The 72,089-nt window shown below is 36.6% G+C and overlaps 1 non-coding gene across 1 annotated transcript; it reads right to left on the minus strand.

Moving 5' to 3' along the window:
• Positions 1-29,070: 29,070 nt before the first annotated feature.
• On the minus strand, positions 29,071-29,177 carry LOC141687662 (small nucleolar RNA R71). Its single transcript, XR_012561151.1, has one exon. It is a non-coding gene; the product is annotated as a small nucleolar RNA R71 (small nucleolar RNA).
• Positions 29,178-72,089: the final 42,912 nt, after the last annotated feature.

The raw sequence follows: 72,089 nt of genomic DNA on the forward strand, positions 1-72,089 counted from the left end.
GTCCCTTTTTTCCGCATTTATAACAAGTTATATCTTTATTGGTTGGTTTAGTAAATCTATTTTTGTTGAAAGGTTTTTTGTTGTAGGAAGGTTTATTGTTATTATTAAAGGAAGGTTTATTATAGAATGGTTCTGTTGATTTTTTGTAGAAATGTTTAGATTTTGTGAAAGACCTTTTCTGATAAGGTCTTTGATATGGCTTGCATTCGCCATCACATTTTGTTTTGGAATAGCTTTTGTTGGGATTATAGTCAAACTGTTGAAAGAAAGTACCTAATTCCTGCTTTGTTCTCTTCATCTCCCATTTGAGATGTCTTTGAAGTTTTAAATCTTGACAAATCTTTAGGCCTTCTCGTTGTGTTTGGCTTATGAGTTGGCCATATGTCAGGTTTTTGGATGTTGAGGCCATGGGCTTTGATGGTTTGAAGGGCTAGAAATAATTTATTGTCTTCTTCATCTGCAATTACCTTATCGATCCAGGATGTGATCGGTTTTCCTGAAGAAGTACTCGCTTTGCTTTGTTGAGTGACCGGGAGTTGTCCGGGAAAGGCTGGGGTTTTTCCCCCTCTGCTTTTTCGAGGCATGAGACTATCTGTTTTGTAGAAACTCACGGTTCAGGAAATCAGGGACACAGTTCATATCTCCCTTAATGTGTTCAATATCAAAATCAAAAATGCTTAATAATGCTTGCCATCTGGCGAAAATTTGTTTTGATGCAATATTTTGGACATCTTTTTGTAAAACCTCTTTTGCAGATTTAAGAGCTTTCAAACTAGCAGATTCAAAACAGATAGTTATATAACCTTTTAGTGGTCCTATAGCAGATTTAGGACCACTACACACTAGATAGGTTATATAATACCCTTACTATAACCTTCTAGTCAGATTTAGGTTATATAACTCTTAGTTTGAAAGAGATAGTTATATAATATTTTGCTTTGTGTTCATCTTGGTATTCTGACTTAGTTATATTAATTTTTGGCTAATAACTCAAACCTCAATGTAGTTAGTAAGGTTGATGCCTCTATCAATAATAAAACCTTCCAAATTAAGATATCTTTTCTCCTAGTTAAAGGCATACACCATCTTGTCATATTAGGTACACCTTTCTTCAATTTAATAACCCCCTATACTGTCACCTACGAAGGTATTACTTTCAAAACCCATGACACCAAACTTACCTTCCCATTTCTTGAAAAACCCAAAACAAGGAACCTCAATACAATAAAGGCTTATTCTATATATAATAACGAGATATATGCCTTAATACAAGGCAAACAGATACAATTATCCCATTTAAAACAAGACCTTTCCTCTCACAAGATTGAGAAGCAGTTACAAGACCGCTTTATCAAAGAAAAAATCTTAAAATTACTAAAACAAATAGAAGTGGAACTCTGTTCTGACCTACCAAATGCATTTTGGCATAGAAAACAACATATGATTGATTTACCTTATGAAAAAGATTTTGATGAAAAAGAAATACCAACAAAAGCGAGACCTATCCAAATGAACTCCGACCTAGAACAACATTGCAGAAAAGAAATCACTGATCTAGAATCCAAAGGAATCATATCAAAATCCAGATCCCCGTGGTCCTGTGCAGCTTTCTATGTAAACAAAAATGCTGAAATTGAGAGAGGGACACCAAGGCTAGTTATAAATTATAAGCCTCTAAATAAAGCCTTAAGATGGGTACGATACCCTATACCTAATAAAAAAGACCTTTTACAAAAATTAAGATCTTTGGTAATATTCTCCAAATTTGATTTAAAATCAGGATTTTGGCAGATTCAAATCCACCCAAAAGATAGATATAAAACCGCTTTTACGGTCCCATTTGGACAGTATGAATGGAATATCCTTCCATTTGGAATCAAAACTGCCCCTAGCGAATTCCAAAGAATTATGAATGACATATTCAATGACTATTCTACATTATGTATAGTATATATTGATGATGTTCTAGTTTTTTTTCAGAATCTATTGAACAACATTTCAAACACCTTAAAACTTTCTGCCATGTATCTAGGAAAAATGGTTTAGTCATATCAAAATCCAAGATTTCCCTATTTCAAACTCGTATAAGATTTCTTGGCCACTACATATCAAAAGGGACAGTTACACCAATTGAAAGAGCCCTAACATTTGCAACAAAATTTCCCGATAAAATCACAGATAAAACCCAACTCCAAAGGTTTTTAGGAAGTCTCAACTATGTCCTAGACTTCTATCCAAACATCAATAGGATAGCCAAACCCTTACATGACCGCCTTAAAACTAACCCCGTCCCTTGGTCATCTGAACATACCGAAATTGTTCGACAAATCAAAGCTCAGGTTCTAGAAATCCCTTGTCTACACCTTGCTGATCCAAATGCTTCTAAAGTAGTTGAAACAGATGCTTCTGAGTTAGGATACGGCGGTATACTAAAACAAGTAGTCAATGGTAAAGAACAAATAGTCCAGTTTACATCTGCACATTGGAATGATTATCAAAGAAATTATTCTACTATAAAAAAGGAAATACTTTCAATTGTTTTATGTATTACGAAATTTTAGAGTGATTTATTAAATCAAAAAATTCTCCTTAGAGTCGATTGTAAATCTACAAAAGAGGTTTTACAAAAAATGTCCAAAATATTGCATCAAAACAAATTTTCGCCAGATGGCAGGCATTATTAAGCATTTTTGATTTTGATATTGAACACATTAAGGGAGATATGAACTGTGTCCCTGATTTCCTGACCCGTGAGTTTCTACAAAACAGATAGTCTCATGCCTAGAAAAAGCAGAGGGGGAAAAACCCCAGCCTTTCCCGGACAACTCCCGGTCACTCAACAAAGCAAAGCGAGTACTTCTTCAGGAAAACCGATCACATCCTGGATCGATAAGGTAATTGCAGATGAAGAAGACAATAAATTATTTCTATCCCTTCAAACCATCAAAGCCCATGGCCTCAACATCCAAAATCCCTCAACAGCATCCCAAAGCTCTTCAGAAAAATCAACTAAAGTTACCCAACAAAACACTTCTTCCAGCCAACCTACAAATACTCCCATTCAAACTGCACAAACAATCAGTTTTCAAAACCCAACACTATTAGTTACTCAGAGACCTATGTCAAGATTAGAAATTGATACCCCAAAAATGCAAAACCAGGAGATAGTAGTCAGCCAGTCAAATTTTTCAAAATCCAATTCTGATTACTATACCAAAAGAAACCATCAAAAAATAGTATCCGTCGAAAGGGGATTTAACAATGACGATCCTCCCTAGCAATTTCAAATGTTTTCCCTAAAGGATGGATATTCAAACCCTGGGATCTATAAAAAAATAATGACTACTATCAAGCCATTCTCTTGTCTACTGAATCGGTCACGTTCAAACATTTTTACAACGCCCAGGATAGAGAACACTCGACGCCTTCATACACATGTCAAATACAAAAGGTCATCCACCCAAGTCAATGGGGCCAAGAACTCCACCGGCCAAATTTTTTTCCTTCAAACTTCAAAAGATAATTAAACCACTGCTCCTCATATTCCTACTGGGATTACCAGCAAGCATGGCATAATTCATTCTTTATTCAAAATCAGAAGAATAGTCATTCCTGGTTTTTTTATTTCAACACCAAAATCCAAGTTCAGGAACTCCCTGTTTGGTTCCTTCAATGGTGCGATTTCTTCGGAGCAATTGAAGAAATTCTTACTCCAAATGCATCTGAATGTCTAAAACTGTTCAAAACACACTTCAAACCCACAGAATATGAAAGACGTTTTCCTCCTCTTTTAATGTTATGTTCAAATTTCTTTCTCCCATGGGTCTATTCTTGGGAGTTTAAAATTCATTTCAACCAAATACAGTCCTATATTGTTCGGTCCTTTAAAGTCAAATGGTGGAGCAATTTCAAAGAAGACCAGAAGATTTCCAAAGAGATCATTCAAAAATGGTTATCAAGTCAAAATTTTATTACCAACAAAGAAGTTACCACTTTCTTTGCCCAAAAATCAAATGCCCAGGCATTATTAGCCCAAGCAAAAACCAGAAGCCAATACAAAGAATCCTTACTTCAACTCGCAAATTCAATTTATGATTCCGACGACGACAGCAGTCCAGTTCATTTAGGAGATGACAACGAAGATGACTGCCACGGGATTTTTTCCCCTGTAGTTTCCACTGATTAAAAAAAAGTCCAAAATACCCCCAAAAAATTCATGCAATTTTACATCATTTCATATTGTTTAGTTTTCCTTTATTTCAATATTATAATCAGTTTGTAAAGACACTTCTTTACTCCAAATTATTAGGGGTAAAATGGTAAAAAGTACTTAAAAAAAAGATATTGTACAGCATTTAAATTTTGTATCTAGTTTTTATTATATCAGCATTTCTCCCGAGACCACAAAAGAAGACAAAGAAGACACTTCCCACTGAGACTAACTCAGCATTATTCAAAAGAAGACAAAGAAGACACAAAAGAAGATTCCCACTGAGACCAACTCAGCAATATTCTCCAAACAAAGCAACTTTCGATGGAAGAGGAATCATACTCAAAATCATGTGAAGAAAGCAGCCTCCCACTCAGGAAAGCAGCCCCTCCACTAAGAAAAAGAGGACCTCCCACTCAAGTCAAGCTGTCCACTCAGGAAAGCAGAACTCCACTACAAGAAAAAGAATGATGCTGTTTCAAGAAATTAGACTCCTCATCCTTCTATAAATAGGAAGAAGAAGAGAGTAATAAACACACTTGAAATTAGAGAGCAGATAATATACACATCTTGTACCAGTGATAGCAGTTCATATTTCTGAAGTGTATTCTCAAGTTTTCTCAAATTGTAACACAAAGACTAGCAGATTGCTTTCAGTTATATAATCAAAAGCGTTTCCAAGTAATTTCAAATCCTATTCTTGTTCATATCATGTTTTAATATTTTGTGTTAATTCTTATGTTTTGCCATGACTTAGTTATATATAGTTATATATAATATGCATACCATGTCTTAGTCTTACTATATTACTCTCCCTACTGTTTCTATTAATATGTGTTGGTCCTATAACGTCCTTTTGATATATATATATATAAGTTTTTGGGTCTTATAATGGATTTGGGCCTTGACTATTGTTCGGGCTGGATTTAAAAAGAATAATATTTAATCCAAAAATTATTCATTTGTATATATATTTCGAAAATAGATTTTTGATAAACCCAAATAATCATATATATAATTAATATAATATTTTCTCAGAATAAAAAATATACATATATATATATGTTTTGAAAATATTTTTGATAGCCCAAATAATTTTATATATATATATATGTATTTAGCCTTTATAAATCTCAATTATAATTTATATAATTATTTGAACAGTTTATTTTCTCGATTAATTAAAGCTATATAAGATCTCACTAAATCCGATCAATAAATTTCTTTATTGACAAATCTGAATTTACGAGACTTAATCACTCGATCGAGAAAATATCCTTTTCATGAGATAGGTTTAAATATCCCAAAAGATAGATAAAAATATGTTATCTATCTATTTTATTGATTCCAACATTCCTAAATCCAAGCAGAGTTTAGTGAATCTTTCGGAATTCAATGGTTTTGTGAATATGTCAGCGAGATTGAACTCAGTATCTATATGAGTCATTTTTATGTCGCCTTTATTGACATGATCACGTAAGAAGTGATGTCTCACATCTATATGTTTAGATCTTGAGTGTAATATGGGATTTTTGCTAAGATCAATAGCACTCGTATTATCACATAATATTGAGATCACTTCAAATTTTATATTATAGTCAGCAAGTGTTTGCTTCATCCATAATATTTGAGCACAACACTTTGCAACTGCTATATATTCAGCTTCTGTAGTCGAGATGGATACGGATTTTTATTTTTTTGAAAACCAAGAAACTAGGCATCCACCGAGAAACTGACACGTACCACTAGTACTTTTTCTATCAACTAAATGCCCGGCATAGTCTGAATCAGAAAAACATACTAAGTCAAATGGTATACCCTTAAGATACCAAAGACCAACATCAGTGGTTCCTTTAAGATATCTCAATATCCTTTTTACTGCTGATAAGTGAGATTCTTTTGGTGTGACTTGAAATCTGGCACACTTACAAACACTATATTGAATATCGAGACGACTTGCAGTCATATAGAGCAAGCTACCTATCATTCCTCGATATTTCTTTATGTCTACAGGAATTCCTTTTGGATCTTCCGTTAATTTATCGGATGTAGACATAGGAGTAGAGATGGGTTTGGCATTTTCCATTTCGAACTTTTTTAACATCTCTTTACAGTATTTTGATTGAGAGATATGGATGCTTTCATCTAATTTATTTATTTGCAATCCTAAAAAGAAGTTTAATTCTCCCATCATACTCATCTCGAATTCTTTACTCATATTTTCCGAGAATTCTTTGCATAGTGCATCATTTGTTGAATCAAAGATGATGTCATCTACGTATATTTGTACGAGCAATATATCATCATTTTCTTGCCTCGTAAATAAGGTTCCATCGGCCGTTCCCATTCTAAATTTATTTTTTAAGAGGAACTTGCTCAACCTTTCATACCAAGCTCTTGGAACTTGTTTTAACCTATATAGGGCCTTATATAATTTATAGATGTAATCTGGATTGTTTGCATCTTCAAAACCTGGAGGTTGTTTGACATATACTTCTTCTTCTAATATCCCGTATAAGAATGCAGATTTCACATCCATTTGGTATACTTTGATATTTTTATGACATGCATAGGCTAGTAGCATTCTTATTGCTTCTATTCTTGCTACCAGCGCAAATGTTTCATCAAAGTCTATGCCTTCCATTTGGGTATATCCTTGTGCGACTAATCTCGCTTTATTTCGAACTACCGTTCCATTTTCATCTAATTTATTTCGAAATACCCATTTGGTGCCAATTATAGAGGTATCACGAGGCTTTGGGACAAGTTCCCAAACTTTACTTCGATTAAATTGGAGTAGTTCCTCTTGCATTGCAGAGATCCAATCCTCGACTAATAAAGCCTCTTTAGCGGTCTTAGGTTCTATTTGAGCTAAAAAGCTAAGATAATTATTTACAATGTTTTGAACTTGTGACCGCGTTTGAACTCCCTTCCTTAAGTCTCCAAGAATATTTTCAAGTGGATGACTTCTATAATAGGAATGGCTTTGGGTAGTTCATCCTCTTTTTTGTCTATTTCTAATAGATTCTTATTGACGGGACTCCCGAGATCCATATTTTCAAATTGTCGAATGATAATTTCAATATCATCTTTCTCGACATTTTCTTGATAAACAAGATCTTTATATTTCGCAAGTGGTTTACTTTCATCAAATGCTACATTCATTGATTCTTCCACCACAAGCGACTTTAGATTAAACACTCGGTAAGCTTTACTATTATTCGAGTATCCTAGAAATATACCTTCGTCTGACTTAGGATCAAATTTTGTAAGGTATTCTTTTGAATTTAATATGAAGCATTTACTTCCGAATACTCGAAAGTAGCTTAACTTTGGAGTTTTGCCAAAATAGAGCTCGTAAGGAGTCTTTTGTTTTATAGGTCGTAGCAAAACCCGATTAAGAATATGGAAAGCCGTCGACATGGCCTCGGCCCAAAAATATTTTGGTCGACGATATTCATTTAGCATTGTGCTAGCCATTTCTTGGAGTGTTCTATTTTTCCTTTCAACAACTCCATTTGATTGTGGGGTATATGGAGTGGAAAAATTATGTGTGATGCCATGTTCATCACAAAAGTTGGTAAAACTGGAATTCTCAAATTTTTTACCATGATCGGTTCTTATATAGACTATGGTCGTATTTTGTTGATTTTGAATCCTTTTGCATATAGAGGAAAAGGATTCAAAAGCATCGCTTTTGGCTTTGAGAAATTCCGTCCACGTAAATCGTGAATAATCATCTACGATTACTAACGTATATGAACAACCTCCGAGACTTTGTATAGGAACCGGACCAATAAGATCCATATGTAATAACTCGAGAGGTCTTGAGGTAGATACCATAATTTTTGCTTTGTGAGAGGCTCGAATTTGTTTCCCTATTTCGCAAGCTTCACAAGTATGATCTTTTTGATAGTTTAACTTTGGTATACCTCGTACATGGTCTTTCGTTGATAAATTTTTTATCAACTTCATGTTGGCATGTCCTAATTTTCGATGCCATAGCCATGGATCATCATTTATAGTGATTAGGCATATGCTCACTTGCTTGCTCATATGGCATATATAAATATTTTTATTTCTGGGGCAAGTGAGGACCAACTTTCCGGATTTATCTAAAATTGAACAATGAGTAGTGTAGAAGATTACCTTATATTCATTGTCGCATAGTTGACTAATGGAGAGAAGATTATACTTTAATCCGGTGACTAGTTGTACGTCGGAAATTCTAACCTTTCCATTTCCGATATCCCCGATGCCGACAATGTTTCCTTTGCTATTATCTCCAAATGTTACGCTCCCCGCGATAACCTTTTTAATGTTGCTCAAGAGTGACTTGTTGCCGGTCATATGTCTTGAACATCTATCAAGGCACCATATGTCTTGTTTCATGGCAAGACAAACCTACAAAACAAATTAATTAAATTTATAGGTACCCCTTTGTCTTGAGGGTCCTAGGGTTAGTACATCATAAAGAGCATTTGAATGTTTATAAGCATAACTAGGCATGTTATTATCTTCCTTAGGAACATGAACCTTTCTAAGTACATTTTTTCTAGTTGGGTAATTTATAGATGTACCATAGAATCTAGATTGAGCATGATAAGCATTATGTCTATTATTATCATGATGATATGCATATATAAGAAATTGTTATCTTTTAAGTGCAAAATCATTATGGTTGACATGATGTTGGTTGCTTCTATTTGGAATCGTAGTAGGTTGATGAGACCTTTGTTTCCTTTGATATTTATATTCCATATTTTTGTAAGGCACACCCTTATCATCTTTCTTATATGATTCCTTGTGAAGCCATACATGCTTCCCCTTAATTTCACCATTCTTAAATTTACAATATTGAACAGTGTGTCCAATCTTGTTACAATAAGAACATTTATACGATGGTGATTCGGGTGAAGTCTTAGTTGGTGATACAAATCTCTGAATATTACTTTTAGGAGGAGAATTCTTATTATATCCTAAACCTTCATGATTGTATGAGGTTTTTGTATGCACCATTTGATCCAACATCTTATTGCCTTTTGTAAATCTTTGAAGAACATTTTAAAGACTTTTATTATCTTTTTGTAAAGCATCAATCTTGTTGTTAAGGATTATTTCTTGATCCTTAACTTGGGCTATGAGCTTATGATGTTCTTCTTTCAACTTTTGAGCTTCAATTGTAAGCTCGTTGATCTTAATTAGCTCATTTTCTTTATCAAGATTTTCTTTAGAAGATGTTTCTTTATTTTGAACACTTGATTCCATTTGAATCTTTAGGTTCAATAGATCAACGTGAAGTTCACATATATTTTCATTCAATTGAACCTTTTCACATACCATATCTTCCTCTTTGAGAATTAGTGATATATTCTCTGTTTCATGGTTGATTGTAATTTCTTGAAGTTTATTTACTTCAACTTTGATGAGATGGTTTTGATCTTTTAGAGATGTAATCTCTTTTTCATCTTGGACTCTTGAGTCCATCATCCGAGTATACTCTTTATTTTGAGTATGATGTATTTCTTCTATTTTCATTTTCTCGGAACATACTAAGTGAAGCCTTTGATCAACATCTTTGTATTTATTTTTATATTCTACCATATGTCCAATTAAATCATGCTTATTTATGTCCATAAGTGATAAATTAGATTCATCTAATAATGACTTAATTGAGACGTAGTTAGATGTTACCTCTTCATTTGTAGAGGAGACTTCCCTAGATGTAGTTTCTTCTCCGAGAGCCATCAAGCATAGATTCACCACTTCTTCACTAGCTTCCGGAGCTTCTTCATCTTCACTCAAATCCCAACCATTTTCAGCCACGAGACTTCGTCCCTTTGAAAGTTTAGGACATTCTCTTTTATAGTGACCGGGTTGTTTACACTCAAAACACACATCTTGTGTTTCCTCCGGAGATGCATCTTTTGTTTTTGGAGGAGTGTAGACGGGATGAGTAGTAGAGACATTGGTATTACTATAGGTATTCATATTTTGATTGCCTTTGCCTTTGTTGTAGCTTGTTGACAAAAAATTATTCTTATAGTTGGAAGAATAATTTTGGGAGTAATTAGGCCTTCCGTTAGAGTTAAAAACTCTTTGTTGATTATTTGATTTTAAGAAACCTTTTTCGTATCTTTGAGCTTTACTTTGAAGCATACGACGAAGTTGTTTCGTGAGAAGAGCAATTTTACTCTCATGGAGATTTTGAAGTTCCTCGTTTAACTCCTCATCGTTTTCATCTTCATCTATTAATATGGCCTTTACTGCCATATTATTCTTTTTTTCCTCCACTTTTGGAGCAACCTTTTCCGGAATATTATCTTCTTCATAAGCACGAAGATTTTCAAAGAGGTTATCAATCTTATACTCATTTAGATTGTGCATCTCTTTTATAGTAGTAACTTTGACTTTCCAACTTGGAGGTAGAGATTTAAGCACTCTTCTATTCTTTTCATTTTGAGTATAATTTTCTCCAAGTTGAGATAATTCATCGATTATACGAGTAAATCTTGTTTCCAAATCGATGATATTTTCTCCTTCTTGGAGTTTAAAGTTCTCATAATCTTGGATCAATGTTTCCATCCGAGAATCTTTTATATCAGTGGTTCCTTCATAGGTTACCAATAATTTGTTCCACATCTCTTGTGCCGACTTGCAATTATTTAATCTTTTGTATTCTTTTTCCGCAAGTGCACTTGTGAGAACCATTTCCGCCTTGGCGGCTATATTCATTGTGGCTTCTTCCTCAAGATTGTATTCACTAACCTTCTTTTCGATGAGGATGTCATCGACAATTTTGGTAGGTATGCGAACACCGTCTTCGATAGCCATCCAAACTTTGACTCCTTGAGATCTTGCATAAATGCGAAATCTAGTTTTCCATATTGCAAAGTGTGTGCCATCGAACAGAGGAAGTCGTGAGCTTGACAATCCTTCACCACAACCAACGGGATTAATATTCGCCATTTGGACCACTTTTTGTTATGCTTGTAAATCTGAAAATCACTTAACAAACACGTTAAAAAGCACCACTCTGATACTAATTGTTAGGTCCCGTATGAGGGCTATATTAAGCTAGAAGGGGGGGTTGAATAGCTTAATTACCAATTTAAAATTTATTATGGCAATTTAAAATAATTTTATCCATTTTTAAAACTTTACCGAGTGGTTATGCAGTTTATATGTGCGGAAAATAAAGTGCAAGGAAAGAAAATACCACACGACGATTTTATCCTGGTTCGCGATGGCGCAACCTCTAATAGATCCGCTCACCCCTACTCTAGTCCCCGAGCTCCTCTCCCGGACTCGGGATTTTTCCTTAATATAAACTCGCTCCTTTAGTAGGCGGAGAAGCCTTTACACCCTTACAAATATTTATCTTGGTGCGTAACACAAGGGTCACCACCTCAAAATAAATGTAATTCCTACACAACTTATCTTAGACAATAACTCCCTGCTATCTCTTCAAAGTTAAGGTAGATCCCTTGTGTGGACTTGGCTTCATTAGCTTTCACCGGTCTCGAATCTTAGTATCCAGTCTTGGGTCTTTCCTCTTCTTCATGGTGCAAATACGACTAACTCCACGCTAGTGCGTATGAGACTTGGGTCTTAGAACGAAGATCACCTCACGTCACCTCACCTCACTGCGAAACTAATAAGACAATCCGTAAAACACAAAGTATAGAGAAAATAAGTGTTGAACTAGTATGTTACGGTACTAGCCCAAGAGATAGTATAATATTCAAATAAGAATATTAATGTTGTATATGTAAACTTGACTTGAGATATAAAATATTATATCAAGTATACTCTTGATTACTTCCGTCTCTATGGATTATATGTTAATAGGAGTAATATAAGAAGTCCTTTATATGTATAATCAATATGGATTATGACTTCTTTGATCTTCAAGCTCAATATGTATACTTAACTCGGAATATATATTTATATGTCAAGTATACTCATTATTACTCCGTCTTTGTAAAATATATGTTTATCGGAGTAATAAGAAGTCTTATATATATGTATAAGCAATATGGATTATGACTTCTTTGATCTTCAAGCTCAATACGTACACTTAACTGGGAATATATATTTATATGTCAAGTATACTCATGATTACTCCGTCTTTGTAAAATATATGTTTATCAGAGTAATAAGAAGTCTTGTATATATGTATAAGAACTATGGCTTATGACTTCTTTTGTATTCTTCTTCTTTCGATTATATATTTATGGATCGAAGAATACTTTGAATACAATCTCGGAATTGTACATATCCTTTTAAGCTCTTAGGCTTATGGATTTAGTATACTTATGATTTGATGATTATGTGGTCAAAGTATACTTTTAACTTCGAGCAACTTTATAGGTTCTATGATTCTTAGCCAAGGTCCAAATAATAGAAGTGCAAGTAATTGGCTTTGAATTTGTGCTTTTGAAGTTTAGGTGGATGATTACGAAGTTTACTATTGATCGACTTATAATCCCCCGGAACACTGAAGATGCTAGAAGGGGTTATAAGTGATACCTTTCGTAATGATACTATATACACGAACTATGCGTTGACCAAGATCGAGATAAATGAGATGCAAAGTAATTGGTCAACTCTTGTGATTAAATTCACCTTTGAAGCTTAGACGGATGATTACGAAGTTTATATATATCGAATAAAAACCTCACAGAACACTAAGGTGTTAGAAGGGGATTATACGATATCTTTCGTAATTGGACTATATACACGAATTATGCGTTGGCCAAGATCCAAATAATAGAAGTGCGAGTAATTAGCCAACTCGTGTGATTTAATCTGTCTCTTATATTTGAAAAAATTATGAAGATCACTTTTGATAGATTTATAAACTCTCGGAACACTAGAGATGTTAGAGAGATTATAAAATGATACATTTCGTAATTATACTATATTCACGAAACATGTTGGTCAAGGTCGAGATAAATAAAGTGCAAGTAATTGACCAACTCGCGATGTCAAATATGAAATCTCACTCGTGAGGAGTTATTTAGAGATTTATGAAATCTCACTCATGAGGAGTTATTTAGAGATTTAAGTACTTATATATTATAGATCTTTTTCGTTTAGAGCTTCGGTTTGAAATCAAGTACTTATTCGAATACCGAGTTCGAATCTTCGTTCTCTTTTCTTAGAGAACCTTCTTTATAGGAGATCTTGTATTAGAGCTTGAGATGAAGTAGAGAAATTAAGTACAAAGATCAAAATAAAGAAAACCAAAGAAGAAGCTAAAAACTCACCATTTTTGGAAAACGGTCGGAAAAGTTCGCCGGAAAAAATCGCCGGAGGTTCGACCGGATTTTGGCACTATGGACGAACTTGGGCAGCCCTTCGGGAGGCCGTAAAGTGGTGGTGGATGAGCTCACTTGGTGGGAACAAGCTTGGTTGGGTGAAGCTAAGCTTGGATATCAAAAACCTTAAGTATATGTGTATATATTTAAGAGTGAGAAGGTTTTTGAGAAGAAGTGTGTGTATAAAATTTGAAAGAGATGAAGAGAGGCATTTCTTAAAAAATTCCCAGTAAGTATTTGGCTCTTTAGCTTAGTTAAAATGGGTTGGGGGTTTATTTATAGAGGAAGTTGGGTGGAATTAATGGTTAAGATTTGAGAAGAAATGGATGGTGGATGGAGTGTATCACATGGATTGATGACATGGCAAGTAGGTTGTGTTTCTTTGCAAGTGGGAAGGAAGCACAAGCTAGTATCCATTCAAATCTCAGCTGATATATATATATTAAATATATATTTTCCTTTTCTTTTAATCATTTTTTAATTACTTTAATTAAGGATTAAGCACCATTAATTATGACCACCCCAAAAACTCTTAAATAAATATCATAAAAAATATGATAATTACCTAAATATTATAAAATGATGTCCTGAAAAGTTTGGTCAATAATGGTTAATGGTAGATAGCTCAAACATGGTCAACTATGGGACCAACTGCCTCGAAATTCGTGCCCGGACAAAAATTCTCGAAACGCTACGAAATTTTTACCATGCATATAAAATACCATTTAAGTGATCCATACCAAATTTCAAGTCATTCTAGTGTATAGAAGTATTTATTTAGATTTAAAGCGGTTCTATCAGCCTTTACTTCCGAATAAAAATACTATTGGTCTTGGAATGAAAGAGATGGATATTTTGACCAAAGTTTTGACTTGTATAGATACTTAAAATATATTTCCTAATATATAAAATATATTTGAGTGGTGGGAAATATTTTTGAGTATTTTTGAATAATTTTCTCCGAGAAATGCTGATTTTACGAAATGGGAGAAAATTACTTTACGAACAAATAGAACGGGTGTAAAAATGGATATTAATACTTGAACCATGAATATTAGTAAACTTTGAATAAAAACTCTTTTGAATGATGTAAAATATATTTAGGAGCGAAGAGTAAAACATTTTTGATTTAGCATGAGATCTCTAAAGAATATTTCTGATATATTCCTTATTCGAGCTTGTTGCCTTATTGATGTTGCAACTGTGATCTAAAAAATATCATAACTTGATATTTCTTATTTGATCAAATTGTCTTAGATATATATTCCATAAAATATAATTTTGATGTTTTTAGAATAATGAAATATCTCTTTTATAAATAGTCTTGAAAATAATTTAGTTGGTTTGACTATTTGACTTTGATCTAGATCAATTAAAATCATGTCCTGATGGAGAGGATCTAAGTGTACTTAAATTTTATGTTTAATTGTACAAATACTAAAATAAATAATATATTGAAGATATCCTTTCGAAGAAGCTTACATAATTACCTTACTAATTATCAAGGAGTGTAGCTTGAACTTGCAATTCTATTCCCTTGCTTTTTAAGAAGAAGCCGAGAGCATCAATGAAAAAAAGGGGGAAATAAATGCTTCATTGCTTCCTTGGTTTCTTATTATATCATATTTTAACCATGTTTAATCAACTAACCTTGGTTTAACTATGGTTTAAATTCTTGGCCACCATTCACTCTCACTAAATATCTACTAACCATGCTTAGGTCATCAAACTCATGTCATCCTCTTGCCATTTGTCAACACTATTACGAATATGTTATGTACTTGATGATAAGTTAAACAAAACACCTTAGTAGATTTAATTCAGTGTTTTGTAGCTCTCGACGGCTGATCATCTTAACATCCGTTGAGAGAGTAACTTATGTATTGATAAGTCTTGTAACACGTTGCTGCATTCTACAATACATTAAAGATTTAGAAGTTGTAGGATATTCAAAGTCATGTTGACTAAGTTTGATATGCAAAATAAATTGGCTAATTGTAAATATTAGATACCTTGTAATTTTGCATAAATGAAATAGAGTTAATTGCTATGGAAGACTTTCAACAGATGATTCTACAAGGCTTCTACGGTTGACCCAAGTCACAATCAACGGATGATCTAATGAAGCTTCGACGGATGATTCAACACAGTTTCAACGGATGATCCAATGAAGTTTCAACGGATGTTCTAATTCAAATTGCAGTTGATAGTGACTTGACAGTCACATGCATTGATTAGATGCAAATGGCATGTGGCAACCTATTTATAGGTTTTAAAGAACAAAGAAGCATTTCCATTTCTATGCTAACTTGAAGATATTCAAAGATGCTGGATAGAGAAATGAAGAAGCATGTAATTAGACTAAAAAACTTTTGTCCTATAAGTTTGTCTTTTATCATGTAACCTGGTGATATATAAACCAAGAGTAGCAATTAGAACATAATCAAGTAAGCAATAAACTAGAGAAATAGATAAAGCTGTATTTGTGAAAAAATTCTCTGTTCTTTTGTAAGTTCTACTTGTAAGCAGCTATGTGCAAACGTTGCATCACAGAATTCTTGATTTTATAAATATCTCTGGTGGAAAAGTTCAATCCACCAAAAAGTTTTTAAATACTTGTGTTGAATCACTTTGTGTTTGATTTTCTTTAGCCAAATCAAACACAGTTATATATTTAAGAAAGAACCGTCCTTAAAAATAAAAAAGAAATCAGAATTACATTCAACCCCCCTTCTGTAATTTTTTGTTAGATTGTTTGGGAATAACAATTGGTATCAGAGCAAGCTCTTGAAGAACAAAGAGTTTAAAGATTACAATAACTAACAATATGAGCAGAAAGGATGTTGGAGTAAAAATTCCATTTCTAGACAAAGACAATTATCACCACGAGAAGGTGAAAATGCACTTGCATCTTCTCTCTCAAGATGAAGAATATGTGGACTGTTTTGACAAAGGTCTTCATGTCCCTATGAGATCTGCTATGGGAAATGAGCCATATATCCCAAAGCCTAGAGCAGAATGGTCTAATCCAGATATTGAGCAAGTTCATAAGGATAAGAAGGCCATGAACATTTTGTTTAATGTTGTTGATGGTGACATGTTTGACAACATCACCAACTGCAAAACTGCTAAGGATATCTGGGATACAATTCAAGTTATATGTGATGGAACTGAGCAAGTAAGGGAAAACAAAATGCAACTCTTGATTCAACAATATGAGCATTTTCATAGTGAAGAAAGTGAGTCACTCACTAACATTTTTATTAAGTTTCAAAAACTTCTAAATGCTCTAAAGCTACATGGAAGAGTCTTTCAGACAAAGGACTCAAACCTCAAATTCCTTAGATCTCTACCAAAGGAATAGAAGCTTATGACAGTCTCACTAAGAAACTCTCAAGATTACAAGGAATTTACTTTGAAAAGACTGTATAGGTACCTAAAGACCTATGAGCTTAAAATAGAGCAAGATGAGAAGCTGGGGAAAGGAAGGAAGAAGGGAGGATCCATTACATTGATTGCTGAGCGAGAGAGAGAGAGAGAGAGAGAGAGAGAGAGAGAGAGAGAGAGAGAGAGAGAGAGAGAGAGAGAGAGAGAGAGAAAAGCTTTGGAATCTGCACCAAACCCTATAGTTAGTAAAGGCAAAGGAAAAGGGCTAGTAGCTGAACATGAAGACCATTTAGTCAAGATGATATGGATGACATAGATGAGCATCTGGCTTTTCTATCCAGAAGGTTTACCAAGCTCAAATTCAAGAAGAATTTTGGAGCATCCAAGCCAAATAGAAACATGGTTGACAAGTCAAAATTTAAATGTTTCAAGTTTCGCTTGAGTGGTCATTTTGCAAGTGAATGCAGAAAGCCTGATTATGATAGAAAGAAGTTTGAGTCTGTGGATTACAAAAAGAAATACTTTGAGTTGCTCAAACAGAAGGAAAGGGCCTTTCTAACTCAGAAAAATGACTGGGTTGTTGATGGATTAGAGGAGGATGAGGATACAAGCTATGTCAATCTAGCACTTATGGCCAAATCAGATGAAACAGAGGTCGGTTTATCCAGTAATCAGGTAATCACCACTAATCTAACACATTTATCTAAAGCTGAGTGTAATGATGCTATAAATGACATATCAACACAATTATATCATCTGTGTGTTACACTCAAATCTCTCACTAAAGAAAACATTAAAATTAAAGAGAACAATTTGTTTTTGAGTGAAAGAAACAATGTGTTAGAAACTCAATTTGTTGAGTTTGAGAAACTAAAGATGGAGTGCAAGATTGCAAAAGATGAACTGGCTGAATTTTTAAAGAAAGAGGATATTTTAAGAAAGCAACTTGAACGAGAACATGGAGTAATTAAGGCATGGAAATCATCTAGAGATGTCCATGCTCAAATCACTAAAGTTCAAGGTATAGAATCTTTCTGTGATGAAGCCTGGAAAAATAGCAAGAAGAAACTGAATCCTAACTTGGAAGAAGGACTTTCAACGGATATGGATTCGACGGATAATGAAGGTTATCCATCGAAAGATCAAATGAATTATCCGTCGAAAGATAAAGAACTACATCTGTCGAGTAATAGAAAGCCAGTTAGCAAAGCCAAGCTAGCTAAGCTAAATGATAAATATGGATCAGTTTCTAAGAACTTTGTTACCGAAGAAACAAGTCAAGTGAAAGAGAACAAAAGAGTCAATGTAGGGCATTTTTCAATCAAGCAATTGAATGACAAATTGGACAAAATTGAGGTTAAAGCGGAATCTACAAGGAAAAACAATAGGAATGGGAAAGTAGGAATTAACAAACATAACAACTACACACCTGCTAAATATGCACCTAGAAAAATCTATGTGAATTGTGGTAGTGTTAATTATTTGTCTGTTAATTGCAAACTTGCTATGTCTGCACCCATGTCTGTTCCTCCTTCATTTCCTAACATGCCTACAATGCCTATGAATGTTATGCCTGCACATAATTTGAATGCACAATTTGCTAATATGTCATTTTTACAACTTCATTACTATGTTGCATTTAGTATGCCTCAAATGCCATTTTGCATGCCTTACTGGAATAACATGTTTTCACAAAATATGCCTTTCCATGTTAACCAGTCTGTGCATGATAATTCTGTAATGATGAATGGTTTTAAAGGTTCTACTCAAATGACTAAGGATGAATCTCAGATATCTAAGTCAAATGAGGACAAGCCTAAGAAACCTAAGAAAAAGGCTAACAAAGCTGGACTGAAGGAAACTTGGGTACCAAAATTAACTTGATTTGATTTTGTTGTGTCTAGGATAATAGAAAGAATCTTTGGTATTTGGATAGTGGGTGCTCAAGGCACATGACCGGAGATTCTATCCTGCTCACTGAGTTCAAGGAAAGAGCTAGCCCAAGTATCACTTTTGGAGATGACGGCTAGGGTTATACTGTGGGATATGGCTTGATTTCTAAAGACAATGTCATCAGTGAGGAAATTGCCCTAATGGATGGACTCAAGCATAATCTATTGAGTATCATCCAGCTTTGTGACAAGGGCAACTCAGTAACATTCAACTCTGAAGCCTGTGTTGTGACCAACAAGAAAAGCAACAAAGTGGTTTTCACTAGAGTGAGAAAAGGAAATATGTATCTAGCTGAATTTAACTCATCAAATGCAGAATCTGTCACTTGTCTCTTCAACAAGGCAAGTCAAGATGAAAGTTGGCTATGGCACAAGAAGCTGTCCCATCTTAACTTTAAGACCACGAATCAACTAATCATGAAAGATTTGGTAAGAGGCATTCCTAAAGTGGAATTCTCAAAGGATGGATTGTGTGATGCCTGTCAGAAAGGAAAGTAGATCAAGGCATCATTCAAAAAGAAGCTTGATTCAGCAATTGAAGAACCTTTACAATTCCTGTACATGGATTTATTTGGACCAGTCAATGTATTATCCATTTTAAAGAAAAGATATTGCCTGGTAATTGTGGATGATTTCTCAAAGTTCTCTTGGATAGATTTTCTCAAATGCAAAGATGAAGCTAGTGAAATCATCATCAATCACATAAGACAAGTCAACAATCATCTGGATCTCAAAGTTAGAAGAATCAGGAGTGACAATGGAACTGAGTTTAAGAATTCCATGATGAGATTGTTCTGTGAAGAAAATGGGATCATGCATGAATTTTCAGCAGTAAGAACCCCACAACAAAATGGACTGTGGAAAGGAAGAACATATCTCTTATTGAAGCTGCAAGAACAATGCTAGAAGAATCAAAGTTAAAACATACTTTTGGGCAGAAGCTGTAAATACTACATGATACACTCAGAATATTTCTTTGGTTAATCAAGCAAAATGCATGACACCCTATAAATTGTTCAAGAATAGGAAGCCAACATTAAACTTTCTTCATGTCTTTGGCTGTAAATGCTATATCTTAAGGAATCAAACTGAGCAGCATGAAAAGTTTGATGCCAAAGCAGGTGAATGCATTTTTGTTGGGTATGTAGTTAGAAAAGCATACATGGTCTACAATCTCAGAACTAATATTATTATGGAATCTGTACATGTTGTGTTTGATGATAAGAAGATTGAAGGACTGTAAGATGGAGATTTCAATGAAAGCCTCAAATTTGAAAATGTTGAGATAATTTGTGATGATACTGATGATGAAAGTGATCAGGAGACAATATCTAAGGATAATGTAGAAAAATCTACAACAAATGAAGCACAAAAATCAATATACGTTGAAAGACCAAGTGCATCATCTGTTGAGAAACAACCTGCATCATCCATCAAAAGGCAAAGATGAACATACGTTGATCCATCAATAGGAGTTGAAAGCCAATACATATCACAATCAAAAAGAACCCCAACTTCAAGTCAATGATCCACTAACTCAGGGGGAGTTTCTTCTAATCAAAACTCAGTCACTCATCAAGACAATTATGAGGCCTCTTCACCCATTTGAATTAATTATTGGTGATGCATCTTCAGGAGTGCAAATAAGGAAAGCAACTCCAGAAGAATGTCTATACAGCAGCTTTCTATCTCAGGAAGAGCCTAAAAATGTAGAAGAAGCTCTGTTGGATCCTGATTGAGTTTTAGCTATACAGGAGGAGCTAAACCAATTTGAAAGGAATAAATTTTGGAAGCTGGTACCCAAGCCTAAAGGAAAGAATCCTATTAACACCAAGTTGGTATTCAGAAACAAGATGGATGAAAATGGCGTAGTAATCAGGAACAAAGCTAGATTGGTTGCTAAGGGCTATTGTCAATAAGAAGGAATAGATTTTGATGAGACCTTTGCTCCTGTTGCAAGACTTGAAGCCTTCAGAATATTTCTAGCCTATGCAGCCCATGCCAATTTCAAGGTCTATCAAATGGATGTTAAAAGTGCATTTCTAAATGGAGATTTGGAGGAGGAAGTCTATGTTAGTCAGCTTCCTGGTTTTGAAGACCCCAACATTTCAGAATATGTCTACTATCTTTTGAAATCACTTTATGGATTGAAGCAAGCACCTAGAGCCTGGTATGACACTTTTTCAAAGTTTTTCTTAGAAAACCATTTCACAAGAGGTACTGTTAATAAAACTTTATTCTTTAGAAATGTTAATGGCTCTAGTATACTTGCTAAAATTTATGTAGATGATATTATATTTGGTTCTACAGATGAGAAACTTTGCAAAAAGTTTGCCAAATTGATGCAAAGTAAATATGAAATGAGCATGATGGGAGAACGAACTTACTTTCTTGGTTTACAAGTTAAGCAAGTTAGTGATGGAATATTCATTGGTCAAACCAAATGTATTTATTATCTTTTAAAGAAGTTTGACTTAATGGATTGCACATCTGCAAAAACTCCCATGGCCGCTGCCACTAAACTTGAATTAAACACTACTGAAAAGTCTGTGGATATTTCAAGCTATAGAGGCATGGTTGGCTCAATTTTATATTTAATAGCCAGTAGGACAGATAAAATGTTTGCTACTTGTCTTTGTGCTAGATTTCAGATTGATCCTAGAGAATCTCATTTAATAGTTATTAAGAGAATTTTTAGATATCTCAAAGGAACACCAAAACTTGGCATTTGGTATCCTAGAGATTCTAGTTTTGATATAACTGGTTATTCAAATGCAGATTATGCAGGTTGTAAAATTGATAAAAAAAAAGCACTACAGGAACCTGTCAATTTCTAGGAAATAAGCTAGTATCATGGTTCAGTAAAAAGCAAAATCCAGTCTCTACTTCTACAGCTAGGGCTGAATATATTGTTGCTGGTAGTTGTGCACAGATTTTATGGATGAAAAATAAACTGTTGGAATATGGTCTACAGGTGGATAAGATTCTTATTTTCTGTAATAACAACAGTGCCATTGCAATTAATAAAAATCCAGTACAACATTCAAGGACCAAGCACATTGACATCAAGTATCACTTCATTAGAGAACATGTCATGAATGGTATTGTGGAACTTCATTTTGTTCCAAGTGAGAAGCAACTTGCAGACATCTTCACCAAGCCACTTGATGAATCCACCTTTACCAGGTTGGTAAGTGAGTTAGGTATGCTTAATTACTCTTAATTTATTTTGATGTCTAAGCAATTTAAAATGCATCCAGAATAAACTTTGATGTTTCTTGTCAAAGATGAAATTTTGGCTAAGTCAGAATTTACATCTCGGCGGATGTTCATTATCCGTTGAAAATTAATATCCGTTGAATTTTATCATCCGTTGAAATATCAAATATTATTATGGGTTACTTTTATCTCGATAGATAATTGTTTAATCTGTAACCGTCGAATTGCTTTCAATCTTAGCCGTTAATTTTAGGTATTATCCGTCGTATTTACTTACAGCCTGTAAGTATATTTCGATGGATATTCATTAGAATTTCAACAGTTTATTTATTTTTAAACGGCTATTTTGGGCAAATTTCATTGGTTACTTTATTTTTACTTTTTATCTTTTACCGTTTATTTTTTAGAGAGTATAAAATCCTGTTTTATTTTCATTTTTACTTTTATCTCTCTCAAGAAATTTCTCTAACTCTCTTCGTCTCTAAAGCAAAAAACCTCTTTCTGCAATTACTTTCAATCACAGCAATGGCACCAGTAGTCAAGATCATGTCTCAAACTGGGTTTGTATATGAAAAGAATAACTTTGTAGCATTGGTGAAGAAGGAAATTGCTGCTTCTGAAGACTATCACAAAATGATGGATTTCATTCGAAGTTGCAAATTGAGTTATGCTATGCTGGAGTTTCTGGTCATCTATTGTGAAGTTGTTGAGGAGATTTGGTCTACCACTATTTTCAATTCAAAGGACAAAACTATTGCCTTCACTTTGAAAGGTAATAATTACTGCATAAACTGTGATGAAATTTAAGCATGTTTTCAATATCCTGAGAATAATACACTAGTTACCCACACAGACAGAAATGTAATTTCTATGCTTATTTTTTTGGGTTATTCTCTTGAACCTGCCAAGCTAGGTGAGGTTAGGAGGAAAGACCTTAGAAGGAGTGGAGCGTTCTCTGTGATTTTGTCATTAAAGTCTTTTATGGAAAAATAAGCAATTTTGATGTTGTAACTTACTCACTTGTTAACATGCTATACATACGACTTAGTGATAAGTATTATAATTTTAGTGAGTCTATTATGTATGAGTTGGGTTATAAGTTAGGAGACATTAAGAAGAGGAATAAGAACATCTATTATGTTAGATTCTTTATGATGATAGCTAGCCATGTTTCTAAAGATCTCTCAATTGAGAACCCAACAATTAAGTTAGATTGTTGGGTCCAAGAGAGAAGAATTATTGCTGACTTGAAGAAGGCAAACACCCTCAGTGAGGTTCCTCTAATCTACTTGTCAATCATGGAGGGGCCTCAGGTAAGTGAGGTGAACACTTCTGTCTCTACTACTTCTCTAACACAAGTTTCTTTGCAGACAACTGTGGTTATGGCATCTGTGAGTTTGCCCCAACAGATGCCTAACCAAGCCACTAAAATAAAAGTTTCTAAATCCAAGTCTCAAAGACCCCACTCTAGTTCCTCTCAAAAAGGACTAGTTTCAAAAACTACTAAAACCAAAAAGGGGAGTGTGAAGGGGAATAAGCTTGCTGAGGGACAGGGTGAACATCAAAAAAACCCTAAGGATAAGAAGGGAGAGGTGTGTGTAACCCAACCTAGCCACACTGTAGTTTCCCAATAAACTGTAGTGATTAATAAGGAATCTAGCTCATTACTAGTTGCATCCTCCCAAAAGGATGTAACTATTGAACAAGGCTCTCAGCCAAGAGCACAGGCCAAAAGGGTTAGGGACATAGACTTTCCTCAAACTTACAAAAGAAAGAAGAAATCTAAAACACATGGGGATACACAGGGTGCACACACTGTGCAAACTGCAGTCAAAGACTCAGTTATAGCATCTTCACAAAGTCAGATTGATGTGGCTCCAATAAATGTGGATTCACAGCCAAAATCTCTTACAATAGAAGCACCTCACACACAAAACTCACCCCACTAACTCTTTGGATGTGGACATGATTCACACATCAATTCCTGATTCTCCATCTTTAACTCTCTAGGAGAAGCCAAAATCTCAAGCAAGTGAGCATCATCTTTTGGATGATTTGTTGGCTCACTTGCCATTTCCATCTGATTCTACTGAAAAATCTGTGCAAAATCTCAAATCAATCAGCACAGATTCTAAAGTAGTTTCAACTCCAAACTCTATAGTTTCTACTATCTCGGCGTATATTCTTCATCCGTCGACTAGTGATTGTATCTCGACGAATGTGCTTAACAGCAATCATCCGTTAATTCTCTCAAATACTATCCCGACGGATGTCTCTCATCCGTTGAATATCACTGCATCACTTGAAATTTTAACTATTGTAACAAGTGCAGATGATCTGGTAGTTGTACAATCACTCTTAGGATTGAGGGAAGGGATTGAACAGAGTGAGAGGCTGAGTTGCTCTCGGGCAAAAGGGGAGGAAATGAGTGAACAAATGCAAGCTATTTCTTCCAGCTTGGAAAAAGTGAGTGAGAGGAGTTCCACCTTAGATGGTGAAGGTGAGGGTGTGGGGTGGGAAGCCAAGGGGAGCCCTTGATGCAAAACAGAGAGAACATGAGAGAAAAGCAGGTACAGAAGAATGGGAAGAGCCCATTGTTAGTGAGTTAAGGGATGTCAATGAGGCTGAAAAGAAGCAGCTATTTCAGCAAGAATATCAAGCTATCTTAGACACTGTTTCTTATGAAGCTGAGGCATTTACTCACCATGTTCCAGCTTATCAAACTTTGGATGAACATGACAATGAGGCTGCTGAGAGAATACTAAACTTGGTGCACACAACAACTTCAATGCTAAGGGCCAAGGATGCAATTAACTCACTTCCACCTGCAACTGTTGATGATTTTGAGTTAGATTCTAGTGGCACATTTTGGGATGCTTCTAATGATGAAGAGGATTTCATGGACATAGGGGGAGATGCAGGTCCTAGCTTAAGCACAAACACTCCAGCATGGATGTTTAGCAAAGACTGCAGTGAACATCAATTCAAATCAACTATTTCCACATTATCTATCAGACTCAAACAGCTCTTCAAGTCACTACAGATGCCAACACCAAAAGTCTTCTCCAAGAACATCTTAAGTCTCTTCACCTGCATAAAATCCAATCTCTAAAGCAAAGTCAAGATGTGACTGAGATCAAGACAGAAATTGGACAATTCAAGAAGGACATCACTGATAGATTGGAGTCTATTCTTCCTGACACTATAATGAGAGATATCAACAGGCAACTCAGGAAAGATTCTGGCTTAAGTAGCAAGGTTGATTATTTGGACACTAGGCTGAAAGCACTAGAAACTTCAATCACTAAAATCCAAATCAACCAAGTTCACCAGACACTCCTTCTTCAGAAATTGGTGGATGCACAAACTTCCAACCCTGCTCAACTTGTTACTAACAAAAAGGGGGAGAAAGATGTACTTGTCTCAGTTAGTGAATGGGAGACAACTGCAATCATTTCAGTTAGCAAAGAGGAGTCATCTAGTGAAGGGGAGAAAGTGCACAACATTCAAGTCACTAAAGTGATTGTTCCAGCAATTACTTTCTCTAAACCACCATTTCTGGATAGCATTGACTTGATCAAGATAGCAGCTGAACTAGAGCTAAAAGAGAAATGGAAGAAGCTTGATGAAAAGATTAAGAAGAATTTTGGTCCAATTGAGAAACAAGACAAAGCTGTGAAACACTTCACTCAATTGAGACCAATTTCAATCAATGAAATGAGCTTAGGGAATATGGAAAGGGGTCAACCCTCAGCAAGAAGACTTAGGCCAATGTGATTTTACATCCAAAGAAAAACTACTCAAAGAACTCAACCAAAAATCCATTGGACCTAGTCTATGCAACTCCCAAGCCTAATAAAAAGAAGCTGCTTGGTAGATCTATTGCTTATCACAAAGATCCCAGAGACTCAGTCTTGAAGAAAAGAATTGCTAAAATCTACAGGCATGGCAAATTGACCTGTGTGATGGCTGGACATCCACAATTTGCAGAAGCTAAGAAAGAAGAAAAGGTAAGGCTCAAACAACAGCAAAGGCAAGCTGCCTTAGATGCCAAGAAGCAAGCTAAAAACCATGTAACCACGGAATCTGAAATGCCTGTTGTGAGAGCTGAGTCTCTGAATGAAGAAAAGCAAGAAGAACCAAAGCAGAAAAAGAAACCAAGACTGAAATTCAGACCAAAGAGGAAGCTGGATTTTGATGAAGACAGGGAAGAGTACATGTCAACCCAATCTACCACTTCAAGTCAACCAGCCATGCCTAAAATGGAGCAGGCTGAATTGAAGGTTTATTCTGATATAAATTTCCATGGTGAACCCATAATTCCCAAGGATGAACCTTTAGATTGGGAAAGCCTACCAATACCTGATGTAAACATCCCAATTCCAACCAAACCAAAGAAAACAAAGTCAAGAGCATTCAAAAAGGTCAAACTTGTTAGACTTCAATCCAAAGTCTTAGCCAAACCCAAACCAACTGTCAATAAGGGATATCAACTCTACATCTGTGACATTAAGGAATTCTCTAACATCAATCTTTACTTAGATGAGCTAGATGAATTTAGAGCTATTGATGCTTATAAAAGACTCCCAGAAAGATTGGTATACAGGTACAAGGGTGGAAAAGAGCTAACTTGGCCTCTTCACAGAATTTTCAATGAAGGCTATTCTGTTCTAGTAAAGATTTTCTCCTCAATAAAGAAGAACTTTGGGTTCAACATTGTTGCCAAAAAGATGGTACTGAATAAAATTGAGGAGATAATGAATAGCAGGAGAGATCCAAATACATTCCCAAGAGTCTTATATATTCCCTAAAATGGAGATAGAGTGCATTTGAGACCAAACTGGATAATTGATAAGTGGCATTTTATACCACTTAGAACGTCTTAAAATGGCTTAAATTGGTGTCTTGAAATCAAGTATTTTGTGTATTTGATGCATTTTTCTAGTGTTTATGCATTTCAGGGTATTAGTTGCATTTCGGGGGAGGAATCATCAAGAATAAGCCTTGGCATGTGTTCACCATTGCGAGAGGAAAGGAATGGGCAGATTACGGCGAAGAAATGGAGCAAACCTGGATTTTTTCCAGTAGAGGCCTGCGCGCCCGCGCAGCAATGCTGAGCGGCCGCGCAGCAACCTGCGCGCCCGCGCAGCTATGCTGAGCGGCCGCGCAGGGTCAGGGAAAAAGATAAATTATTTTAGACTTCTACTTCTGTTTGGCTTCCAACTTCTATATAATCTGAGTTTTATGGGACTATTATATAGGTAGATTTGAGACGTTTTTCACAGAGATTATTAAGGGGATTATGTTTTAGATTGTGTTTTACGCAAGAAGCGAAGGAGATAAGGAAGAAGACCGATTTAGCACACCGCAACGAAGAGGAAGTATATATTCTTGTGATTCTTGTTTCGTTGTAACGTTGGATGCTAGTTTTCTTGCTTTGACTTATTTACTCTTGTGACGTACTCTATTTTAATATAATTAGTTTAGTTATTATTTTCTTGTGTTTGCTTATCATGATTTCATATGAACCCATGATGGCGATAAGTTCTATTATGGGCTAATCGTGATCATGGGATTGCAACGGATTTATTATGGAATTCTTTAGTTAATTGTTTAATACTTTAGTGTGTGATGATTGCTTGATATCTGGTATTGGTTGTGCGTATTCATCTTATGTGCGTCGCGAACATATAAGATAGGGTGTTAATCTCTTGTGAAGCGACGGTGGATCTTGAGATTTAGAACTTGCCATGCTAGCATAGGTTCATGTACGTTGAGCATGATTAGTGGGTAACTCTAATAGTTTTATTTGCCCTATGTAATCAAAAGGAATAACTTGTGCTTAAATCGTTGTGTTGTCAATTTCTGTAGACATATAGGAACTCAACATAATTGATGACTATTCAACTTCTATCTTAATTGTGGATGCTTGGTAGAATGGTATTAGTACAATGAAAGTTGGCTTTTATCAGTTTCGTGTTATTCAGTTAATATCATCACTGTCACATGCTAAAGGTAATAACAATGGCTATAGAAGGAAGTAATAATGAAGTTGTGATCTCATGAGTGTTTTATTATTGATAAATTGAAGTGTTAGTTAAGTGGTTAATTAAGTAGTTAATTATAGTTAATATTTAATCAACAATTTTAGGTGTTATTATCTTAACATTGAGAAGTAATCATACATTGGTGAGTGAGTTTAATTAGACAATAATTTAGTCTGAGTCTCTGAGGGAACGAACTAGAAAGTATTCTATATTACTTGCGAACGCGTATACTTGCGTGAATATTAGTGCGTGTTTTCTCCCTAACAAGTTTTTGGCGCCGTTGCCGGGGACTCGGCGTATTTGTTTAGTTTATGTACTTACCATCATTGGTCATGAGGACTCAGTGATTAGGACGTAGTAGTTACTTACTCTTTTCGGTTGTGTTTCAGGTACTTTAGCAAGCGTTTATGCAAACTCGTTCTCGTGCTCGCAAGAGGACTTTAGATACAGCTGAGGAGACAGACGAAGTTCTTGATATTCCGGAGAAGTTAGATTTTGAGGATTCGGATTCAGGAACTGAGCAGAAAGAACCAATAAACATGGGAGATCGTATTGTTCAAGCTGATCCAGCTCTTATGGATTTTTCTCGGCCTAAAATTGATGACATTCAGTCAACCATCCTTCATTCGGCTATTCAAGCTAACACCTTTGAAATCAAGCCGGGCACTATTCAGATGGTGCAGAATTCTGTTTCTTTTGGAGGAGCGGCAACTGAAGACCCCAACATGCACATAAGGAATTTTGTCGAGATCTGCAGCACTTTTAAGTATAATGGCGTGACTGATGAGGCTATCAAGTTGAGGCTTTTCCCATTCTCACTGAGGGATAAGGCTAAAGACTGGTTACATTCTGAACCAGCTGGGTCCATCACTACGTGGCAAGATCTTGCGCAAAAGTTTCTGGTGAAGTTTTATCCAATGGCAAAGACTGCTGCTATGAGGAGTGCTCTTACTCATTTTGCGCAGCAACCTACAGAATCTATGTACGAGGCTTGGGAACGCTACAAGGAAATGTTGAGAAAATGTCCACATCATGGAATGCCGGATTGGATGGTGATCACTGGTTTCTATAATGGTTTGGGGGCCCAATCTCGGCCCATGCTCGATGCAGCAGCTGGAGGCGCCTTATGGGCTAAAAGCTATACTGAGGCGTATAATCTTATCGAGACGATGGCTGCAAATGAGCATTAAAACCCAACTCAGAGGATGACGTCAGGCAAGGTTGCAGGTATTCTGGAAGTTGATGCAGCCACCGCTATTGCAGCCCAGCTCCAAGCGCTATCAATGAAGGTTGATTCTCTGGCTATGTATGGAGTTAATCAAATAGCTATGGTTTGTGAGCTTTGTGCAGGTTCTCATGCTACGGATCAGTGTTCTCTTGTCAACGAATCTGTTCAGTATGTGAATAATTACTAGCGACAACAGCAGCCTGTGCCAGCGACCTATCATCCTAATAACAGAAATCATCCAAATTTCAGCTGGGGGAATAATCAGAATGCTATTCAGCCACCATATTAGCAAGGAGTGAGTAAACAGTTTAACCCACCTGGATTCCAGCAACCACAGCAGTATGCTACAAGGCAATCATATCCTCAACAGGGAAGTACAGCTGCACCCACTAGTGCTGATTTTGAGGAACTTAAGTTGTTGTGCAAGAGTCTGGCGGTTTCTATCAAGACCTTGGAAAATCAAATCGGTCAATTAGCCAATGCAGTGCTCAATCGTCAACCTGGCACTCTTCCCAGTGACACGGAAGTACCAGGCAGGAAGGAAGCTAAAGAGCAAGTCAAGGCTATTACCTTAAGGTCTGGAAAAGTGGCTGATGCTGAAAAGGCAAAGGAAGTCGAAGCTGAAGTTAGAGATGAAGAATCTAAGCAAAAGGAGAAAGTGGAGGAACCAAGGAAGACTACTGTTGAACACACTCTGCCTGAGGCTAATACAGGGGAGAAACAGCTCTATCCTCCACCACCTTTTCCTAAGAGATTACAGCAACAAAAGCTGGATAGACAGTTCGGGAAGTTTCTGGGGGTGTTCAAGAAACTTCACATCAATATACCTTTCGCTGAGGCTCTGGAACAAATGCCTAGTTATGCAAAGTTTATGAAAACTATTCTTTCAAGGAAGGTGAAACTGGATGACCTTGAAACCGTTGCTCTCACGGAAGAATGCAGTATTGTTCTGCAGCAAAAGTTACCACCAAAACTCAAAGATCCAGGAAGCTTCACCATTCCTTGCACCATTGGCAATCTAACTTTTGACAAGTGCCTTTGTGATTTGGGAGCAAGCATTAATCTGATGCCGTTGTCGATCTTTAAAAACTTGGATCTGCCTGATCCAAAACCTACATACATGTCGCTACAATTGGCTGACCGTTCCATTACTTACCCAAGGGGCATAGTTGAGGATGTGCTCGTCAAGGTGGATAAGCTCTTCTTTCCAGCAGATTTTATTATTCTGGATTTTGAGGAAGATAAGAAGATTCCTATAATCTTGGGAAGGCCTTTCTTGGCTACTGGTCGTACCTTGATAGATGTGCAAAAAGGTGAACTTACTATGCGGGTCCAAGATCAGGATGTGACCTTCAATGTATTCAAGGCAATGAAATTCCCTACAGAAGATGAGGAGTGCTTAAAAGTGGATGTGATTGATACTGCGGTTACTTCGGAACTCGATCACATGCTAATGTCTGATGCCTTGGAAAAGGCCTTAGTGGGGGATTTTGACAGCGATGATGAAGATAGCAACGAGCAATTACAATATCTGAACGCTTCTCCATGGAAGCGAAAGCTGGACATACCATTTGAATCTCTTGGTACTTCTGACCTTAAGAATGCTGAAGGGAAGCTCAAACCATCAATAGAGGAAGCACCTACCTTGGAGCTCAAACCATTACCTGAACACTTGAGGCATGCTTTTTAGGTGATTCATCTACGTTACCTGTTATTATTTCATCTGACCTTTCAGGTAGTGAGGAAGACAAGCTCTTAAGGATTTTGAGAGAATTCAAATCGGCTATAGGATGGACCATAGCAGACATCAAGGGGATAAGTCCTTCATATTGTATGCATAAAATTCTGCTAGAGGAAGGTAGTAAGCCAACTGTGGAACAGCAGCGAAGGTTGAATCCCATCATGAAGGAGGTGGTGAAGAAAGAAATTCTGAAATGGCTAGATGCAGGCATCATTTATCCTATTTCTGACAGCTCGTGGGTGAGCCCCGTATAATGTGTACCTAAGAAGGGAGGTATCACTGTGGTCGCAAATGAAAAGAATGAGCTCATCCCTACTCGAACAGTTACAGGATGGAGAGTATGCATGGATTATAGAAAATTAAACAAAGCCACAAGGAAGGATCACTTCCCCCTTCTATTTATTGATCAAATGCTTGACAGATTGGCGGGTCATGAGTATTTTTGTCTTCTGGATGGTTATTCCGGGTATAATCAGATTTGTATTGCACCAGAGGATCAGGAAAAGACTACCTTCACTTGTCCATTTGGCACATTTGCTTTTCGCAGAGTTTCGTTTGGGTTATGTGGCGCCCCAGCCACTTTTCAGAGATGTATGATGGCTATATTCTCTGACATGATTGGAAATAACGTCGAAGTGTTCATGGATGACTTCTCCGTCTTTGGACACTCATATGATGAATGTTTGAATAATCTGCGCGCCTTACTCAAAAGATGCGTGGAAACTAATTTGGTGCTTAATTGGGAGAAATGTCATTTTATGGTGCGTGAAGGCATTATCCTTGGGCATAAGGTCTCTAGCAAGGGTCTGAAGGTGGACAAGGCCAAGGTGGGAGTCATTGAAAATCTTCCCCCACCTAATTCTGTGAAAGGAATCCGTAGTTTTCTTGGTCATGCGGGTTTTTATCGGCAATTCATCAAGGACTTTTCAAAGATATCTAAGCCGTTGTGCAATTTGCTTGAGAAAGATGTGCCGTTCAAATTTGATGATGAATGTTTGGCAGCATTCGAGACTCTCAAGGAGAGTTTGATCACTGCACCAGTTATTACAGCACCAGATTGGACAGAACCGTTTGAGATGATGTGTGATGCGAGTGATTATGCGGTAGGTGCAGTTCTGGGACAGCGCAAGAAAAATCTCTTCCATGTGGTCTACTATGCGAGTAAGACTTTAAATGGTGCCCAATTGAACTACACCACTACTGAGAAGGAGCTTTTGGCTATAGTCTTTGGCTTTGAGAAATTTTGATCTTATCTGCTTGGTACGAAAGTAACAGTATTCACTGATCATGCAGCTATTCGCTATCTGGTTTCTAAGAAGGATTCGAAGCCGAGACTCATTCATTGGGTGTTTTTACTTCAGGAATTTGAGTTAGAGATCAAAGATAGAAAAGGTACTGAGAATCAAGTAGCTGACCATCTCTCTAGGTTGGAGAATCCCGATTCTACTTCACAAGATAGGACGTTAATCAATGAATCTTTTCCGGATGAGTAGTTGCTTGCAATTCAGGAGGAAGAACCATGGTTTGCAGATATTGTAAACTATCTCGTCAGCAATATAATGCCTCTTAATTTGACATCCGCTCAAAAGAAGAAGTTTTTGCATGAGGTGAAGTGGTATATGTGGGATGAACCATATTTGTTTAGACAGGGAGCTGACCAGATCATCAGGAGATGTATCCTGTTCTGTGAGATGGAGGGGATATTACGAGACTGCCATTCCACGGTTTATGGGGGACACTATGGAGGTGAGAAGACGGTAGCTCGTATTCTGCAAGTAGGTTTTTTCTGGCCTACTTTGTTCAAGGATGCTCATCAGTTTGTTTTAAGGTGTGATCGTTGCCAAAGAGTGGGAAATTTGTCAAGGAAGGATGAGATGCCATTAAATGTGATGCTTGAAGTCGAGGTCTTTGATGTATGGGGAATCGATTTCATGGGGCCTTTTATCTCGTCTTACAATAATCATTACATCTTGCTGGCAGTCGATTATGTCTCAAAATGGGTCGAAGTTAAAGCTTTACCGACAAATGATGCAAAGAAGTGCTAAATTTTCTTCATAAGCAAATTTTCACAAGGTTTGGAACACCTCGGGTAATCATAAGTGATGAAGGATCGCATTTTTACAACCGTAAGTTCACTTCTATGATGCAGCGTTATAATGTGAATCATCGAGTAGCTACTGCCTATCATCCGCAAACAAATGGTCAAGCGGAAGTGTCTAACAGAAAGATAAAGCGCATTCTAGAGAAGGTTGTTTGTCCGTCAAGGAAGGATTGGTCTTTAAAGCTCGATGAAGCTGTTTGGGCTTACAGAACAGCATACAAAACTCCACTTGGGATGTCACCGTTTCAGTTGGTGTACGGTAAGGGATGTCATCTACCGGCGGAGCTTGAGCATAAGGCCTACTGGGCATTGAAGAAATTGAACCTGGATTTAGATGCAGCTGGTAAGAAAAGAATGCTTCAGCTTAATGAACTTGATGAATTTCGACTTCAAGCGTACGAGAATAACAAAATGTATAAGGAAAAGGTAAAGAGGTGGCACGATAGGAAGCTACTCCTAAGTTATTTGTGCCAGGGCAACAAGTTCTTTTATTCAACTCTCGGCTCCGACTTTTTCCTGGAAAGTTGAAATCAAGGTGGTCTGGACCTTTTATTGTCAAAACTGTGTTTTCACATGGAGCGGTGGAAATTTTTGAGAATGATTCGGACCAAGCATTCAAGGTTAACGGTCAGCGGTTGAAGCACTACTATGGGGACATGGCAAACCGAGAGGTGGTTAGTGCCATTTTGTTGACTACTTGAGAAAGGTACGGAACGTCAAGCTAATGACGAAAAAGAAGCGCTGCGTGGGAGGCAACCCATGAATTGCTGTTATAGGAACCCTTAGAAGTTAATAACCTATCCAAAAACACAAAAAAAATCAGAAAACAGGGGCTGAAAAAAAAATTCCAGAGACCCTCTGCGCGCCCGCGCAGATATGCTGAGCGGCCGCGCAGGGGTCGAGTTCCAGAAAATTTTTTACAGTTCAGAGAAAAAAAAAACAAACAAAAACACAAAAACAGTTTAGCCCATAAACCCACGAATTGTTCCCACTACCCCATCATTTTATCCCTTAATTCCCAAACCCTAATCTAACCCACACCCTATATATACATACACATATCCTACATATCTCCCACAAAACTTCCTACACTTAAACCCTCTCACAAACATCAAAAATCAGTTCTTACACACTTTTATTCACGAATCAATGGCACCCAAGAGAGCACGCACTATTGACAGCAGCAGCACAGTTCCTACTGCTGATTCATTGAGGGGTACTGCTGCAAGGCCTCGGTTATCTGACAGAGTTGCGGAGGAGGAGTACACTAGGCTGTTGGGGAAGCCGATTCTGAAGGAGAGGGGGTTTTTACCATCAGGGAGGGATGGTGAGTTGTTGCCCATGATTGCAGAGAAGGGGTGGATAGCTTTTTGTGAGTCACCCGAAGCAGTACCGATGAGCGTTGTTCGCGAGTTCTACGCAAACGCGAAGGCTGAAAAGAATGGGTTTTCTGTAGTCCGTGGGCTGACGGTTGATTATCATCCTGCGGCGATTCGCCATGTGATTGGACAGCGAGAGAGGAAGCCCGAGGAGGAGAACTGGAATGAAAAGACTGCTGAGGATTTTGACTTAGATTTGATTTGTGCGACTCTCTGTCGACCGGGCACAGTTTGGAACCGCAGTCCAGCCAATAATGAGTATCGTCACTTTCCGGCGATCGCCATGAACAGGTATGCCCGTGCATGGAATGCATTTATATGTGCTAATATTTTGCCTTCTTCACATGCACACGAGGTCACAGTTGAGAGAGCACAGTTGTTGTGGGGAATTCTGCATGATGAGTACTATGTGGACCTTGGTGAGTTTATCTACCAAGGAATTCTGAAGTTTTTGAGGGGAGCAAAGCATATAAACATCCCTTATGCATCTACGGTTACGAAGCTATGCCGAGCAGTGAGAGTGAACTGGCCGGCTCATGAGCAGTTGCAGTTGCCAGCAGCTCCGATTGATTCTGGCACTCTGAATGGGATGCAGGAGTGGACCGGTGGTGAGCCTGAGGAGCATGGGCTGGGTTATCGTCTTCCTGGAGGGCGTCCAGCACGAGGTGCTACTATGGCTAGGCCAGGGCGTGGTGAGGCTGGTTCTTCGAGAGCTCAGGAGGGTGCTGGGATGGGTGATGCCCAGTATAGGAGGCTTTCACGGCGGATGGATGCCATGTATGAGACGCAGAGCAGGTTTGCTCAGGAGCTCACCCTTGCGTTAGGGACTGCTTTTCGAGGCCTTGGAGCTGATATCCAGTGGCCAGTTTTTGGTGAGGACTCTGCATACCCACCGCCTGATACTCCACCCACTGAGGGTGATGATGATGACTCCGAGTAGGTATACCCTGTGTTCCTTTCTACTACTTTCACTGAGGACAGTGAAGATTTTTAGTTTGGGGGTGGTAGTTAAGGAATATTGTGTGTGTGTCATTTAGTTGCATATTCATGATAGTTTAGTTCATATAGTTGCATAATTTATGCCATTTAGTTTTTTTTTTATGAATGTCATGTAGCTCATGCATTTACCATGATCCCTTTTGCAATAAGTTATCGACTGAATTGTGATATTGATGCGAGTGTAGTGATAGCATTAAAGTGATATTAAGTTGTGTAGGTTGATATGCATGCTAGAAACAATTGTAAGTCCACTAAGTCTTAAAGAATGCGTAAGGGCTAGATTGTTGTTATGATTTGGTTGTTTTCAAGGTCAATCTACTTATTATGCTTAGAATTCGATTATAGTTTCTTAGTGATAAAGACATGAAAAAGAAAAATTTTGGAGAAAAAAATTTGGAAGTTGTTGCTAGTTGTGGCTAGGCGTCAAATGGCTAGTAGCCGGCTTGCATATGTTGCGAGTAGTCTAGGGTTGAGCAAGATGGAGCGAAACGCACTTGCTCAGAAGAAGTTAAAAATATATATATATATATATATATATTTTTGTATAATTGATCAAGAGTGGGCTCTTTGGTATTCGAGTTATTAAGTTCTTAGGGGACTTTGTGCCTAGTGACCTAAGGCTTTTAGAGTCTGGGATCCGCTAACCTAACGCTCGTTACATGGATATCATTGTATAAGTCTTTTGTGGACCTCACTTATTGCACGGTCAAATAAGCATTTGAGTTGTAAATAAAAAGCACGATTCCGTAGTAAGCTCCAGAGTTCTTGTAGTGTTGTATATCACTTTGTGCCTAGAATTTTTATTTTTTGTATAATCGTAGGATTGCCTTGAGGATAGTCTAGTCATAGTAATTGGTCTAGTTCTGAAGCATATCTGTTAAGCATTTGCACACACCACGTTTCTGGCTGTATGTCCGTTTGCATGAGTTTATTGATCTTTAGTTGTCTAACTGCATTCGTTGAGATGTGACAATTTGGTTGGTTAATTGTAGTAAGGGGGATCGTTGCATTTTCATATAGATTGCATTCATGCATATTTTTATTTGTTTTTGAGTCTGTGACGCTTGAGGACAAGCATCGATTTAAGTTTGGGGTGTGATAAGTGGCATTTTATACCACTTAGAACGTCTTAAAATGGCTTAAATTGGTGTCTTGAAATCAAGTATTTTGTGTATTTGATGCGTTTTTCTAGTGTTTATGCATTTCAGGGTATTAGTTGCATTTCGGGGGAGGAATCATCAAGAATAAGCCTTGGCATGTGTTCACCATTGCGAGAGGAAAGGAATGGGCAGATTACGGCGAAGAAACGGAGCAAACTTGGATTTTTTCCAGTAGAGGCCTGCGCGCCCGCGCAGCAATGCTGAGCGGCCGCGCAGCAACCTGCGCGCCCGCGCAGCTATGCTGAGCGGCCGCGCAGGGTCAGGGAAAAAGATAAATTATTTTAGACTTCTACTTCTGTTTGGCTTCCAACTTCTATGTAATCTGAGTTTTATGGGACTATTATATAGGTAGATTTGAGACGTTTTTCACAGAGATTATTAAGGGGATTATGTTTTAGATTGTGTTTTACGCAAGAAGTGAAGGAGATAAGGAAGAAGACCGATTTAGCACACCGCAACGAAGAGGAAGCATATATTCTTGTGATTCTTGTTTCGTTGTAACGTTGGATGCTAGTTTTCTTGCTTTGACTTATTTACTCTTGTGACGTACTCTGTTTTAATATAATTAGTTTAGTTATTATTTTCTTGTGTTTGCTTATCATGATTTCATATGAACCCATGATGGCGATAAGTTCTATTATGGGCTAATCGTGGTCATGGGATTGCAACGGATTTATTATGGAATTCTTTAGTTAATTGTTTAATACTTTAGTGTGTGATGATTGCTTGATATCTGGTATTGGTTGTGCGTATTCGTCTTATGTGCGTCGCGAACATATAAGATAGGGTGTTAATCTCTTGTGAAGCGACGGTGGATCTTGAGATTTAGAACTTGCCATGCTAGCATAGGTTCATGTACGTTGAGCATGATTAGTGGGTAACTCTAACAGTTTTATTTGCCCTATGTAATCAAAAGGAATAACTTGTGCTTAAATCGTTGTGTTGTCAATTTCTGTAGACATATAGGAACTCAACATAATTGATGACTATTCAACTTCTATCTTAATTGTGGATGCTTGGTAGGATGGTATTAGTACAATGAAAGTTGGCTTTTATCAGTTTCGTGTTATTCAGTTAATATCATCACTGTCACATGCTAAAGGTAATAACAATGGCTATAGAAGGAAGTAATAATGAAGTTGTGATCTCATGAGTGTTTTATTATTGATAAATTGAAGTGTTAGTTAAGTGGTTAATTAAGTAGTTAATTATAGTTAATATTTAATCAACAATTTTAGGTGTTATTATCTTAACATTGAGAAGTAATCATACATTGGTGAGTGAGTTTAATTAGATAATAATTTAGTCTGAGTCTCTGAGGGAACGAACTAGAAAGTATTCTATATTACTTGCGAACGCGTATACTTGCGTGAATATTAGTGCGTGTTTTCGCCCTAACAATAATGGAGTTCAAGTATGAGAAGAGCATCAGAAGATTCTTCAGATTAGAAGATCAGCTGAAGATTTCAAGCAATGAAACTCTTATGGAGATGCAAAAGATGCTGGATTAGACTAATGAAGATGAATTTGAATTCTACAGGCAACTTCAAAACCAGATTGAAGAGAATAATTAGAAATTGAGAAGGAAGTCTAGACAATCAAGGAAATAAACTAAATTTGCTCAGTCTAAAGGAGCACCTTGAAAATGGCTTGTGAGATTCTCTATAAACCTTCCTCTGTATAATCTCTAATAAACTGCAGCACTTGTTAATTTTATCTACCATTAATCAGTCTGTATTCATAAGGTGTTTTGTTATCATCAAGTTTCTCTTACTTTATGTCTACAATTCCAGTAGACATAAATTGGGGGAGATTGTTAGAAATATGTTGTGTACTTGATGATAAGTTAAACAAAACACCTTGGTAAATTTAATTTAGTATTTTGTAGCTCTTGACGGATGATCACCTTAACATCCGTTGAGAGAGTAGCTTATGTATTAATAAGTCTTGTAACACATTTCTACATTCTACAATACCTTAAAGATCTAGAAGTTGTAGGATATTCAAAGTCATGGTGACTACTAGTTTAATATGCAAAATAAGTTGGCTAATTGTAAATATTAGATGCCTTGTAATTTTGCATAAGTGAAATAGAGTTAACTGCTATGGAAGACTTTCAACGGATGATTCTACAAGGCTTCTACGAATGACCCAAGTCACAATCAATGGATGATCTAATGAAGTTTCGACGGATGATTCAACACAGTTTCAACGGATGATCCAATGAAGTTTCAACGGATGTTCTAATTCAAATTGCAGTTGATAGTGACTTGACAGTCACATGCGTTGATTAGATGCAAATGGAATGTGGCAGCCTATTTACAGGTTCTATAGAGCAAAGAAGCATTTCCATTTCTATGCTAACTTGAAGATATTCAAAGATGCTGGATAGAGAAATGAAGAAGCGTGTAATTAGACTAAGAAACTTTTTTCCTATAAGTTTATCTTTTTATCATGTAACTTGGTGATATATAAACCAAGAGTAGCAAGTATAACAGAATCAAATAAGTAAGCAATAAACTATAGAAATAGATAAAGTTGTATCTGTGAAGAATTTATCTGTTCTTTTATAAGTTCTACTTGTAAATTACTGTGTGCAAATCTTGCATCACAAAGTTTCAATTATATATATGGTGGAAAAGTTCAATCCACCAGAAAGTTTTTAAATACTTGTGTTTAATAACTTTGTGTTTGATTTCTTCGAGATTTTCATTCCGCTTTTTATCCAAATCAAACACAGTTTTATATTTAAGAAAGAACAGTCCTTAAAAATAAAAAAAACAAGTATTACATTCAACCCCCCCCCTTCTGTAATTCTTTATTAGATTGTTTGGGAATAACAAACACCTTATGGTTTGATGACCTTATTTTGTGCTAATCTCTTGATTATTGTTTAATTGCTTGGCTAATAGTCGTTTATCTGTTTTACGGTCCGCTTAACTTTATTCTCGTTATCCGTTTGAGGGATCATGTCCGGGATCTCATTACTTGAGCTTTTCTAAATCCTTTTTAATAATTTATATTCCTTTAATGATCCTCTCATGTAATCCTTGAATTTAAATCTTTTTAATCATGTTACCTTATACTTAATTTTCTCGGTATCTGGTGGTTTTTTGGGAAAAATCAAAGTGTCCGGATTCGAATTCTGACAACCCTTACATACACTCATTCACTTTATGGAATACTAATACGACCTCATAATTTACATAACAATATTCCTATATAGGGTGGTCTGATAATTTTACTCAATCAGCAAAATTAGCCAAAACTTACTATTCATCAGGGTTTCAAAAAATCCAAAAATTGGGGTTATTACACTATGTGTCTTCTCAGCAATTTCTTCCTTAATCTTGAGCCGATTCTGAGCATAAAAGGCTTTGTCCAACTTCCTATTTCTTGGCCTTGGGCTTGTACCAGTTTCAACAGCATTTCTGGCACTTTGAACATCATCAGTAGTTGTGCCCTCATCAGTTGGTAGAACAACTGGTCTTGGAGAACAATCATATTTTAAGCTTAGAAATCTGGAAGATAAGGTAGCATTGTCCTCATCATCATCTAATTCTAATCATGCTAGCACAAGCTTCCTCCTGACTGATTTTGAAGGTTTAGAAGATTGAGGAACTTGTGTTGCATCAGCTTTTGACTTGGCTACATCATTATTTGTAGAAGTTGATCTCCTACCCTCCTGGGGTTTCTCAACTGGAGCCTCAACCATGGAAGCCATCTTAAGTTTCTTTCTTTTTATAACAAGTGTCTTTGAGAGGCGCCTGAGGTGGTTTGTGTTTGGGTTTGGGTTTGGGTTGTTGTGCTGTAGTGAGCTATAGGGGGGTTCCCAATAGTGATTGCCTGCAGCTGAGCACTTTGTCTGTTGGGCAAACCATAAGTCACAGGGAGCCTTGCAATGAGCAAGTTCCTAGCAACCACTGACAACCTCAAAGGAACTAACTCCTCTTTCTTTTCATCTTGTGAAATAAGATCAGAGAGACCTTTTGTAAGCTTAAATACTTACACAATTTGATTATGGGAATAGGGGTATCAGGGAAACAGATATTAAAGATCAACTGACAGAATCAATATTCACACTGTTGTTATCCAGTATGGTCAAGTAATTGTTAGTGACAAACTTGGCACCACCATAAATAAAAGGTTTAGAAGCAGCTGGTGAAGTCATGGTGAATTTGCAAGAAAAAGTTTCGAGAAGAAATTAGGGTTTCAGAGTTTACGGGTGAGAGAGAGAGAGTGTGTGAATTAGCAGAGAAAAAGATAATAGAGATTTGATAAAGTGTTAATTTGGAATCAAATAATTGATTTTGTTTAACAAATCACTCCACTAATTCAGAAACATTTCAGTTTAGTGGGACTCGTGGCAACCTGTTATTTCCTGTAAAAATAATCATGTAAATGTGTAATAAAGGTAGTTACAACGCGCACAGTTTCCCAAAATAATGTTTTGTGTATTCTCAAACGATTTTAATCAACTAAACTGAAATGTATTTAATCAACTACTATTAGGATTTATCGGTCAACAAAAGCTTGACCAATATTAGAGCTTATATAGATAATCAGAGTTTAAGATGCAACTACTGGATGGGATTAATAGAAACTAATTACATGATTTCATGGCATCAGAGTTTAACACTATAATCAGTATTTAACAAATACTGATACATAACAAGAAGACACCACAATCTAATTATCAGTAGTTATTCCAAATTATCAAAGTTTGAGAAATGTCTTGATATCATTCCCAGTTCATTCACCAATCTTGTAAAGGTAGCTTCAAAAAGAGGCTTGGTGAATATATCTGCTAATTGCTGATCTGTTGGAACAAAGATCAATTCCACTGTACATTCCATCACATGCTCCCTTATGAAATGGTACCTAATACTGATGTGTTTAGTCATTGAATGCTGTATTGGATTTCCTGTCATTGCAATAGCAATTTGATTATCACAATATATAAGAATTGCAGAATACTCTAACCCATTATCCAGTAATTGATTCTTCATCCATAGAATTTGAGCACAACAACTTCCTGCAGCAATATATTCAGCTTCTGCAGTTGATGTGGAAATGAACTTTTGTTTCTTGCTAAACTAACAAACCAATCTGCCACCAAGAAATTGGCAGTTCCAGAAGTGTTTTTCAACCAATCTGCCACCAAGAAATTGGCAGTTTCAGAAGTGTTTTTCCTGACTATTTTACATCCTGCAAAATCATCATTTGAATATCCAATTAGCTTAAAGTCTAAATCTCTAGGATATCATAATCCAAGATTTATGGTGCCTTTGAGATATTTAAAAATTATTTTCACAGCTAATAGATGTGGTTCCCTTGGATTATCTTGGAACCTTGCACAGAGACATGTAGCATACATGATATCAGGTCTACTAGCAGTCAAGTATAGGAGTGAGCCAATCATACCTCTATAGATAGTTATATCTACTGATGAACCAGTATTTGAATCTAACTTGGTTGTAGTGGCCATTGGAGTTGTTGCAGCTAAACTATCTTGCATTGCAAATCTTTGGAGCAAATTCTTGGTGTATTTGGATTGATTTATGAAGATCCCTTCATCAGTCTGCTTTACTTATAAACCCAGAAAATAACTCAATTCTCCCATCATACTCATTTGATATCTTGACTATATTATGCAAACTTCTCACAGAGTTTATCATTAGTAGACCCAAAAATGATATCATCAATATGTATATGTACTAACAACAAGTCCTTACCATGGTATTTATAAAATAAAGTTTTATCAATTGTACCTCTTGTGAAACCACTTTCTAATAAAAATAGAGCAAGTATTTCATATCAGGCCCTTGGAGCCTGTTTTAGTCCATAGAGAGCTTTATCCAGTTTATAGACATGATCAGGATATTTTGGATCAATGAACCCCGGAGGCTGTTCAACATAAACTTCCTCTTCAAGTTCACCATTTAGAAATGCACTCTTCACATCCATTTGGAACACTTTAAACTTCATGTGAGCAGCATAGGCTAAGAAAATTCCGATTGCCTCAAGCCTTGCAACTGGAGCAAAAGTCTTATCATAATCAATGCCTTCTTGCTGTGAATAGCCCTTTGCAACCAGACTTTCTTTGTTTTTTGTAATAATGCCCTCACTATCAGTTTGTTTCTGAACACCCACTTTGTATCAATAATTGATCTGTTCTTTGGTCTTGGCACAAGAGTTTAGACTTTGTTTCTTTCAAATTCATTAAGCTCCTCTTGCATGGTTGTAACCCAGTCACCATCTTGAAGAGCTTCTTCCACTTTCTTTGGTTCAGTTTGAGATAGAAAAGAATGGCAGAGATACTCATTTTGAGTGGCTTTTCTGGTTCTTACACCATTATCAGGATTTCCAATGATCAAGTCAGGTGTGTGTGACTTAGACCATTTTCTTGCAGATGTGAGTTGACTCTTTGAAGTAAAACCTCCCCCTTTATCCATTAACTCTCTAGTGTCTCTTTGGCTTGTACCACTATTGTGACGGACCCACTAATACTAACTAGCAATAATAGTAATAGAGATAAACAAAGCAGTAAAGGACTATAACTAGTTAATTAATATTACAGTACCATAAATCCAAGTCCCCGAATCCACAGGTAAGAGTTTGAATAACATCTAAACAACTAATAATACAAAAGCCTAATATCCAAAGTCAAATACATCTACCAATTTTAAATTCCCAAAAGTTCTCTAAACATCTTCGGGCTTAACTGAAGGGATAACATCAATAACAATATTAATGAGCAAAACGCTCAGCAAGTGAATAATAGGTTATAATAGTTAATCATATACTCAATAAAACAATAACAGAAGGTAAATCAACAATAAAAATTATTCAAGTAAAGTTCAGGATTTTAATAAGTGAATGAAATTGAAATCACACAGCGCTATGATCAATGAGGGGTGATCAGCCCACATCAAAGCTCTGAACCACACAATAAGTGATTCACAACCATTGAGGATCATCGGCACACATTGGCCATATAAAACCATCAGGCTCCCTGCTACTGAGGTTTCAAAACTTTAACAGTGATTGGCATCTCAGTCTTATTATTTCATTCAATTCCTTTTTTTTAATAACTCATTTCAATTTAAAAGGGGTTCTTGATCAAGGGTAATATAACAAGGGGTTGGTAATGACAAAGCTCAAATGAGAGGATGATAATAGCATTTGGGTTTCCAAAGGAAATGAATCTAATGTATGAGGGTTTTGGGTTCCACTGGATATATTAAGGAACTATTTGTAGGGGGTATTCACAGAGATACGAGGTAATATGTGAGGAAAAAGGGTTCAATTCAAGTATGGAAGCGATTAACTAAGTTCAAGATCCAATTATTGAGTGATGTTAGGGACTAATCAATGTTATTAAATGATAGTCATACATTCACAGGGTGTTCAATCACAAGAAACAGAATTATAAAGATAAGTTGAGAGTTCACTTGCCTGAAATACGCTTACTGAGTACTTGAATGGATTCGTCTAGGGGCTCCTTTCCTGGCCTCCTACTTGAACGTATAATAAATAGTATCCTCGTCACAAGACCATTACTCTTGATCCTCCTTTACAGACCTCAACACAATCTAAATTTAGTAAGGCACACTTGTGCCTCACCTCACAAGACTCACATAACTAATGCATACTCTAAACTCTTTCCGGATGCACGCCTTGGTACCACTTGTGTGCCTTGACACAATTGTACATTTTTACCTTTGGCCTTCACGTAATTATGATTTCTACAGACTCTTATGACATAATGCAACTCCCAAACTTGACTTGACATCAAGGCCTCACTCATAAAGCACTTAAACACAATACAATCCTTATAGGCTTCCTAATGCAACTCTTATAGTGACTCTCGGGTGTTTTGGTGGAAATGGGGTATCTCCACCTTGGGCCTTCACTCCAAACCAAATCTATGAGGTTCCTAAGACTCTAAACTAACTCGTAAAGTTGTAATGACTCAAAAACCTCACTTGGGCCTCCCTAGGCCTCAAGTGGAAGTTGACATAAATCTGCCTTCCCTGATTTCCAAACTGGCTTATTTTTACCAACTTAAAACTCACTTAAATTGTTCAATTATTGATTTTAATGACTTTTTATGCTTCCCAAGACTTCTTTATACTATTATAAACCAAGTCTCAATGAATGTCTATCCTAAAATATGGTTATAATGGGTCAAATATGGACTTGTACCAAATCTGCCATGTTTTGAGTTCCTCTCGGTTTTGTGCTTGTGCACCTAACTAAATGCATGATTTTACCCAATCTAAAGCTTCTGGACTCAATTACATACCAATTCCTAACTCCACTGAACTTGGGCCTAACAAGGCCTCACAAATGCATGCCTAAAATGACCTAAACTTCTAGTGCTAAAATCTGTCCAAATAGGACTAATGCATCCCTTCCACCTTAACTCTCATCTTACCCATCAAAACTAATGAACAAACCAACAACCAAACCTAATATCATGCTAAAACCTACTGACCTATAGTGAACAAGGTTGATTTACAACTTTATTTAGCAAGCAATAAATTATAAGGACAAGCAAAGTAACACCTCACAAGACAAGCCATTACTTAGTCATTTTTAAAGCAACAATTCGAACTACACATGCATGAAGACATCATGACACCTACTAACCTTAAGCTCTTATCATCATATACATTCTGAACTAGCATTTAATCAAAATAAACATGGCATGCAACTTACGAAAATCAAGTATCAAGAGGTTAAAAGATCAACTACAATAGTACTATCATGATCTCGAGTTTTAAGCCAAAAATTCGAACTATGCACTTAGGTTAATCACTTGATACCTACTGATTTTAATCTCTTCTAGTCATGACATAATTAAACTATCATTTTAACACATAATTCATGGCATGCACCTCATAAAAATCAAGTATCAAGGCTCAAAGCAAACAAGTATGGTTTCATAGTCTAAATTCGCTTGTAAATCAACATGCAAGGGTAAATTTTGACATGCAAGGGCTATAACTAACATGCTACTCTTAAAACTTAATATACGTGAAGAAATACATAGCATTCAAGAGTTTAAACATTATAATTCATCATTTTTAGAAGCAAAAACGGTTTATAAGTAACATGCAAAGTCATTTTCATAGAAATTTCTAAAGAACAATCCATATACATTCGGCTCTTTTAATAAATCATTGCCAAATGCTATGAACAAGATTATGACTTAGAAAGTTGAAGTAAAAATACTTCTCCAAGATCATATCAATTCCATATCTTTAAGCCCTTATGATTTTAGTCCTTAAATCCATGAGAATTCAAGGCCTAAATCTTGGCTACAAGAACACATCAACACATAATAAAACATATCTTTTATGAGCCAAAATTTTCAACTATAAATGTGGGAATATTAGTGAATTAGCTCCTTGATCAAAGTGTTTGAGAAAGAAGAAGAAAAAATTGAAAGAAGAGGGGGAGGGGGAGCTTCGGCCGAGAGGGAGAGAAAGGGGAGGGGAGGGAGTGAAGTGGGTGTGCAAATGAGAGAGTGTAGCTTGTGTTTTTGGGTTTTGATGTGTTAAAATGGTAGTGGAATGGATAAATGACTTATATGCCCTTCCTACAAGCTTAAGACATTTTTGCATGCAAGGGTAGATGAGTATTTTACTTGGTCAAAGTGAGTGAGTGGGGTTGGAAATGACGGTCCTATCCTTAGTCTCTTTTATAAGGGATTTTGCCTGCAAGGGTACATTAGTAATCTAGTAATCATTTTTCTAGAATTAAAAGTATGCTTAAAAAGAATAAATTTTAATAAATAAAGTACACTTCCATAAACCACAATAAACCACAAAAATTATATCATAAATTACTTTAAGATTTTAGAAATTTTATAAGATTATTTTCAAGAAATTTGAATAATAATAATTTTTTAAAAGAATTTTCTTTATAATAATACTTCTATAACAAGCCACATAAAAATACAATTTAATTAGATTTTAATGCAAATAAAGTTGTAAAAATATAATCTAGCATTATACCAATTTATCTAATCGCATAAGCACAGAATTTCCATATCCAAATATTTGTACAAAGATTCGAATCGTCACAAAAGAAAATATATTCATATTTACTTAATTCACATAATCGCTGGAAAGCAACATTTAGAAACTTATGTACTCATAATACTGCACAGTAATGCCACATCACAGATTTTATAATATCATAATATTTACAGACATTACAACCTTCCCCCCTTTAAGGATTCTGTCCCCAGAATCTAAGCAAACAGATGAGGATACTCATCTATCATATCACTTTCTAATTCCCATATTGATTCTTCAACTTTGGGATTCCTCCATAAAACTTTAACTAAAGGAACTATCTTATTCCTTAACACTTTATCCTTTCTATCTAGAATGCTAACAGGTTGCTCGACATAAGATAAATCTGGCTCAATCTCCACTGGTTCATTCTCTATGATACATTTGGTGTCGGGGTTGAACTTCTTAAGCAATGATACGTGAAAAACATTGTGAAGGTGCTGCATTTGAGACGGTAAGGCCAACTCTTACACCACTCTTCCAACTTTACACAAAATCTCAAAAGGTCCGATAAATATTGGACTCAACTTTCCTTTCTTTCCAAATCTAGTTATCCCTTTCCATGGCGACACTTTCAACAGAACGGTTTCTCCTATTTCATACTCTACATTCCTTCTGCGCGGATCAACATACTTTCGTTGTCTATCCTGAGCTGCGATCAATCGATTTCGAATCAAATTTACCGCTTCTTTCGTTTGCTGAATCAGTTCGGGGCCAATTACCTTTCGCTCTCCGACTTCATCCCAACATATGGGTGATCTACACTTCCTTCCATAAAGAGCTTCGTACGGGGGCATTCCAATACTGGAATGAAAGCTATTGTTATACGAAAACTCTACTAAAGGTAGGTGATCGTCCCAATTTCCTTTAAAGTCTAAGGTACAAGATCTCAACATGTCTTCTATGGTCTGGATCGTGTGCTCACTCTGTCCATCCGTCTGTAGGTGATAGGCAGTGCTCATTTTGAGTCGAGTTCCTAAATGTTCTTGAAATTGCTTCCAAAATCTAGAGTGTCACGCCCCCAACTTGAACAGCAAAATAAATATTGCTATTACAAAATTTTAAAAGAAATAACACAAACCAAAATCCAAGATCTTACAGTTTAGGGTTTGGAACAGCCCAACACTACCAACTATTACATCTGATTTTGAATACCGAGTCCTCACACAACTATTATCACTTATTCTACCTGAGCTCGAACATAAGCATCAGCATCACAGGTCTTACGGGCAGTCTGCTTGAATCTAACCATAGCTGCTAGCTGTAATATCAGGGTAAAGCAAGAAGTGAGCCAAATGCTCAACAAGTGCTAACAGTACGATACAAAACATAAATCGAGATATACATTAAAGAATGACAATGGAAAGACATAACCAATGATAACGAGAGATAAAACTATGTGAGATGGCATCATTTTGCTTGTATCAAAACAATTTTAAAATCATGTCTTAATCAAAATCATTTTATGACGCTACGGATTACAGCCGGTGATCAGCCGCGAAGTAATCCCGAACCTCTCTGGGTTCTAAAATATTAATGGGAATCCCTAGGCAACTTTTAAGCCTAATATAAGTATGGAAAGGACTCGCATCTCAGTCTATATCCACTATTCAAAGAAAACATTTATCCCCCTTTGGGACTAAAAACCCACATTTTATTTATTTCAAAAACTGATGTCGAACTATAACAAAATCTCTTTTAACAGTAAACATTTTTATCAAGGGATTATAGATCAACTCGAAACACGGGAAATATGGTACTAAATCTCAGGGCCATGATTCACAAAACTTTACTCTGTTAGGGTAACTAAAAGGTTTTCATATGTCAAAACTTGGACAAGAAAATTTAGTGAGGCTTAATGGATAATATGAAGGGGTAATGCCAAACTGGGCTTAAAGCAATGGTTTCTCGTCAAGGTACAGGTGTTGGATCATCAAGAAGATAAGCTTCATGAATACTATGGGTGTTAAGGTATGAAGAAATGATCTCTAGGTCAGGATATATCAGAGTTGTCAAGCTTTAGGATAAGAAAGAGGGGTATCAATCAATGAGGAATCACTTTGGTAAATATCTGGCTTTCAGGATTCAAGGTAAGTTTCTATAGGGATTCAAGTATCAGGATGAGATATTAATACTTAGGAATCATCAGCATGCTAATCAAGAGGATCAATCAAGTAATATAACAACTCTTCATTTTATCATGGCATTTAACTATCATGAAAAGACTTTTGAACTACTTGTAATACGTACTCGAGGGTTCATGGCATCCCTATATAACTCAAAGATAAACAAAAGATACGCTTGATTTAAATATATCAAAATAACTTAGGGTAATTGCATCGATATATATGAACTATTTACAGTAAATACAAAGGTCAAGTTGAATCACTTGCCTTGAGAAAGGCTGGTCTGGTCTGACTGGTAGGAGCAACAACTGGAGCTTCACTCGACCTTTATGGCAAGTTTTCCCTCGTTTCGAGATCCTACATAAATAATAATAATCCTCGTTATAATATATTATTACCATCCTAACCTATTTACAACTCGAAATTAAACACGGATGGCACTTAGGCCTATACGCACTTAATTTATATTCACTTTTAAATTAAAATTGTACACACATAGCCACATATTCTCATATCATATCTTAATACCAAATAACACCATATATACCATAATGCAACACTAGGCTTGGATGATCTCAACTCACAACTTAAGTCACTTGGTCGCTAAACTAGACAAAGTCTCCTAATTTTGGCTTCCTAACTCGATGTGCCTTTACTAAACTATCCAAAACCTATTGACCCTCACTTGTGCCTTTTGCTCTACCGACCTTATACTATCTTACAACTATGGTGGTCAACCTAATGCTCACTCCTAAGTGTTCTAAAACTATGTGATAAGTGAAAGTGCTCACTGGTGCAAATTTCAGAATGACAACTATGGTTTCTTGAGTGCATTAGACACTCTTAAACTATAAGGTTTCCTTCAAAACTTTTACACAATACTCTCCTGACCTTAGGGCATCTCCCAAACTTGATGTGGCTCAAGGGCCTGGCTTGGGCCTTCTTGGGCCTAAGCTAAAAGTCCAAGGTTCCCCTATTTTTCTGGGCAGAAAACGCCCTGATTTGAATTAACTTGTGACACATGGTTCTAACTCATATCCTATGAACTATGGTTGGAAAAACTTCTTTGACACTCCCTCTAACTAAAGCCCAACAGGGCCTAATGAGGTCCTACCCATGACATAGTCAAATCTCCCCATTTCTAAGTTGCAACAAAACTGTCCCCTGCTGGACAGATTTTGTTATTCTACTTGTGCACCTAACCAAATGACATGCAAACCTCCGACCAACTCCTAAAACCTTTTATATACTCCCAATACTAACTTCTTGTGGCTTGGGCCTCAAAGTGAATATCAATGACATGGTCAAAACTCACTCTAAACCTCAGAGTTCTAAACTGATTTTCTGCAGAAACTATAACTCTCCTTTCTCCAAGGTTTTGACTTGACAAACTCAACTACCAACAACCCAATACTCAAACCAAGACTTAAACATGGTGATCTACTGAACTAACTCCCTTATACTCAAAATAATCTTGGTGGAGATCATCCTTACCTAAGGTGCAATCATGGCAAAATAAAAGAAATCATATTTCATAACTCACAAATCTTCATGCTTTTAAAACAACAAGATATGCATTTTTATTAAAATATAACCACGAATTATTACCATGCAACAAGAAGCATAAATCAATATTAACACATTATTCCTACTGAAATTAAGGCTCACTAACAAAATCTTTCCAAGTGATCAAAATCTTATAACATTCTAAAAGAAATCCACATGCATGCATGTCTTCGGGTTTTGCAAACCAAAACAACATATTTTCTACATATATTATATCATAAAATTGACATGCAAGCCTAGAATAAGCTATACCTAGATGATCAGTTAGCATGCAAAGAGTTTTATCAAATTTTCACCATAAAATTCAAGCCATTATCACATAAACATGCAAAAATTTGAATTAAGCAACAAGAATAGTCTTAAGGACCATTCATTCGGCTCCCATATGGTCATGGCCGAATGAAATAGATGGGAATGGCCATTTAATCATCAAGAGTTTCCCTCTCAAGACTTGGCACTTCTCCATTCCTTGTAGTCCTCTCAAAAACAACCCTAAACTCACAAGAATCAAGGTTGTATTTTGAGTTTCACTAGAACCTTTACATGCAACCTTTAAACTTAAACTTTCTACTCAAAACTCTTTGAAATATGAGTGATCATGGTATGGGAAGTAACATTTACTTGTATAAAGAGTGGAAGCTTGGTTGAGGAATGAAGAAAAATGGGGAGGGGGTGGTTCTCGGCTAAACCCGAGAGTGAGAGAGGGAGGGCCGATAGTGAGGGAGGAGGAGGGAGAGAAGAATGAGTGTGGTGTGGGTGATGAGTGAAAATGATCATGTCCTTGTTTGTTTTATGGTTTTTGTATTGGCAAAAGTGAGTGGAATTAGGAATTGACATGATTAGCCTTCCACTTGAACTTGGTTCAATTTGCATGCAAGGGTAAAGAAGGTATTTGGCTAGGAAATAATAGTTAGTGGGGTGGTTATTGACTCTTTAGCCCTTTTGAAATGTATGGAAGGAATTTGCATGCAAGGATAACTATGTAATTTGCTAATTATAACAAATAAAATTTGTAAAGATTTATTTTTATAAAATAAAACACAAGTTCAAAAATTATAAAATTTATACCATAAAATAACTTGGATTTTTAGAGACTTTATAAAATCATTTTCAAAATTTGTGAACAAAATACCTTTTAAAAGAAAATTTTTCCAAGGCTTAGAATATTCCTTATAAATCAAAAATGAGAGAAATAAATAATTTTTTTTTTTTGCTTTGAAAATTCATATACCACATAATGAAAATTTAAGACGCAGAAATTCTCATTCACACAAGCATACAATAGTTGAATATATTTGCATTCGGCTTTAATATTATACCAAATCCACAAATAATATTACATAAAATGCCGGTCGTAACATCCTCTCCCCCTTAAGGGATTCTGTCCCCAGAATCTAAGAGAACATATGAGGATACCGGGAACACATATCAGACTCTAACTCCCAAGTCGATTCTTCGACCTTAGGGTTCCTCCAAAGTACTTTCACTAACTTTACCGACTTATTCCTAAGACTCTTTACTTGCCAGTCGAGTATTTTGACAGGTTGCTCCACAAATGACAGGTCTGCCTGAATTTCTACAGGTTCATATTTTATCACATGGTTAGCGTCAGGATTGTACTTCTTAAGCAACGACACATGGAACACATTATGCACATGCTGATACTGAGGTGGTAAGGCCAACTCATAGGCCACATTTCCCACTTGACTCAATATTTCAAAAGGACCTATGTATCTAGGTGCTAACTTCCCTTTCTTGCCAAATCTAAACAACCCTTTTCTAGGTGACACCTTCAGCAACACAGCTTCACCAACTTGGTATCGAACATCCTTACGCGCTGGATCCGCATACTTCCTCTGTCTATCTTGAGCAGCAAGCAACCTTTTTTGAATTAACTTGACCGAATCATGCAACTGTTGTACCAATTCCGAGCCGAGAATTCTTCCTTCTCCTACTTCATCCCAACTTGTTGGTGATCTACATTTTTGCCCGTACAAAGCTTCGTATGGTGGCATGCCGATACTGGAATGATAGCTGTTATTGTAAGAGAATTCAATCAACGGCAAGTGATCGTACCAACTTCCTGCAAAATCGATTGCGCAACTGCGCAACATGTCTTCGATTGTTTGAATTTTCCTTTCACTCTGGCCATCAGTCTGCGGGTGGTACGCCGTGCTCATATTCAACTTTGTGCCCAGACATTCCTGAAATTGCTTCCAAAATCTCGAGTTAAATCGGGGATCTCTGTCTGAAACTATTGATACGGGTACTCCATGCCTCAGTACGATTTCGCGCACGTACAGATGAACCAACTTGTCCAATGACGACTTCTCGTTTATTGGAAGGAAATGCGCCGACTTCGTAAGACGATCAATTATAACCCATATTGCGTCATGCCCAGATTTCGTTCGCGGTAGTCCTACTATAAAGTCCATAGCGATATTTTCCCATTTCCATTCTGGAATCTTCAGGGGCTGAATTAATCCGCTTGGTCGTTGATGTTCTGCCTTCACCTTCTGACAAGTATAACACTTCGCAACCCATTCTGCCACGTCTCGCTTCATATTTGGCCACCAAAAGTTCTTCTTTAAGTCTCGATACATCTTGGTGCTTCCCGGGTGGATTGAAAATTTCGAATTATGGGTTTCATGGAGAATCTCATTCTTTAATTCAGGTACATGAGGAATCCATATTCTAGAAGAGAACCTTAGTATCCCTTGCTCATCCCTTCGAGTATTAATCTCCTCTCCAGATAACTGATTCTTCTCTTTCTCCATTACTTCTTCTTGACATTTCTTTATCTTTTCTACTAGTGTTGGCTGAAAGGTCATTGCACGACAAACTTCCTTGACTTTTCCGCAAGCACAAAGTTCCAGTTCAAATCTCTTGATTCCTTCAGATAACTATTTTGATGTTATCATCATATTCAGTCTCTCCTTCCTACTCAGAGCATCGGCCACAACATTCGCCTTTCCAGGATGGTAATTTATCAAACAGTCATAGTCCTTGATCAATTCCAGCCATCTCCTCTGCCTCATATTGAGCTCTTTCTGAGTAAAAATGTACTTTAAACTCTTGTGATCCGTGTAGATTTCACACTTCTCTCTGTAGAGGTAATGTCTCCAAATCTTAAGTGCAAACACTATGGCGGCTAGTTCTAAGTCATGCGTCGGGTACTTTAACTCATGTGGTTTTAACTGTCTTGACGCATATGCGATCACTTTACTGTGTTGCATCAACACACAACCCAAACCCTTATGTGAAGCGTCGTTGAAAATTACAAAGTTCCCTTGATCGTCTGGAAGTACCAACACCGGAGCTGTTACCAACTTCTGCTTCAATTCTTGAAAACTATCCTCATTCTGCACTCCATTCAAACTTTTGATTCTTTCCGGGTAACTTGGTCAATGGCGTGGCGATCTTCGAAAAATCCTTGACGAATCTTCTATAGTATCCGGCCAATCCTAGAAAACTTCACACTTTCGTAGGAGTCCTTGGCCTCTCCCAACTCATAACTGCCTCAATTTTTGCCGGATCCACTTTAACTCCCTCAGTTCCAATGACATGCCCCAAAAATTGAACTTCCTTTAACCAAAACTCACATTTGGTAAACTTGGCATACAACTTCTCTTGACGAAGTATTTCCAATGCTATCTAGAGGTGCTGCTTATGTTCTTCTGCCGACTTAGAATAAATAAGGATGTCGTCAATGAATACCACGACAAATTTGTCCAAATACTTCTTAAATACTCGATTCATCAGATCCATAAATACGGCCGGAGCGTTGGTCAATCCAAAAGGCATTACTAGGAATTCATAATGCCCATATCTGGTCCTGAATGCGGTCTTGGGAATATCTTCTTCCTTGATCTTTAATTGATGGTATCCCGATCTCAAATCAATCTTCGAAAAGCATTTTGCTCCCTTCAACTGATCAAAAAGGTCATCTATCCTTTGTAGCGGGTAGCGGTTCTTGATCGTTACCTTATTCAACTCCCGATAGTCTATGCATAATCGCATACTCCCGTCTTTCTTCTTTACAAATAGAACGGGTGCTCCCCATGGCGACGTACTTGGCCGTATCACTCCCTTATCCAACAATTCTTGTAGCTGGCTTGCCAACTCTTTCATTTCTGCTGGTGCCATCCTATATGGGGCCTTTGAAACTGGTTCCGTGCCTGGAGCAAGGTTGATCTCGAACTCGATTTGTCGATCTGGTGGTAAGCCTGGTAGTTCGTCGGGAAACACATATGGGAACTGGTTAACTATAGGGATATCTTCCATGCTGGGGCTGCCTTTTTCCGAATCTACTACATAAGCTAGGAACGACTCACAACCTTTTCTAAGTAGCTTCTTAGCCTGAACAATTGTAAGAAATAGTTGCTCTTGCCTCTGCCCCTTAAATACTACCTTCTCTCCACTCTTCGTCTTTAAATACACCTTCTTAGTCTTACAATTAATCTGAGCACTATTTTCTCCTAACCAATCCATTCCTAAAATTATGTCAAACTCTCCCAACTTGAAGAGTATCAAGTCGGCTGAAAACTTATACCCCGAAATATCGATCTCACACTTTGGACAAAATTGATTCACATGAATCTTCTCTTGGTTCGCAATTACCACATTTACTACCTCACTCATAATCATTTTATCACATTGGAGCTTATCAACAAAAGTTTCTGATATGAAAGATCTTGTTGCTCCCGAATCAATCAATACTTTAGCTTTGACATTATTGAGTAAAAGTGTACCTGCTATCACCTCCGAATTTTGAACAGCATCCTTCATCTTCAGAACAAATGTCCTTGTTGTTGCTTGCGGGGTTGGTGTAGGTGGTGGAGGTAATGCCAATACCTCGGCTGGCACACTTGCACTAGTACTTGCCACATTCATCAGAGCTTTGACTGGTCTGGTTGCCTTGCACTCCCTAGCTATGTGTCCAGTCTTCCCACACTTGTAACACGTAACTCCTGGCTTTGGCATCTTGCACTTATTTGCCAAATGTCCCTTCTGATTGCACCTATAGCATGTCATGCTCAGCTTATTACACACTCTGGGGTGCCTTCTTCCACAGTGCTTGCATTCTGGCCTCTGGAACCTGTTTTCTCCAACTTGCCCTTGGCTTGCCTGATTGTTCCCCTTCGATTCTTGCCTTTTACCCAAATTTCCTTTCTTTTGAAAATTTCCGCCCTTCTGGAAACTAATCCTCTTTACATTCCGATCTTGTGAACTTCCTGCTTCAAACTTTTCTCCATAAAAGGGAACCTTCCTCTTCTTGTTATCCCTTTCCTTCTTTGACTGCGTCCCATTATTCTCAATCAGAGCAGCTTTCTGTACTACTCCCGCGTAAGTTTCAAGCTCAAACATAGCCACTTTATCTCTGATCCAAGGCTCCAATCCTTGCTGAAATTTCTTTGCTTTTTCCTCCTCAGTGCTGGTATACTTTGTCACAAACCTTGACAACTCAGTGAACTTCTTCTCATACTCCAATACAGTCATGTTCCCTTACTTCAACTCAAGAAATTTTAGCTCCATCTGATTCTGCATGTACTTAGGGTAATACTTGTCCAGAAATAACTTCTTAAATCTCTCCCAAGAAACCTGCTGAGTGACTTCCATAGCTTTTACTGATTCCCACCAATAGATGACTTCTCCCTTCAAGAAGTAAGTAGCATACGGCGTCTTCTGATCGTCTCCTAACTGTACCAACTCAAAAGCCCTTTCCATCTCCTTGATCCATGTGTTAGCTATCACTGGATCAGTGATATCATGAAATGCAGGTGGATTCACATTCTGAAAACCCTTGAAAGTGATAATTTGTCTAGGTGGTACTGGTGGTTCAGGTGGTTGGTGTGGCTCACGGTTATCTTGGTTTTCAATTCGTTGTTGAAGAGTTAGTTGTTGTTGAGCTATATCATTGGTTTGTTGTTGCAAAGCTTCCAGTATTCGAAGAATATTTGGGTCTGTGGTAGATGTGGTTGTTGGGTTCTTCTTTTTGGGAGGCATGATCCTGAAATAAGAGTTGTGTCAAAACAGATACGAATGATAAAAATGTAAAATAACAGTTGAGAGCAAATGGAACAATAGCACATAATTATTGAAATTTTAAAGGTCACAATACATAGGATTAGGACAAAGTCTGATTCTAGGAATAACAGGCTTATTTAAAGGAAATAACGGAAACAACTCGGGATTCCACAGAGTATGATGGTACAACAACATGAAAGGTAAATGGAAAGAACTAAGGCTCCACTCCATCTGAACGGGGCTTGGTAGTCTTTTCCTCTCGAAGTGTCTTCACAATGCTCTGGAGCTCATCCGCCACCATCTGAATGACATACTGGCTGGTGCGGTCCCGGTGCGCTGGCATCTCCTCAAGCTTAGTGTTGACGTACTGAACCAAGGTCTCAAGTCTCGCAGTCATCTACTCCTTGGGCTTCCCTTCGAAGTTTCGGCTATCCGGATACACGTTCTTCAGTCGGTCTATCAGTCGGTCGTACTTGCCCTGAAGCATGTCGAACTCGCGTCTCAACTCAGCATACACCGTGAAAGCAATAGTGTCGTCCGAACCGGAGGATGACGAGGAATGCGCCCTTTGCTGACAACCAATAAGAGGAGTATTAATAATAAATTTATTTATCCTACTCTCTAGCATATTATCTATATCCTACACACATAACCTATAACCTATTTGGGCTGTCCAGGGACTCTAAACCGTAGCTCTGATACCAAAACCTGTCACACCCCCAACTTGAACAGCAAAATAAATATAGCTATTACAAAATTTTAAAAGAAATAACACAACCAAAATCCAAGATCTTACAGTTTAGGGTTTGGAACAGCCCAACACTACCAACTATTACATCTGATTTTGAATACCGAGTCCTCACACAACTATTATCACTTATTCTACCTGAGCTCGAACATAAGCATCAGCATCACAGGTCTTACGGGCAGTCTGCTTGAATCTAACCATAGCTGCTAGCTGTAATATTAGGGTAAAGCAAGAAGTGAGCCAAATGCTCAACAAGTGCTAAGAGTACAATACAAAACATAAATCGAGATATACATTAAAGAATGATAATGGAAAGACATAACCAATGATAACGAGAGATAAAACTATGTGAGATGGCATCATTTTGCTTGTATCAAAACAATTTTAAAATCATGTCTTAATCAAAATCATTTTATGACGCTACGGATTACAGCCGGTGATCAGCCGCGAAGTAATCCCGAACCTCTCTGGGTTCTAAAACATTAATGGAAATCCCTAGGCAACTTTTAAGCCTAATATAAGTGTGGAAAGGACTCGCGTCTCAGTCCATATCCACTATTCAAAGAAAACATTTATCCCCCTTTGGGACTGAAAACCCACATTTTATTTATTTCAAAAACTGATGCCGAACTATAACAAAATCTCTTTTAATAGTAAACATTTTTATCAAGGGATTATAGATCAACTCGAAACACGGGAAATATGGGACTAAATCTCAGGGCCATGATTCACAAAACTTTACTCTATTAGGGTAACTAAAAGGTTTTCATATGTCAAAACTTGGACACACTACTAGAAATTTGTCAATAGACATCGCTTATTAGCCGATGTCTATTTAAAATCCAAGCGATGTCTTTGCATGCGATGAGAAAGGTAGGTGCATTACACATCGCTTATTAGCCGATGTCTATACACAGTTTAGACATCGTTTTTCTTAACAATGTGATGTATTTTTCTTCAATGTATACCTTCACTATGGTTTCAGTTATTCATTCATATGTCATGTATATCATTTTAAACTTATCACATATAAAGCAATATGATACATTAACATCGAAAAACTTGTTAAACTGATGTGTAACTTAACATATTACATCTGTCTTTTATCAGAAGCGATGTCATACCTTTCTTTTTTTAATGAAACTGATGTCTTTGTGTGTGTTTAACATCAGTTCTTTCAAAATGTGATATCTATTATATTGTTTTACATCAGTCATTTCTTGTGAGCTGATATATGTGTCTGCTTATGACATCAGTTTATTGTATGAAATGTCTTATTTGACTACATTTTACATCAGTTATTTTGTTCATGAAGTGATGTTTGTTTATTTTTTTTATTCATGAATCCCTTATTTCAATCAAATGCCCAAAACCCAAACAAGAGTCATTCAAAAACATACCAACTGCCGTTTTACCATTCCAAAACTAACCAAACCAAACCAAAAAAAACGCAAAAACAAACATACATTCATTGATTTACCATAGATTATACCAATTACGTACATATATCCACCACCAACCAAACTTCATAATCCAAACAAACTACATAACTGCAAAAGCAAGTACTAGACATCCACCATCGATCATTTACATAGTTCATCCCAAACAGAAATACATCTGCTAAACCAGCTGAAGCTCTTCTAAAATTTAACAGCTGCTAAACCAGCTGAAGCTCTATATAAATTAAACATGAGTTGAGATGAAACCTCGGCAGCAGCAAATCTCATCTTTGCTTCATCTAGCTCTTTCTGTGATCCCCTGGACGATACCCAGATAGACTGCAACAGAAGTTTTTTTTAAAAAAACATGAGCTTTACTAGACTATTCACAATATCTTAAGCATCTCAAATATTTGCAGAATTCTGAAGATCCAGTGTGGACTATATGTATACAATTGATTAGAGAACTCTTAGAATGTAACTTATCATATAATTATTGTATCATTCAACTCAAGATGTTCATATTTCTATGTTATGCAAACAGCTAGATCAAATATGAAGAATTCCAAAAAGATTATGATATAGGGGAGAGTCTACCTGTATGGAAAGGACAGCAGCAATTGTTAAGATCTCCTCGGAACATCCAAGCTCATCTGAAGCTAAGATCATTTTTGAGATCATTGGTTCCTACATAAAGTTAAATATTTTGAGTACTAGAAATCATGAAATCGGTATAAATTCTATTTACTATATGGCTAGGTAGGTGGTTTTGCACTTGGATAACAGAGAGAAGTGCAGAAATTATACCTGGCATCTCATGTGTGTGTGCTCAGGAAGAAAGATAAAATTATTCAATTTTTTAAAAGAAAGATATACTGCAACATACTAATGGAATTTCAGCTATTTGGAAAGCAGCTGGTGAAGTAAGTTTGGCATCATCATCAATTACACCAAGAGAATACAGCACTTCAAGTGCTCTGATCATAGCTTTAGGCGATGGTGATGCAGGCTAATCGAAGCCTAGGATATTATCTATGCCCAGCGCTTTTAACTGAGATGAATACAATATAGTGAATTCTAAGGATCCCCCGTTCCAAGAAGTATTTACAAAGAGAGATCATTGACGAATTAAGTTTAACATTCCATGCAAGAATCTTAGATGTTTATACAGGAAAGGAATATTAAAATTATGAAAAGAAACACTATATTGCACTTAACATGAGGTGATTTGTTACACAGGCATAGAAGAATTAATTATTATGCAACATGAGGTGACACAGGCAAGGAGTACATCATAAGATACAGTTCCGACAACTTTGAGCATGGGTTGGAACCTTAATTTCTATCTTATTTGACCAAAACAATATAGTGGTTTTACAATATATCAGTAGCTTCCATGCATTAATGTTAAACAGTACAGGATTACTCCAATTTCAAGCGTAATTTCGAAAGAAATTTCAAGACATCACCCTATTGTTTATAAGGTAATATTATTGATATTTGTAACTTGTAAGTATCTAGATACACTATTGAAACAGAAGACACTCCCTTCCACAACCCTTTCCATAAGCAAATGATACTCAAAAGTCAAACATGTGAGTGGATATTGTTCAAAGAATGATAGAACAAATAATTTAAACATAATACGCTTACAGGCATATTGCATACAGATTATAACTGTTATGCAAGCAAATTCTTACAGCTTCCACATTCAAGAACGTAATAGGGTACACACCTGAATCACTGAGGAAACAAGACTTGTTCTCTGAATCTCTGAAATCCCCTCTGTAGAAAATTCATTGACATAATACTCCTCTGTGTAGAGCCTAATATCGTATAGCTCAAATTAATATTATTCAACAAAGTCTTGCTCTCCAGCAAAATCAAAACAAAAACTTAATAAATTTACGAACAAGAACTCATGCAGTGATATTTGAGAAGAATGCCGAAGATGAATTATAATTAAATTCTACCATCCATTTTCAATAAAAAAAACACCAAAGAGGTGGAACTTGGACATAATTGCAATAAAAAACAACAGAGATATCCAGTGCCAGAGATAAGCTCAAAAAGTAGAAAGATAAAGACATGCATATACATATGAAAGCGTAAACCATTAAAATCTTCTTGATAATTAGAATAGATAATAATAATAGGCACAACTTCTAAAAAGAAACTGTTGTCAATAAAATGAGAACTTCTCAGTTCAGCACCTATAACATTTTCCAGGACGTACTCTTCCTGCCCTTCCAGCTCTTTGCCTAGCTGATGCTTTTGATATTTGTGCTACTATCAAATTTTCAACATCTGTAATCTGTAAAGTTGTAATCAGAGTTATGTTAAAAATCAAAGACAATGCTGCATATTTAAATATAATTTCATATATGATATATCACAACCAGAAACTGGAGATTACTCTAAGCAAATTTGTAACCAAAAGAAACCTACTGCCCAAAATGCAATATACTACATTTGAACTCTTAATGGCCATGTAGCATCTTTTCGACACTGACACAAACTGAATTATTCTGCCTAGGAAAACTAAGAATATCTGAATACATGATTTTAAGATTATAATATGAATTAGTAAACAGACTAAACACAAATATATTTACAAACAACACAAACACAAATATATACAAGCACTTGTTATTACATGTAAATCCGTATTTTAACTACACATACAACACATGCAACAACTACACATTTCAATTTCACATGCATACATACTACTACACAAATAGATATATACAGCCCAAACATATATAAATAGATATGTAAAGAAGAATATACCTAACAAAGCAAGCTCCAAAATCCCAAAAAACATAGCAACAAACTCCAAGACCAAAATCCAACTTAATTAGCTCCGAAATTTAAGCTTTAATAAACCCTTAGCTACAAGATTTAGCTCCAAGAAACTCTACTCCTCACCTTAAACTTCAACGAACACACTTAACTCCTTAATCTTCGAATCTGTCACAAAAATTGAAACAAATGAGAAAAAAAACATTTAAAAGAAAGACAGTAAGAAATTAAGAGATGAGTTGAAGAAATTGAGAGGTTTAATTGGAGATTCAAGGTCTAATCGGAAAGGGGGAAAGACAGTAAGCATACATTTGAGAGTTCTAGGTTTAGCAGTCGAGAGAGAAAGGGGGAATGAGTGAATGAGTTTTTGTTTTTGTTTTTGTGGAGATTGTAATTTTTTGTTTTTATTTTGATTTTGATTTATTTTTAATTTATGTTATAATGTTATTAAAGTGAATGAGTGAATAGGCGGGATGGGGAAATATACTAAGGGGGGAAAAAATTTGGCTAAGGGCGGGGAGCAAAAGGGAGAAGCATCGGGCTCTAATTTTTTAAAATTGAGCTTAGACATCGGTTATTATGTCAACCGATGTTAAAAAGAAATTGGACATCGGTCTATATGTTAACTGATGTGACATAGTTTTTAAAAGAACAACTTAGACATCACTTGTAATAACCCCAATTTTTGGAAATTTTTGAGACCCTTATGAATAGTGTTTTTGCTGAATGAGAAAACTTTTCATGCCACACTATGTAGGGGTTCTGTTATGGATATTCTGAGATTTTATTAGTACTCTATATGGTATATAAGTGTATGTAAAGATCGTCAGAATCCAATTCCGAACACTTTGATTTTTCCCGAAAATCTACCAGATACAGAAATAATTGAGTATAAGGTAACAGAATAAAAAGGATTTAAATTCAAGGATTATAAGAGAGGATCATGAAAGGAATATAATGTATTGAGAAATGTTAAAGAAACCTAAGTAATAAGATCCCGGGTATGATCCCTCAAACGATAAACGAAAACAAAAGTTAAGCGAACCGTATAACAGATCAGCGGTCATTAGGCAAGCAATTAGGAGTTAATCAAGGAGGTTAGGGATGATGATGTCATCAAACCAACAAGGTGTGGACAAGTGGAAGCATTATGACATGTGCAAGATGACATAAGCATGACAAGGGGTTTTGTTTTGTTGGTTGATTTTGGGCCATGTAAATTTACCATGGTAAAAAGCTAAAACATTTTCCAAGGCCAAAAAGGAGAAGCAACCAAGCAAATATCATAAAACACAAAAGTTAGAAGTTGACTTTCCCATTTCAAGAAGAAAGCTCTCGGCTAAAACAAACCCAGCAACTTCAAACTGCCATATCTCCTTCAATACTCACTCAAATATTGTGTTCTATAGCTCGTTGGAAAGGTATTGAGATTTCCTACAACTCTTGTTCACAAGTCTCTTCCAAATAAGTAAGGTAAGACCCTCATTTTTACAGTTCTTTAAATCGGACTTTTAGAAACTTCAAAGCCTAACTTTGTGTTCTTGATTTTTTTGGAAAGATCAAGTTTGTAGGAGGCTCCCTAAGGCTTCCTAGCAACTTAACACCTCCCAAGGAAGGTATAAATCTTCACACCCTTTAGTAATAAGTTTGAATGTTGAAGTTTGGAGATGGTTTGGATGGATGAGTACTAATTTGAATGATAAGCATGATTCGAGCTTAATTGTTAAGTAGTTTAGTTGAATTTGGAGATATTATAATATATTATTGGATTGAGATCCTTGAGCTTATTATGACTGAAATCAGTAGCATTGATGTGTATCTTGAGTTGTTGTTGATTGGTAGTTGGATTGATATGATTTGGAATGGTAAAAATTTGGGAAATCGCGTAAACATAGCCGTCGTAATGTCCGATTTACTTTAGACTGCTTTTGTTCATAACATTAGGACCCGAGAACTCCCTGCTATATTTTGACCATTGATATGTTTAGATATTTCATGTTACGAGCTTCGTTTTGATATGTAGTTCGTTTGATTCCGATGTACGGTTTAGGAGAAACGACCGTTTTAAGTAACGGCGTTTCGTGAACGAAACTTTTCCCCTTGCCTTACTTTGAAACATAGGTTAAAGACCAAAAAGGGTTAATTAGTGCATGAAACAATTGTGGTAAGAGTGTTAGGCAGTTGGTAAGACACTCACGAAGGAATCGCCTTAAAACTCGTAATGATTAAATTATTAAAAATGGTGGAGCCGAGGGTACCCGAGTGACTTAAGAGAATCAGTAAGCGCAAAGCGAGCGTTAGAGTCTAAGTTGGTTAATGTATAGATTTACAAGTGACTTTGGCTTAATTCCAACTTACTTGTTGTTTATAGGTTACCAGACTCATCCCGAGCCATTCATAACCCCCAGTCGCTCAGGCAAGTTTTCTACCCGTTATACTGTTGTTGTGATGTATATATGTATATGTATTTTCTTGTGATAGATGCATGTTGGTTAATTAGCAAATGTTGCGATATATTGAAGCATGCTGATATGGTATATATATGCATGCTTGTTTCGTATTCTTGCCATATATATCTGTTGGTTCAGTTGATAATACCTATGCTAAAGAATAGCAGTAATTTGCATATACCCTTAGTATAGGGACCCAAAGGTGAAAACATTTTCTAAAACCGGGAGTCGAGGATCCCGAGTAGATTTTTTATATATATATTTATATATATATATGGTTATAGTTTTCAAAACTATTAATCGAATAAGGTTTATTCGATAACTTTATTTTATTATTGAATATTATTTCGAATATTCATCCGAGGACTTATGACTCCTTTATTTTATTATTGAATATTATTTCGAATATTCATCCGAGGACTTATGACTCCTTTATTTTATTATTGAATATTATTTCGAATATTCATTCGAGGGCTTATGACTCAGCTTATTTTATTTATTGAATATTATTTGAATATTCATTTGAGGATCTATGACTCTGATTATTTGCTGAGATATATTCTTTATTTTATTAAAGAATAAGGTGTCGATAATCAAACTCACTTTTGATTATTCAAATAAAGATAGTACTTTCGTATAGGTATATCTTTGGTTATTTAATATTCATTTCAAGTATAAGTTTTAAAACTTCTACTTCAATTATTTTTATAAAGATTATTCTTTATGGAAATATTATTTAAATAATAATATTCAGATATTTTCTAATATATTGGGTCTGATTTACCTTGTTAAATCAGCATCACTCCAAACATTCTTAAAAATGTTTTGCGAGTCTTCAAAATGATTTTTAAAAGTTAGAGCGGATCCCAAAACTCATTTTTATATTTAAGATCCTCCTTTCGAAGGGGATTTAAATAATCGCTCAAAACCTGAGGGATCCGGCTCTGTGGTGTGTTTTATATTTGCAACAAGGTTGCTGCTTTGATAAATGAATTGATTACTTACCCAACACTCGGGAAGTAAAATTCTTGGAACAAGTTAATCCATTAACAGGCATCGCCTGGGAAATATCGGTGAGTTTTCCTTTCCAAATAGATACGACTTCTTGGTGGAGCCGTATCAACAAGTTTCTACTTGGGGAAGGGGGAACGAGCTTTACGTTTCAGAGTCATGGATTTCATCTGAACTAGGAGTGGCGTAAGTGGTCGAGTGGCGCCGGCCCAGCCTTATTATATTGGCCCAAATGGCCTGGAAGTTCCGCTAAGGCGGTCCATTCCTTAGGAGTTCAGTGTTCGGTTGACAAGTAAATCCGACAGGTTCTCCTCTACATGTAGAAAATGGTGGGGTTGCACTACTACGACTGATCATCGTAAGTGGTCTTCCTGGCGCGGCAAACTACCGTAATGAGTTCATCATCCAATTGGATATTTCTGCAACACTACCCAGAGCACTTCGATAGAAAGGCTACGGTTGGGCGATTGTTGAGTGTTGGCAAGGTCAAGTTTTCAAAATGATGTTTGCATCAAATGAGGTATCTCGTAACTTCATTTTATTTTGATGATATTTTAAAGATTTAATCTATTCAAATCTGGTCTTGTAGTCTCATCTATGTGATGAACTTTGGTACTAATTATAACTTGAATGGTGGTAGTTCAAGTAGTATTTGGAAAAGATATAAGTATATTGGAGTATCTTGTAACTTCATCTTTTAAACTTATATCTAGTAAATGATTATCTTATGCATGACAAAGATTTTCAGAAAAACGTTGAGACAAGGTTAGATATATGAGATCACCTTGCAACTATATTTTTATACAGTTATAAACTGGAACTCTGTGTATATTATGCATGGAAGAGGACTTCCAAGATTTTGAAAAGTATATATACATATATACTGAATATTTTGCGACTTCATCGCATTAAGATATCAAACTTGGTTCATTTCTTTTGACCAAGACTTTCATGAGTACTATGAGAAGGCTCATATATTGTTAATCATTATACATATTATTTCGGTGGGCTTGTTGCTCACCCTTGCTTTCTTCTTTCATCACACAACAACAGATAGAAAAGATGAACAGGACCAAGCTCCCGATTCGCAAGCGATTAGGAAACATTCCGCAGTTTCCTATAGGCATTGATGTCGCTGTAGCTGAGGTAGGAACTACCAATAGGCTAGGCTTTCAACTTTTGATGTACCAGACTTATGTATCTTTATCAATTGTAATAATGGCAAAGAAATGTAAATTTATTCAGAAACCCGTTTAAGGTGTATTGGCATATAATTGTGGAATAAAACGACTTGTGATAATTTTTGGATATTCATCTCTGAGACTATAACTTGTGGTGTGTGTATTTATTGTGGGGTCACAGTACAGAGTAGTTGATTATTTATTAAGATTGGGTGTTATTAAGGGAAATGGAACTCGTGACAACCCGGATCCCCGACCCCGGATTTGGGGGTGTTACAGAAGTGGTATCAGAGCTAAGCGTTATAAACCTCAGAGATGATGTGACGTTAAGATAATAACTAAGATAATAAGAACTCTTGCCAAGTTCATAGTCGGGCTACCTAACGTAGTACTGACAGTTAAAACCCTTATGGGAACCCTTATAAATATAGCAATAGAAGCGTAGTTCGTTATCGTATATGGTAGCGGGACTCCGAACCCTGAGGTTGAGGAGCAACAACGCGATGATGTTTTATTACTTATTGGAGATCAGATTGTCGATCCGATAGAGCGTCCTAACGCAGGACCAGATGATGTTCATATTGAGGATGTAGCGGTTGAGGATGCTGTCCTAGAAGGGATTGTGGTTGAGGAGGATCCCGTGGAGGATCCTGACAGGAATGAATAAAGGACCACTGTGGAATTGATAACCATGGTTAGAGCGACTACCAGAGGTAGGATTGGTCGGTCACTACCGGAGGTTCGTTCAAGTTTGTAAAGATAGTAGCCCCTTTAACGCGGCTTACTCATAAGACTGAGAAGTTCGAATAGACAGAGAAATGCGAGAACAGCTGTTAAGAACTGAAGCAAAGGTTGGTGACGGCCCCTATGTTGGCGTTGCCGGATGGAAAAAGGAGATTTTGTGATTTGTAGTGACGCTTCGCATAAGGAATTTGGGTGCTTCTTATACAGCACAGCAAGATAATCGCGTCCGTGTCAAGATAATTAAGGGAATATAAAATTCGATATCCCCACCCAAGAGCTTGGGCTCGTGGCAATAGTTTTGCCCTAAATATTGGAGGCACTACTTGTATGGAGAGAAGTGCGAGATTTACACAAGCCATAAGTGCTCTAGTGCATTTTCACGTAGAAAGAGCTCAACATGCGCCAAATGAGGTGGTTAGAGCTAATCAAGAATTATGATTGGGAGATTCTTTATCATTCAGGGAAAGCCAATGTGGTGGCTGATGCCCTTAGTAAAAAGAAGAGACTCAATATAATAATGTCTTTGAGAGAGTTTATAAGAGATTTTGAGAAAATGGAAATAGAAGTGAAGGTAACCGGAGCCGGTACCGAAAAGCTGTTTGAGATTGCAATACAGACCGAATTTTTGGAAAAGAACATATTGTGCCAGAAAAAGTGATGAATGAAGGCAGAGAGTCAATGACTGGAGAAGAGATCCATACCGAGAAAGATGATAAGGGGATAGTGAGGTGTTCCTACAGAAATTGGGTTCCAAAAGTTTAAGAGCTTAAGGATGAGAACTTAGATGAGAGCCATAGTTTGAGGAATAAGATTTAGGGCAAACCCTGAATGTGATAGTCAGGGAGGTTGCCATCAAGAAAGAAAGAACCCTTAACATAATAGAGTGGAAAACAAGGTTTTTAATGTATAAGATAACCCCGATTATGGGAGAAGGTTGAAACATTTCATACTAAGGAAACAGAAAGTCGAGTAAGGAAAGGAGACCCGAGACGGTACTCCTATACGGCAATTTATGGACCTGTCTAGACAGAACTTAGACTATTATCCCCAACCACCACCTTGAGGAAACAATGCGGTAGGAAATTCTTTCAGGACCTTTAAGTCTCTAAGCTCTCAGAGTTCCAAGGAACAGGTTGACCTAGTCGAGGCAAGAGCCTGGCTAAAGGAAATAGAGGAATCATTTGAGATTCTGAATGATTGACGAATTACAAAAGACTGTTTTTGTTACTTACCCTCCTAAGAGAGAGACCACCCGCTGGTGAAAGGCCAAGGAAGTCACGAAGCAAGAGATTATAATAAACTGATTTAAGTTCAGTCAATTGTTTTCGGGAAAGTAATTCCCAAAGATAAGGAGATAGTGTAAAAGCTTTGGAGCTAGAACAAAAGCGGATGGGTATGATAAATTATGAATCTAAGTTGTAAAAGTTGTCAAGATTCGTTCTGAGGACACGTATCCAGAATGACGGGATGTTTGAAATCAATACTTATGTTGTGTTGGTTCATGAAATAAGGATAAGAGAAAGGAAAATAAAAAGAAACTGAAGTGGAAAGAAATATAAAGGCAATAGAGTTTGAGGTATGATAAGGGAGTTGGGTATGAGGAAACCCTAAAGACTCGTAGCAATAGAAATAGAAAAGTATGCATTCGTCAGGATCAGGGTGATTCACCAAGAGTTAAAATTGATGGTTGAGGGCATAAGAGATACATATATTTTATCCCCTGTAAGTTGGGAGGATTCGAGGAAACCTTGAGATAATTCGAAGGATAAATAATGAGACGCGGATAGACTGAGGAGACAAGAAAGTAAGAAATTATGAAAATTGGATGAAGGAAGTGACCTTCAAGAAGGTGAAGTGTAAGACCGGTGGCATGATACCCAGAAAGGGAGACGCCAGATATGAAAGATATCCCAACATTGAGGTGACTGTTGAGATAAACAACAAAAGTAAATAAGGAATTATTAAGAAGAGGTTCACGTTGAACACGACCAATATCTTCCAGAACATCCTTGTTATCATTACCAAATTAGGCAAGAAAAGCGGATAACCATTTTTATCTTTTGGAGGCCATGTAAATTGACCTTAACTTGAATAAGGATGCTATTGTGAAATTCGGTATAGACTATCGAGGTGGAAATGATTGAATAAGATACCCTTATCAGGGATATATGACTTGATTTATCCATGGAAGGATGCATGTACCTTTTAAAAGGTGGAATTAAGGATAGAATTAAAACGAATCCTAGGGGAATGCATAAAGGTTGGCATTTCACCCTTAATAGGGACATCATGAGTTTTGACAGTATGAATTGGAAAGGATTAAGGTAATAACAACCTTTAAGGATCAGTGGAGAAATTTTTCAGAAGTATGTAGACAATAATTCTGGTATTAATAAATGGTATCTTGATATGCCCTGTATCTAGGGAATTCATGAGGAACGATTCAAGGATAACCTTAGAGGTTTTACAAGGAGAAAGGTAATATTCAAAATTCTCAAGAATAGAAATTATGATAAAGGAAATATGACGTAATTATAATGATGCCAAGTGGGGCACGTGTTAAACCACGAGAGAATATGGATCGAACCAGTAATGGTCGAAATTGTTCAGGGCAATTAAGACTTAGGATAAAAGATGTTCTAATTATGATTGAGAGTCAGTTATGGCAGTGATTAACCTCTAAAGACTGAGGCAATAACTTATGGAAAAATGGTGATTTTTTTTACTCATCAGATTTTAAGGAAAACATCTTCACATAAGCTGTGATTGAAATAAGGTAGAAAATTTATTTGGAGGTGGTTAAAATGACATTGACTGTAAGGAAATTTTACTATCAGGAAAGGCCAAAGAGGTGACCGACACTTTAAAGGTAAGAGGATAATTATAGGCGCTTGTGCCAAATGAATACAGTGATGATGGTTAAAGCTATGCAGATTGTATTATGGTTTGGAAGATTGACATTCCTTCTGATGACTGTGCAATACCCAACTGTAATAGTAGTTGGTAAAGGTTTAATTCGTGTAATCGCCATGAGCGGGCTATCTATCTCAGAAGATACTATCTTGAGATAAGTCAGGACCATGTTTCAAAAAGGACTAGACGAACCCTTGAGTTAAGTCTTCTATTTAAGGCATACGATTAAGAATGGTATTAACCTGCTATCGTTGCTTTGATTGAAACTCTTCTGCAATTTTATATGCTTTATGTCATGAAAGTACGTCAGAGTTTGGAGTGTTCTTCATGAATCATGAAAGGTGATTATGTTAACTCCTTAGAAGAATTTGATACGACAGTTATGGACTCCGTATGGTTAGCTATTAAGATTCCAAGGAAAATGAATGACGACAGTAGGTCAGTGGTGGACCATAGTAATGCAGCAACGATTCTTTGAATAATGAGCCGATTACAACCGTGAGAGTTGTAGTGTAATGGATGTTGAGATTGGGTACCCCTAATCGGGTTGTGGTGATGTATAAGTTGTCGTTGAACAGACTGGTTAAGTAGATTATCTACCTATTGAATATTTATTCCTTCTTATCAATAGAGAGTCGTATTACTATATGAGGAAGGTTGCGGTGCAAGCATAGAATTCTAGTAACGATGATGTCTAGAATGAGATCCCAGATTCGATTTTCGGTATCGAGGGAGTTTCAAAGGTGATTGTGTATAAGCTCGAGGAAGAGCATGGGTCCATAGAATGATGGACGGAATAGCAAAAATATTTAGGCATGTGAAATACGATGCTATAATGCTTGATGTTGATATATATACACATATGTTTTGTTCTCCTATGACAAACCTCTATAATTCAGAGGTAGGTTCCAAGCCAGATATTTTGTGGCAGTATATTTTTTTTCATATATACAATTCTCTTCAATTCGTTCTTTTCTCTTCTTTTCATTTCATATAAGCTGAGAAGAACAACCCTTCCAGAAGGGGAGGTATTGCCGAATGACTATCTATCTGTGTGATAGAAGCCGAGTAGGATACCAGCTATTGTTTAATTGCTTGTCAAGTACTAAAGGCTGGCCACCTTCTGTACTAACTATGCGATATAACAAGTGTTCATGATCATAGTGATCTCTCAATAAATTCTTTTACTTCTATATGAAGGACCAAGCTTTCGAAGATGGAAGCAGCTAAAGGAAGTAGTATCAGTACGGTGGTATTACGATTCTAATGCGTTCGTGATACTAAGGTTGACGTGGTTATTAAAAGGTTATAGAACACGAACGAGCAAAAGTATAACCAGTATAATAGTAGGAACGGAAGGTAGTAGCGATTATGAACTGGAAAAGAATGGGTATTAAGAAGCAAAAGCTCTAATGCTAAAAGCTATAATGAGAGTTTGTGCCATAGACTTGAAAGAAATTGGAATGATCACTTAACACGGATCGAATTTTCTTACGACAATAGATCATATGTCAGTATTGAGATATCGCCTTATGAGATCCTTGAGGGAAGACAATGTCGATCTCCCTTATGTTAGGATAAAGTTGTAGAGCGCAAGATGCTCGAACCCGCAGTAGTCCAAAGGACCAGGGATATAATAGATCTAATCAGAGGACGGCTGGTAGTAACCCAAGATGGACATAAGAGGTATGCTGATTTGACTCAAAAGGACAAAGAGTATGAAATAGGGGACCTAGTAATGTTTTAGGTATCCCTTGGAAAGGATTGATGAGGTTCGGAAAGAAAGGAAAGCTAAGTCTACAATTTGTTGGACCCTTGGATATATTAAGATATTTTGGGAAGTTAGCATATGAGCTAGCCCTACCCCCGAACATGTAGCAAGTTCATAACGTGTTCCACGTATCAATGTTAAGAAAGTGTAATTCGGATGCCAGATAAATAAGGGCATATGAGCGCATAGACATGCAACCCGACGTAACCTATATGGAGCAACCAGGAAGGGTTATAGATTGAAAAAGGAACAATTGCTTAGGAAAAGGGTTATCAAACTAGTCAGAGTTTGATGGTAGAACCACAATGTGGGAAAATTTACTCGAGAGTTAGAAAGTGCAATGCTAAGAGAGTATCCCTATTCATTTTCTATTTGATTCCGGGACGGAATCCTTTTAAGGAGGGGAGACTGTAATAACCCCAATTTTTGGAAATTTTTGAGACCCTTATGAATAGTGTTTTTGCTGAATGAGAA

Source organism: Apium graveolens, chromosome 9 (genome assembly GCF_009905375.1).
Source record: "Apium graveolens cultivar Ventura chromosome 9, ASM990537v1, whole genome shotgun sequence".
Lineage (NCBI taxonomy): Eukaryota > Viridiplantae > Streptophyta > Magnoliopsida > Apiales > Apiaceae > Apium > Apium graveolens.